The sequence below is a fragment of the Magnolia sinica genome, chromosome 11, assembly GCF_029962835.1.
Source record: "Magnolia sinica isolate HGM2019 chromosome 11, MsV1, whole genome shotgun sequence".
NCBI classification, from domain to species: Eukaryota; Viridiplantae; Streptophyta; class Magnoliopsida; order Magnoliales; family Magnoliaceae; genus Magnolia; species Magnolia sinica.
Window position 1 is genome coordinate 49,571,050 of NC_080583.1, and position 72,089 is coordinate 49,643,138.

The window sequence follows — 72,089 nt, forward strand, 5'->3', positions numbered from 1 at the left end:
TTAAGGTCAAGAAGTAAGATTAATGTCCAGACATAGCTTGCAACATCTGGCTTGGGTTCGCATTCTGGATTTTGCAACATAGGTTTTCTCAAAGTTTTAACAAATGACTCTTTTGATGGATTTCAAATCTGGTTGGAATTGAAATCCAGAATTTTCAAGAGTGCCAAACATGACACCATTTTCAAATGGTGGATTTCAATTCCCAACTGCCCAAAATCCTTGATTTTTATACTGGTGCCAAATGACCCTAAAGAATTTCGGGGCAACCCATTAAACATAATATTATTCTTTGAACGATATAATATCAACAGTAAAAATCGAAAGCAAGGAATCGGAAGCTATTCTATTACCAGCACTAGTTTTCAACAGCATTCACACATTTTGAACATTTGTGGTTTTATATGTGCAAAATTGGATTTATTGCATATATTCGCAACTGGCTGATTTTAATAAACCTGTACTGTGTTACACAGTGCCTGCAGGAGTTCTGTGCTCCCATTGTCCGTCAATAAAGGAGGGTTGCATCAGGTTGGCAACAGGTGTGAAACTTTTGCTGCCATTACTTTCATCATGAATCCTGACAATATTACAATGGCAGAACAGGATTTGTGTAACCAACTCCAATTACTTGGGATGAGGACGAGGACGAGGACAAGGAGGATGACGATGATGTGTAAGGAATACCAATAAGTGTTCAATATTTTAGGTTTAAAAGTGTTCATCACAAAACCACTTGTCCGCAGCTGTGGCTACTGTACTTGGATATGGCACGGGTGAACATTTTACAGTCAGACATTCAAAAGGGGAGCAACTAATTAAACCTCAAGAGAATAACATTCTAAATTACTAAGAGAATATCGGACAAGCAAATAAAACACCCACGTCGTCATCCTATTCCCTATATGCATAGACAACACTTCAGGTACCGCTGCACAATAAGCATAAAAATGGAAAATGAATCAGTATAAGATAAGAGCGATAAGCAAAAAATGGTTTGCAGATCTAAAGTGGAGCCAATTTAAGTTTATTAAGACTTTTTGTATAATTTAAGTTTATTAAGAATATATATTTAAAGACCCTATATATGTGGAATAAAATATAGAAACAAGGATATAATACTCTTTCCAACAACCAGAGCCCCAATTTCAATCCGATCCGTTCAACTTCTAGGGCTCGATCGCAGATGGCCCGCAGTTCAAATATCCCTTTCAGATGTGATCTAATCATCTCACAGATGAACTTTCTTCGGTAACAGTGGACTTTTGTATCCTTTTTTAAACATCCACGTGTGAAACACAATCAAACAGTTGGGATTTGTCGCGATTCATCCCTCCAGGGGGCACACTAGAGTTCAGTCTGGATAGCCAAAGATCAGCCCCTACTTAGAAGTGGTTGCAAGGGTCCAGGGCAACCCATTGTTTTTTGCTTTCTCAAAAAGCAACCTCAATTGGTACATAACCAACAGCTGATTGTATCATTCGACATGGGAATCAACGGACTCGGTCACCAAAATAACACTGTTGCAGCCAATGGCTGTTCTGCATTGAATCGGATGATGCAATGTGAGCGGGTCGGAGATAAAGAGTAACTGCATTAAACGGACTTACATGAGAGATTATTCATTGTATAAGGATGCATCTTATTGGTGATCCCTCTGCACCAGGCAACCTTAGAGGCAAGCAATGCAAAGAGTATATCCCTGGCTTCACATTATCCAATTTCAGGGCTTCCACCAAGATGATTTCCTGAAACATTTCAGTAGGGTTGTCATTGGCAATAAAAAATGATGCAACGGTCAGAACAAACCATAACTTCTACATCACTCAACCAACAAAAACTAATTGATGAGCAATGAGCCGCAAGTTCACCAATGTCATGCATTCAGATAAGAGAATAATTAAACATTCATTGGCGGGTATCAGTTACCATCTAAAAATAGTGAATATAGGATATTGTGGACACAAGGGATAACAATATTCTGTCGGCTGATATATATTAAAAGAAAAAAAAATCTGTCAGCTAACGAAAATGTGTTGGCTCAGGCACCTAGTGAAAAGAACCTGACATTGTTAGTTTAAAAATTAGGAAAAAGGAGGAATTTTTTTTGTCATTTGAGAGCTCTGCCGAGTTTTGGAAATCTGAAAAATAAAAATTAAGCATATTAAGAAACAAATGGTCATTTTTGTCACCATTTTAACAAAGAGAGGCTGCTTTGGCAATTCCTACACAGTGAGTATAGTTTCTTAAAGTGGAAATATTTTGACCAAGCCTGGAATAACCATGGAGTATTGGTCACTTGAAAAGAGAAGCATGTTTTCCCTATCTTACTAGAGGCATCTAAGGAGACTGGTCAGTTCGAAAATTCAAAGATGACAAAGCAACAATAATTTAATATTTGAAGATAGATGTCTTGGATAACACATTTGATACATGTCGTAATTTTCTCTTATATTTTTATTATTAAAAATAATAAGAAAGATGATTTTTAAAATTCCAAAAGGGACTATCTAAAACATAGGTTGACATTTTTCTAAGATTATTTTCTCTATGAAGAAGAGGAATACAGTTTTTAAATAGAAAAAAAAAATGACTTTCATAATAATAGATAAAGAAATAATTCGAATATAAGAATATTGAATTCTAAATGAATAACATGCATCAACAATACATTCCAATACTATATAGTTCGTTTCAAAATGGATCAATCTCCAAACTAATATAATAATATATTTCACTACTCCGTCCAAATTGCAATTTGGATGCTTGTATTTTATCATCTAAAAAATTTATATTCAATACATTTTTTTATATCAAGGATGATAATTTCATTAAAAGGCCACAGCCACTATGTACAAAAGAATATAAACAAAACCAAAAACCACTTACTGCCACCCCAGCGGAAAAAGAAACGAACTATTCAAAGCCGACACCCATTCTATTGCAAAAGATTTAGCCCTCCTGAATACATATATTGCTCTCTCGTTCTTGTTCTTAAAAGCTCGACCATTTCGTTCTAACCATAATGCCCACAAACCCACTAGACAACTCAAGTCTCCATATCCTTTTTCTGATCTCCCTGAACCCCTCCATGCCATGATAGAAGAAAATTATCTACTAAATCCGAAAACACCCAAAGTACCTCGAAGAGCTGGAAGAAAAGGGCCCACACCTCCCTAAGAAAAGAGCAATGAAGAAACAAGTGATTCACAGATTCCGCATCTTGCAAACAAAGCAAGCAACCATTTGGAAGAACCATATTCCTCTTATGGAGCTTGTCTATAGTTAGCACCTTGTTCCTTCTGACTAGCCAACTGAAGACCGCTATCTTCAACAGAGCACCATATTGCCATACATATGTTGTTGAGGCTATCCTAATGCCCATCTTCGCTTCGAATCCGATACAGTGATTTTACTGAAAAATTGCCCGATTTTATCTTGTAACCATCTTAAAGAATCCGCACTCGGAGCAATCAGAGAAACCATAACCAACCATTGCAAAAGCGAACTTAACTCTAGAATTTCTTCTTCACCCAAATTTATTCCGCTAAGGGAGAGTCCAAATAACTACATCACCCCTCCAAGAGAAAAAACTACTAACCTTCATGTTTGCCTCCTTTGCTAACCTCACTAATCTAGGGAAGCTAACCCTCGAGATATTGTCTCCTAACCATCTGGCCTCCCAAAACCGAATATTTTTCCCATTCCCCAGCTCAAAGCCTATCCCTTCCCAAACCTTTTGTTTTAAGGACACCACCGACTTCCAAAGATAAGAAGCTCAATACAGCAATGAAGATTTGATCCACCACCCAATGTCATCTAGCCCATATTTGTTTCCTAGCAACACCCTCCATCTAGCTCCCCCCTCTACCCCAAACCTCCACCACCCATTTCCCTATCAATGCTATGTTCATCTCCTCTAACTTTCTCAAACCTATTCCTCCTTCATCCCGCAGTTTCCACACATCTTCCCACTTCATAAGATGACACTTGTGTTTCTCTTTCGATCCTTCCCACAAAAAATCCCTCCTCCGCTTTTCCAATACATATTCCAATACATATAATACCGACTTCGGGCACTTTAAAATTGACATGAAGTAAATTGGAAGATTTGACATAGACGCTTGAATCATAATCATTCTCTCGCACATAGATAGATATCTCAATTTCCATTTGGACATCTTCCTCTCACATCTCTCAATAACTTTATCCCACGTCTTGCAGGTTTGCCGAAACATAGCGGGAACCCAAGATATGTGGTCGGTAAAGACCCCTCCCAACAACCATATATGTATGCAAAATTTTGAATTTCTTCTTTAGAGAGCTCAACTCCGAGAATCTCGCTTTTAGTAATGTTCACCTTCAAACTGGAAACCACCTCGAAACTTACAATGATCGACCCAAGATTTTGCACTTTGAACTCGTTTGCCTTACAAAACAAAAGCGTATCATCCGCATATTATAGGTGTAATATCTGAAAATTGGATTTATCCACCCCGAAACCTTCCACCAAGCCTATCTCCTCCTATCTCTAGCATTTTACTGAGGGCCTCCATCATAGAAACAAATAGATAAGGAGATAACAGATTGCCTTCGTGAAGCCCTCTAGAAGCAGAAAAAGTAACCGTTCGGCAATCCATTAACCAAAATAAAAATTTTAGCAAACCTAACACACACTTGAATCCAAGCCCGCCATTTAACTCCACACCCCAACCTCCCTAACATGTAATCAAGAAAGGCCCAATCCACATGATCATATGCTTTTTCGTTTACAAACTACACCTTGCTCCCCTCTTCTCTTGCAGGAATCTATACAAAAGCCCCTTGAGCCACCGAGATTATATCCCCTAACACCAACCAGAATCTAGAAGCCAGAACCTTTGCCAAAATCTTGTATGGACTGCCAAGCAAGCTAATGGGACGAAAATCTTTTAGGCTTTCAGGTCCTTTCTTATTGGGAATCAATGCAATAAATGAAGCCCCTAATTCCATGGCTATAAAACCTTTTAAAAAATTGTTCATAAATTAAAGAATATTCCCCCCTATCCAGCAACCAAATTTTCTGATAGAACACCAAAGGAAAACCATCTGGACCCGAGGATCCCAGTTTTCCCCATCTACCTCGAGCAATACTAGGCAATGATCAGAAAAAGGTTTGGGCAGACCACTCTAATGATTCATTAGAAACTTCTCCACCCATTTCATAGAGACAAGGAATTTGTCTAGCTTGGACTTGATCGGGTCAGCCCGACCATTTGACCATGTAAATTTGACAACCCCCCATCAGTAGGTGCACCAACTCATTTTTTAAGATCCAATCAGAAAATTTCTTCATGGTTGTGGATGACTGCCCGCCATTTGACTTCTCGTGAATAAAAATTTACCACATTAAAATCCCCTCCCAAACACCAAGGTAGCCTCCATCTGCTTCGACATCCGATCCAATTCACCCCATAGTTCACCATGAAATTTTGAGTTATGCAGCCCATTAACTGTTGTGAACATCCAAAGGAATCCTGACACAGTATCTTTCAACACAAGTGGCACTGAATAGTCACCTGACCAGCTATCCTCTTTCTGCCACACTACTGAATTTCAAATCACCAATATTCCTCCCGTTGATCCTAACGCATCTGCCATATTAAGTTGATCACCCTTATATCTATATTTTCCATCTTAGTTTCCTGAAAAGCCACTAGTTGAATTTTGAATTTCTTACGCGTCTTTTATTTGGCTATGCTTTTGTGCACACCCCATACCCCTGACATTCCATGTCATAATCTTCATCTAAAACTATCTGACCTCATATTGTGCCCACTTATTCCGGTCTCAGATTCAGCTCCCCCATTTTGATTATTGACTTACAGCATTGCGAATTCGCCACCTGAACCGGGCTGTTTAGGAATTAATTGCCCCTCCCTTTCCTCAACAAATTCGAAATAAGCTATGTAATCCTCTGGCCTATCCCCAAATTGGACCCCCACTGGCCAAGCCACCTCCATTGTAACCAATTCAATTCTTCGCATGCCTTGCACCATTGAAACCCTTAATTCTGCAACGGAGTTAATTGTGGTCAAGCATGAAGCCCTCTCTGACCCAACGAACTATTTCTTGTTGATGCTACCTCACGAGAATGGCAATCGATCGCCAGAGGAAATCTTAAATGAATCATTAGAAAGATAAATTTCAAGAATAATCATAAAGAAATGGTAAGCTATATACGTAGGCCACCAAGAACAAAATCCATATTCAATAAGAAAAAGTAGACATGAGAAATGTAATGAGCTGCCTTTCACAAATGGAAATTTAAGCAAACTTAAAGTGTACTTTTTTATTCAATGGGATATGATTTCTTACTCTACTTTTGAGGAAAACCAGATGAGCAGGAATCAAATCAACCCATGCTGCAACAGATAAGTAATCAACTCCTACATGTAAATGAAGAATAACATCAGAGGAAACATAAGGATTAATTAATCCACAGACAAGAAAAGCATAAATAGAATATAGCATAATGAAATGCATCAAAGCAGCTAGTAAAAGAAATTTGACTATTTCTTCAAGGACCTACAAGATGTAGGTGTCATGTTCTGGATAACTAAGGGGCTGTTTGGTTTTCCAATTTTCTATGAAATGCGAAGTAAATGAGCCATCATTATCATTTTCAAGTGCTTGCTTGAACAGGAATTATGGCTCATAAATTGAGAGTCAAATACACTTGTAAAGGAAGTAGGTAAAATAAATTGTAATCATTATATTTTCACATTATAAAACTACCATTTTTACACTGATTTGTGGGTGGAACAAACAGCATAGCAAAATCATTATTGCATTCAAATGTAAGTGATCTGACCACACAATTTACTAAGTAATCATTGCCCATTTACAGCCATTTACCGTTGTAATTGGAAAACCAAACAGGCCCTAAATGTAGATAAGAAACCATCCCTTCAACTGCATTATATACATGATAAATATTTTAGATCATTGATTAATAGAGTCAATATGGACAATGCACATTAAAGGTCGGCCCCTAATGATGAATGGCTCACTTCCAAGGTGGGCCCTGCATGATGGGTGACCCACATCAAAAGTGGGGCCACATAATGAGTAGTCCACATCAAAGGTTTGCCCCACATTATGGACAGTGAATATCAGGGCGGACCCAAAAAACTTGAGGGATAAATGCTTATGTGATGTTGGAAACAAAACATGCTTCTCTGCTTTTTAGCTGACAAGTATGTTGTTTACCAAAGACGCTTATTTACTAAGTAGAAACCAAGATAAGCTACTTGTGCTCGAAAGTAACTTACAATCCAAACACCCCCTTAGTACCTACCACTTTGGTATTATCTCCAACTTGGCATATAGCCATCACATTCAATTCTTCTAATTTCAAGAATCTTCATGCGTCAACATAGCAAAAACATTCTAGTTCTTGTTGAACTCTAGCATCTACTCCCCATGCAACAACAACTACGCATTAGGAAGCCACCTTGGAAATGCATGAATGAGCTACTAGGAAACTCCTGTTGCTAGATTATGCAAAAATGCCTTTCGCTAATATAAACAATAATTGTGTGCAACTTACCGACAAGCTTAATATCTGTATTTTCTACTAACCACTGTGCACCATCCTTTGTAAATCCAACATAGCTTGTATCAAAGTCTCGTTTCCACATGAGCTGTCTGTGAAGGGAAAAAATTATAAACCCATAGAAGTTATTCATTCATGACATGAGCGTCTCATACTTGATTAAGCTAAACTTGGAGATGAGAGAAAACATTTTGCCAAATTCAGATCCTCCAAAAAATAGCATGGAATATGACAATGAACAGAAACACCATGCTTAGGAATGAATTTAAACATATTTTTTTTAAAATAGATCTCCAGCTAATGAACATGCATTGTTGATTGACATAGATCATTCAGGTCTTTTGCTAGTTTTTGTTTACAGTCTTCTCTTCTTTTTATTTTTTGAAAGGTAAATAAGGCTATTAATAACACCCACCCAAGCAAAGCTGGGGGGGGGGGCGTGGGGGTGGGGGAAAGAATACAGCCCAACAAAATTACAGCTCAAATACAAATAAAACACTATGGACATCCGCAGCTTTTGAATTGGACACCCATCCCACCGCTTCACACTTCACCTTTCTCATTGTCTCTTCCACTGATCCTCCTATTTCAAAAGAAGTGGCTATTTGGTTCACCCCACATAATCATATGCACTGCCATTAAAAGTTGATAACAAATCATCTTTCCTTCCCTTCCCGATTCCTCCACCATGCCAAGACAGCAATAGGTCTTCAATAGACATCGACATCACACAAGATATATGAAGTTCCTACCTGATGCCATCGAAAATCAAATAGAAATGTCAATCCCTGCTGGTCATATCTAAAGTTCCTACTTGATGCCATCGAGCGGTCTTCGATGCCATCGAAGACCCCTCAATGAGTGGTCCATGGGATCGAATCAATCTAAATTTTGAAGTTGTTTTAATCTAAGTTCTTCCCATGACCATCTATTAGCTTCCAAAGGAGTGGCAATTCCTATTGAGTTTGGGCTAGATGGAAAGTTGTTTTTAGGATAAGCATAGGTTTTGAAAAGGACAAGGCACTTTATCGTTTTCTCAATTCTACAATGCTTGGACGCCTATGATCTTCGAGTCTTCAATCTTCAATCTTTCATAGGGCTCTCTGGACTCAGTGACTCACAACCAGTGTTTTAAATATCAACGATATCAGCCGATATATCCCACGATATATCTTGTATCCCACCTGTGCGATGCGAAACGCATAGGTAGTGCCGATATATCCCACCTACTCGATTCAATGAGCATTTTCAATTTTTGATTTATGTTTTTGTTGTAAATCACATTAAACTAGTGTTAAATGGTTACAAATATATGATTCTTCGTGTTTTCCATGAAAAATCATGGCTTTGGAACTTCGATTTCGAGATTTAGGGGAGATGGGTCAAGTTGCGAAAAATTAAGAAAAATCAAAATTTCTCAATTTCTTGCAATTTAGTTGCAATCTTTGTATCCAAACACAAAATTAAACATGTATGTAACCTGATCTAGTGATTCTTCTTTTGCTTTTGAATGTATTGCTTGTGTTTCCATACATGTCTTCTTACGTTTATAAATTATATGAATAGACTTTGAATATACTTGCATCAGTTCAGTTGGAAAGTGCATATATTAGGACCGATACGAAGGAAACCCCTATTATGTGCACTTTGTTCTGTAATGTTTTGATTTCTAAGTGTGTATTGATGTCCTTTTCAACAATCCCTGAAGTTTCATTGAAAAATTCGATCAATTTCCCAATGTTCCCACGTTTCCCAACAACATCGATACATTACGTGATACAATTGATATATCCCATGCGATAATCAATATGTATCCATATCCCAAAGTTGTGATACAGTATGCGATAACGATATTTAAAACACTGCTTACAACTCACGTTAATTGACAAATAGAGAGCTTACACAAGTCTGAAGCGAGACGTAACCAAAATTTTAGGGCAATGTCGAACATGGCAGCTGGCAAAACAAAAGAAGCAGAATACTAGATTGTACACGCCATTGCTAGTGCCACATGTACCGTGGCAAGACATCAGTATGGATTTCATGCTTTGGCTTCCCAAGACAATTAAAAAGCATGATTCCATTTTTGTGGTCGTGGACCGTTTCTCCAAAATGGTCCACTTTCTCGTGTTCAGAAGCCTCAGATGCGTCTAACATAGCTAAGATTTTCTTCAAGAGGGTGGTTCTATTACGTGGTTTGCCTAAGACCATGGTGTCTGACAGGGATGTCTGGTTTACTAGTTATTTTTGGAAGACATTATGGCACATGATGGGAACAAGACTCCAGTTCTTGTTTTCTAACCATCCTCAAATTAATGGCCAAACTGAGGTTGTGAATTGAAGTCTCGGAAATCTACTACGATGTTTGGTAGGTAAACACATTAAAACTTGAGACTTAGTCTTGACTGTCGCTGAGTTTGCATATAACAGTTAAGTTAATAGGTCTACGGGTAATTCGAGATTATTAGTGGTTACAAACCTAGACTACCCATAGATTTATTGCTTATGGTAGTCACTCAGAGGCTAGCATAGTCAGCCGATGCATTTTCGACATCACATTCATGAGTTGCATGCGGAGATTAGGAGGCGGATAAATGCTAGTAATAAACAACACAAAATTTCAGTTGACTTACATCGTAGAATTCAAGAGTTTAATGAGGGTGAGTATGCAATGGGTAGGAAGAGGCCAGGACAGTTCCCACAAGGTACCGTTAAGAAGTTATAAGCACGTAGTGCCAGACCATTTAAGATTCTCAAAAAGATTGAATCCAATGCGTATGTGATAGATCTTCCACCTCGCATGGGTTCAACATTCAATATAGAGAATCTAATGTCTTTTTCAAGACATCCCATAAACCCTAATTTTATTTAAAACTATTGGTCAATTTCTGAATTTTCTTCCCAACTTATACCACCTATGCCCACTATACGTGAGAAAAGAGAAGAAATTGAAGGAATTATGAATGAGCAAATTGTTTCCACTCGAGATGGTAGATTTCAGAGGTACTTGGTAAAGTGGAATAACAGACCATCATCCGACTATACATGGTTGACGGAAACAGAGTTATAGAGGCTAGATCCAGATTTGTTAGAAAGGCAAAAGAGTTTTATCTCGACAGAGTCGAGCTCTTCTCAACCAAGGGGAATGATGCGGACATCAAACCATTCAAAGTATATCAACGCAGGAGGCGTGCGTTACCCATGTCAATGTGGTTAGATGACGGGTACGAGTGGGGTCTCTAGAGGTTGAAGACCTGATGGGGACATCACGCGCACATGCGCACTCACGCCGCCTCCCCTACGGACGTACGTACGTAGAAGGAGGACGCCACCATCGATCTGGCTCGATGACGACGTCCAGGGAGGGCTTCCTAACTAGAAGTCAAGTTTTGGTTCAGAAAAGTGACCCGATAGTCAAGAAAAGCCCACCATGGGATCTCATGATCGTGCCCCACTCGTAGGATTGGTTTTATATTTTAAGTTTTGCTTATTGTTATTATTTAGAACATCCTGAACGCTTTAGATTTTCTTGTTTGGTTTTTATTTTAGTTTACTCCATCGCCAGGTAATAGGTGTCGCACATGGTGCGAGTTTTTGGGTATAAGGTTCTTTCTATAAATAGGCACCCCTTGTAGTTCTTTTCATTCATTGAAGTTAATAAAAAAATTCCTGCTTTATTTTTCTGCTCTCTTCGTGAGTTGTGGAAGAATTCAAAAGTGGGTGAGAAGCCCTCCCTTTTCGAAGGGCAAACTACTGTGGTGCGAAGCCACATCGATCCCAATTCACCCCATCTTCCATCATTTTTTTTCCATCTTCCCCCACCATCCGTACTTCGAATTTGTCCTTTTGTTGCATCGGATTTCTTCATTACAGCAGGTTTCCAAATTTTGGCCCGCAGGCGAGCTGAAACTTCGGCGGAGCACCACGCACGAACCGTATATCGGATCGAGCTGAGATTTGAGGGTTTTGGAGTCCATCCCTGGCCGACCAGGGCCAAGGTGGCCTTTTTCTGAATAGTGGGCCCCACACACATGCGGCCGGGATCACGCACATCCGTCTGGGCCATTGTTGCTGTCCACATGCGGGATCATCTTTTAGTTCAGGTTTTTATCCTCTTTTATCCTCTCATAGCCGTTTTTCATGAATCTTAACCCTAGATTACATGATCCCTAATTGATTTGCCCATTTTTATCACCTTAGGGTTCCCTGAATTGAAATTAGGGAATCCCTTGGATTAAGGACTGATTTTTATGCATGAGTAGTTAATTTTATTTCCCTTTGACATTGTTTGGTTTATAATTTTTATTGGTCCAGTCCTAGCCTGTGTCGGCTTAGACCCGCATAAATTTCCCTTTTTAAGTGAATATTTGGATTTTCATGTGGGACGTGAAATTTGTGTGATTGTTTCTGAATTGGTAGGATCTAAGCCTGAAATCTTGCATATCATATTTAATTTTCCATGTCCCGCATCAAATTTGGTATTAAAGCCTAGGGTTCTTGTAGGGGAATTCATTACATGTTTAGGGTTTCGTTGTTTATGTCCATCACGCATCAATTCTCATCATATATGACTGTTTAGAGGTCCATAAACCCTGAAATAAGCTGCTGAAATTTTCTGTTATCCCCTTATTTGAATTATTTTAGAAATTAACTTAGTTTTCTATTTCTAGGTTTAGAAACTTTCCTTTTCTGTTTTTTTATAAACTAATTTTTTAGAAACTTTCTTAATCTGTTTTTAAAAACTAATTTCCTTTCTTTTTTCTTTTTTAGAAACTAATTTACTTTCCTTTTTCTTTTTTAGAAACTAACTTACTTTCTATTTTTAGCAACTTTCCTTTTTCTTTTTCTTTAGAAACTAGGTTGTTTTTTTTTTTTAGAAACTTTTCTAATTTGTTTTTTTTTTTAGAAGCTTTCCTAATTTGTTTCTTTGGAAACTTTCCTTTTTCGTTTTTTAGAAACTAGGTCGATTCTTAAAAAAAATAAAAATAAAAATAAAAATCTCTTATATTTTGACAACTATATTGCTGAATTTTGGTTGGCACCCTACACTAAACATGGAACAATTGCAAGAGTCATTAAACAAGTTATCCCAGAAGTTGGAGTTTATGATTAAGCGCTTGGAAATGGACCAATGCTTTGAACAGCTTGATGAACGCATTGCCCGACTAAAGACCATCGCCAGGACAAACCCCACCATTAGGGTAGATGTCCAATCTCAAGCAGGTGGCCTGAAGGATAGACCAATGAATGGAGTTGGCCAAGGAATCAGTTATGGGCGTGCACTCGTGTACCAACCCCATGAGGGACATCAAGACCACTATTTTGAGGGGTACAACATGTGCAACCATGTGACTGGAGAGAGTGCACCAGATGTTAGTGTAGAGTTACCCACTGAAGTCATTCTGGTAGTGGATGAGTTTCATGATGTTTGTCCTGTTGATCTACCGGATGAGTCCCCTAGTAGGGATATAGAGCATACCAGAACATGGGACACCGTAATACCTACAACCAAGTTTACGTTGAATAATTTTGTCGATAGGTCCACAGGTTTAAGTTCTCGTGAAGTCGTTACTGATTATAAACCTAGAAAACTTATTGATCTTGTCCCTATGTCACTGTCCCATAGGTCGTCAGAGTCTGCAGAGTCTTTTGTGCATCACATTCATTCATAGCATCAAGAAATCAGGCAAAAGATCATGACTAATAATGAACATTGCACATTTTCTACAGACCAGTATAAATGTTTCAAAGGATTCAATATTGGGGACTCTGTGATGGTCTACATCAGGCCCGAGCAGTATCCTTCGAGGGTCGTTCGTAAGTTACACGCGTGTAGCGCTGGACCTGTCAAAATTATAAAACGAAACGGTCTCAATGTGTATGAGGTAGATCTTCCACCTTCCATGGGAATTAGTTTCACATCCGATGTGGAGGATTTAGTTACTTTTCAGGGGACCAATGATACTTTGTCCGGCCCTTCGTCCACCCATCCTGATTCCCCATATTTATCCCTTGAACCATGGCCCTTCCCAACCCATTTTTCCAGCCTCTACCTCTCATATCTACTTTTTCTAACCTTTCTTCCCAGCCTCTACCTCTCATACCTACCCTTCCCGACCCATTTTCCCTGCCTCTACATCCCATGTTTACCCGTCCCGACCCATTTTCCCAGCCTCTACCTCCCATATCTGCCCTTCCTGACCCACCTCTACCTCCCATACCTACCCGCTTTCCAGCCTCTACCTCCCATACATATCCTTCCCGACTCATTTTCCCAACCTCTATCTCCCATGCCTAACCTTCACACACCCAAAAAGGAAATAGAGGATATCCTAGACTATCAGATAGTTTCAACGTCGAACGGTGGGTCTCAGAAGTACGTGGTTAAATGGAAGTCACGCCCAGCTTCAGACAGCACGTGGCTCACTAAGGAGGAGCTTCAGAGACTTGATCCTTACATCCTAGAGCGGTTCAGGAGTTTTATTTCGCCAGTGGTGAAATCTTTGCAGCCGGGGAGAATTGATGGGGACATCACGCAAACACGCGCACTCACGCCGCCTCCCCTACGCACGTACGTACGTAGAAGGAGGACCCCATCATCAATCTGGCTCGATGATGACGTCCAAGTAGGGCTTCTTAACTAAAAGTTAAGTTTTGGTTCAGAAAAGTGGCCCGATAGTCAAGAAAAGCCCACCATGGGATCTCATGATCGTGGCCCACTCGTCGGATTGGTTTTATATTTTAGGGTTTGCTTATTGTTATTATTTAGAACATCCTGAACGCTTTAGATTTTCTTGTTTGGTTTTTATTTTAGTTTACTTCATCGCCAAGTAATAGGTGTCACACATGGTGCGAGTTTTTGGGTATAGGGTTCTCCCTATAAATAGGCACCCCTTGTAGTTCTTTTCATTCATTGAAGTTAATAAAAAAATTTCTGCTTTATTTTTCTGCTCTCTTCGTGAGTTGTGGAAGAATTCAAAAGTGGGTGAGAAGCCCTCCCTTTTCGAAGGGCTAACTACCGTGGTGCGAAGCCACATCGATCCCAATTTACCCCCATCTTCCATCATTTTTTTTTCCATCTTCCCCCACCATCCGTACTTCGAATTTGTCCTTTTGTTGCATCGGATTTCTTCATTACAGCAAGTTTCCAGATTTCGGCCCGCAGGCGAGCTGAAACTTCAGCGGAGCACCACGCATGAACCGTACATCGGATCGAGCTGAGATTTGAGGGTTTTGGAGTCCATCCCTGGCCAACAAAGACCAAGGTGGCCTTTTTCTGAATAGTGGGCCCCACACACGTGCGGCTGGGATCATACGCACATCTATCTGGGCCATTGTTGCTGTCCACACGCGGGATCATCTTTTTTTGTGCGAATTTCTTTTTATTTTTTTAACTTCAAGGTAGGAAGATTATGTCTTCGACTTCCAATGATTATAAGAAGGCGAGAGGCCTAGGGAAGTGATTTCACATCTTCTCCTTCTTTCTTTTCTCAATGTATTCTCGTCTTTAAACCTATTTTCTTTCTTTTCTTCTAAATTATCTATATCTAGAAGCTGATCCATTTTCTTTTCAATCCAAATAATTAGATCTTAGAATATCTTGATCCTCACATATAAATATTTTGATCTTCTTCAAATCCCATCACCCAAAGCCCTAGATTTGAAATATAATTAAAGAAACATCCATTTTTCTGAATTTTTCAGATTTTTCAATATAGAAAATTCATATTTCCTGGATTAGAAAATCCACTTGGATCGTCGGGTGGACCCCATTGCGAGACAAAAGTCATATATTTCGCCGGATCCAACTAAATTCAGATTTTAAGGTTCAATATAACGTGTTTGTGATGGATGGCCGTGATCATTGCTGAATTTCCCTTAGTTCCTTCTTGTTTCATGATGTATAATGCTGAATTTTTATTGTTAATGCTTGCATAAATTTGCCCCTTTTAATTCCGCATTCGTTTAGGATTGGATTAGGTCGTCCTACACCACAGCTAGTGCTAGATATTCTCAATATGTAAATGGATTATGTACTTATGTCCATTTTAAAAATAATCAATTTAGTATGATTCAAAGAAAAAATTAATAGTCGAATTTCGTCGGATTTCTACACCTCATACATCCCTTGTTAGTTGTAATTGAAAAGAAACAAGAGAATAACAATAGAAAAGTAAGGAAATCAAAGAAGGAAATACCTATCAGTGTTTAATGTTCTGAAAAGCACACGACGTACTCCTCTAGGTATATTTAGGAGCTTCATAGCTTCAGCTGTAACCAATGGAAGTTTAGTAAAACATGCAGAAAAAATGAGGGCTGATGAATAAAAACTTTAAGCAGAGGTAAAATAAACAAGGCTTTTAAATTTGGATTCTAAAACATAGCACTAATTTTGTACAAAACAAACATTGTTCCCTTTTGCGTGCCAAATGGCCTAGGAATTCCATTCCAAGCAAAAGAAGATGTTTCAAACCATAAGCTTGGCAAAATGATTTTCTGTTTGGAAGTTTCAAATTTTCATTTCATTTTCTTCCCTTAAAGGATACATTAATGTGAGGGTATCTTTGTCTTGAAAGCCTTTGCAAAATTTGGAAACACTTCCAACAGTCGTTGGGGAGACATTTGCTAAAGGAATCAGATTCGAGGATGGCAAGGCAGATTATTGAGAGGTAGGAGGCCCCCTTGGCAAGCCCTTCTCCAAGATTATCATCCCTTAAATAAATAAATAAAAAAATTGTCCAAAATTGCATGAAGTCTTCGACACCAAAATGATGTGGAGTTTGGTTTTTAGAAGAAACTGGTGGGTTTACAAAGTGCAGACAGGAAATCTCTTGGGAATTCTCAATGTTTTCTTTATATTGACTAATGAACTCAACAAGCACACTTTCAGCCCCTTTGTCACTCTCAAAGAGTTTTGCCCTCGAGCTTGTGCCTCCCTGTGCTATAATGTGCAGATCTACTGCTCCAGCTGAGGTGGAAGATTAGACAACCCATCAAAGCAAGACCCTTAAGCTCAATAACCCCCGAAGAAGAATGTTCACTCTGTACAACATGTGCAAGAAGATGCAAAAACCATCAATCATCATTTCATTCATTGGGAGGGAGCTTGGTAGATTTTGAGTGGGGCAATCATGCCACATCCCACACATGCATGCTCCACACGTGTGAACAAGAAAAGGCCCACTTTCCTTTTTAAGCTTGTTCCTAATTTTCTCTCATATTCCTATGCTAGGAAAATCTCTATGATAAGAATAAGTATTATTAGATTTTTCTTCTCTAGCTTTCTGCTTTGGAGACCTTGGCTAGCAAGGGATCTAATTTTAGATTCCTTAGATTGTGCTAGAGATATCTCGCAAGCAATGATCCCAAACCCACCCCCCCACCACCCGGCAGAGTCCTTCCATTTAAACCAATAGGTATATGTCCATCCAGTCTAGCGATGCAACAAATCTGTCCAAGCGCAACATGATTGGAGAACTCTGCCCATTGGACCAGGTGAAACTGGCACCAGACATGGGGATGTCTATGAGATCAAACCTCTGAATCCATTCGGAGAAGTCCTTCATGCTTCTAGTTAACTGGAAGCCATAAGTCTTCTCTTAGGTGAAGCGAGCCGTGTTGAAGTCTCCGCCAATAAACCAGGTAATCGCCCACCTCAGAGGAATAGCCTTCAACTCCTTCTAGAACCTAGATCTCTACTCTGCCTTAACAAGGGCCATAGATAGTTGTAAACAACCAGCCAAAAGAAATTTCACATAGAACAACTGATATTGAGAACTCACCACACCAATTGTCCTCCCTTCTCTAAATACTCGAATACCAAACTACCAGAATACCCCCAAAAGAACCCACAGCATCCAGACAGACAAACTCCTTAGACTTCTGCCCCCACACAGAGTCCAAGACGGCTCTGTCCAAAGAATATAACATAGTCTCCTACAAGGTGTTGATCTGAGCCTTGGACTTCTTAGACACTTCCTTAATTTGGCACGCTCATCCCTGCTCCCCATCCCCCTAACATTCCAACTCAGGACATTCATTGAGAAACAGACCTCACCCTTCTTCCCCTAATTGGCTCGTTGATCTTGCTCCTTGTGTCGTAATTGACTGTGTTTTAAAGCCTTAGCAGCTCCCTCTGTCATTTCAGGGTACGCCTTAGCAGTCGCCTATAGCCCAAGCAACCTCGTTGTTCAATGAATTAGTATAGGGCCACCACATCTTCGTCTTGAGCCCAGAAGGACATGTCAAGCTTCCTCCACAATTAAATCCATTCCATTCACTTTCCCTACCCTACTAAATAGTTGAGTAGGTTCACGGCCAATCAATAAGATCTTACAACTAGTTGTCTGCAACCTGGTTACTAGATCCTGCTGTCATTAGAATTCCACCTCAAGGTACTAGACCTTCATGGATCAAAGTCTCTTTACATGGAAGAGCTAGAAGCAAAATGTCATTACTGTCAGATCCTTTAAAAGCCCAAAGGAATTAAGTAATATTCTCAAACAACAAATCAACTTGTAATTTTGTTAGGTAAGTATATTAACATGACAATATAGAAAATGGAAAAATTCAGAAAAAAATGTGAGGATTCCATATATGCATTCTTTTCTTGTTTTAAACACGTATTTGATAGTATAATGGGCAACTCTTTAGTAAGAATGCTGCATTAGGCTGCATGATACTATTAACCTAATACTAACTCTAAAACAGTAAAATTCCTTTATTTAGGCTTCAAAATATCTAATATCAATATATAATTAAGATTACAAGACTACATACGAGTAATGACGAGTTGATGACACAATAATAGGTTGTTATGTAATCAGTACATTTAGGCTTCGAACACAAGTCAAGCATGATTTGGTGGAATAGGGCCCATTACATATCATCATCATCATCTAAGTCTTATTCCAATTAATTAGGGTGGGCTACTGAATCCTTTTCTGCCATTCCACGCTATGGCCCATTACATATAAGAACAATAAAACAAAGATGGAAAAAATGAAAATAATTGATAGTTTACTACTTTCAATATTTCTCAAAATGGTTCACTCCACCTCAATCCATCAAATCCCACTCAATGTTGTGTTTTGATACTTAAAATAGTCTTGCATTTAGTTTAAAACTAGTTTTTAGGCTTCCTTTGAGATTGAAATGAATATAGAAGAAGAAGACGAAGAAGAAGAAAAAGAAGAAGAAGAAGAAGAAGAGAGACTGAAAATAAATAAATAAATTCAAAATGGGGCCTTTATGGTCATATCGGCCTGTAACAGTGTATCGGCCATGTATTGGTGCCGATATGGGGCATATTGGCCGATGTTGCCCATTTTTTCATTAGGGGCTGATTCACCTCCGTATCACATAACGAGGGTGACTGTTTCCTGTATGTAACAGCCTTTACGGTTGTAACATATATGTTTTTTAATACCAAGATGGATTGGATGAAATATAGACACCACAGTAGGCTCTACACAAAACTAATGGAGGGTCGTTTCATCCCAATAGTTTCCTATGGTGTGACCGGCATAAGTTTTGGATTGTCATGGTTTTTGGGTTCTGAAATCAATGAGAGGTAGGTGTACCTAACTTCAATCTCATGAAAGAGCATATGAATGGATTGAATGGTATACATAAACCACAACAGAACCCATAAGCAACAGACGTCTGACGGTGAGTGTCCCATCCAAGCTCTTCCTTATGGTGTGGCCTACTTGAGTTTTGAACCAACCCAAGTTTTCGTTTCATGGACCTGATGGACGACATCAATCTCATGCCCATGTTGCTTGGTCAGTTTTCTACACGCCCCGTATGAATGACTATGCGTAGTAAGGGCAGCAGGTCTTGGGGCCTTTAATAGGGAACGGTGCGCCTACCACAGTTACCATACGGGACCGGCTTCCACCCCCCCAAATTAAAAGAAAATCAAATACATAATGCAGGCCACACGAGGTATTTTTGAAGTATGTGTTTAGGCCACACAAGGTACTTTTGAAGCATGCGCAACTAACACATGTGAGATGGCCCAAAAATATCAAAAGCGTATAAGATCCAAACCATTTCGCGGGCCCTATATGTATCCGCCTCGCACTTGTGGGATATCTAAGTGGTACATCAGGTGGGCCCAACCTTTTGGATAATCTAGCCCAACAGTTGGGCCAGACAACTGAACAAGTAGGTCATACATGTATGTAAAGAATGGACTACTTCAAAAGATTTGCTAAGATTCCACTTTCAACCTAATTGATGAGGGGACTTTTTCTATTTTTGGGCTAGATCATCTTCATGGTGGGGCAGACTGGAAGTCTCCTCTCCTTTAGTTAATAGGTGTGAGTGTATCTTGCAAACAACACGTCCTATATACAAATGTGATTTTAGAAAAGTGCAGCAAGTATGTGACATGCATCAGCCGCATGTGTGAGATGGGCCATGGATCGAGACAGGCCAATATACCAATGTAAAATTATCAACATGAGCCACATATCACAAATGCTATTCATTAAAAAAAAAATTTTAAAAAAAAAAAAAAAAAAAAAAAAAAAAAAAACCTACCATTTCATTTGCATTTTCTATGAGCCAATCCGGAAAAACGGAAATTAAGACCAATTTCAATGACTAAGGGCCTGTTTGTTAATGCTGAATTTTTGCATTTAATGTGGAATTTGGAAAATATTCCATGTTGAGTGGTGTTTGTTAATACAGAAGAAGGAAAGCGCTCCACCATTTTATGCCGAAATTTTTCGGTAACAGGAGTCTAGCTTAATAGGGAATCAAGAATGTGCTCCGTGATTTTATTTTTTTAATCCAAAATTGTCCTTTGCGACAAAGATTTTCTCCTTTGCATTTTACACATCCTAACTTTTAACATGGGGCACTTCTCTGAGCCCACCATGATTTATGTGTTAGATCCACACCGTCTATCAACTTTTCTATATCATTCTAAAGCATAATCCGCAAAAAGATGCACATCCAAAGCTCATGTCAACCACACCACATAAAGTAGTGGGACTGGAATGACTACCGTTAAAACCTTTCTGATGTCCACCGTGAAGCTTATTTGCCATCAAATCTCTTTAATAGGTCACACAGACGTGCATGAAGGAAAAATATAAAAATCAACTTGATCAAAGCCGTATGTGGCCCCAAGAAGTTTTCAATGATAGGCACCCAATTCCCATAGTTTCTTGTAGCCATGGTATGCCAAAACGGTTACGTATCGGCCGTTACGGTAACGGTGGGAACCGTTACGCGTTTCGGGATCGTATCGGCCGTTACCCGATTTTGTACCCGTATCGGCCGATACGAGCCCTTTACGGGGTGTAACGGCCGTTACGAGCCGTTACTGGCCCGTAACGGTAACTTTTTTTTTTCCATTTTAAGCTCTGTTTTTGCTGTTTTTTTAAAACCTCTTGCTTCCAAACTGTTTCTCACTCCTTCTACTACTAATTTCGACCAACCTTGGATAGGTATTTGATAAAAACACATTATATTACAAATTTTTTTGAATCAAAACTCAGTGAGCCATTTTTCAGAAATTCGTTAAAAATAGGTATTTATACTTTTTTAAATATGTTTTGTTGTTTTAATCATGTCATATGATGTGTTAATCATAGTAGAACATGTTAATGTGCATTTTACAGATTTGGGGTGCCATTTAATAATTTTTTTATATTTTTTTCTATTTACGCATGAATTTTGGCCCCTTTTTTTAAAATTCAAAAAATCAATTTTTAATGGTTGTTTTGCTGTTTTAATCATGCCATTTGATGTGTTAATCATAGTAGAACATGTTAATGTGCATTTTACAGATTTGGGGTGCCATTTTATATTTTTTTAATATTTTTTTCTATTTACGCATTTATTTTGGCCCTTTTTTGAAAATTCAAAAAATCATTTTTCAATGATTCTTTTGCTGTTTTAATGATGCCATATGATGTGTTAATCATAGTAGAACATGTTAATGTGCATTTTACAGATTTGGGGTGCCATTTTATATATATTTTTATATTTTTTTCTATTTACGTATTTATTTTGGCCCTTTTTTGGAAAATTCGAAAAATCATTTTTTAATGATTCTTTTGTTGTTTTAATGATGCCATATGATGTGTTAATCATAGTAGAACATGTTAATGTGCATTTTACAGATTTGGGGTGCCATTTTATAGTTTTTTTATATATTTTTTTCTATTTACGCATTTATTTCGGCCCTTTTTTTGAAAATTCGAAAAATCATTTTTTAATGATTCTTTTTCTGTTTTAATGATGCCATATGATGTGTTAATCATAGTAGAACATGTTAATGTGCATTTTACATATTTGGGGTGCCATTTTATATTTTTTTTATATTTTTTTCTATTTACGCATTTATTTTGGCCCTTTTTTTGAAAATTCGAAAAATCATTTTTTAATGATTCTTTTGCTGTTTTAATGATGCCAAATGATGTATTAATCATAGTAGAACATGTTAATATGCATTTTACATATTTGGGGTGCCATTTTATATTTTTTTATATATTTTTTTTCTATTTACGCATGAATTTTGGCCCTCAAAAATAATTGCAAACACCTAAATGTAAGATATTTTCATATTACATTCATTCTAATATATCTATCATTGATAGTAGATAGTTAGAAAATTAAATATATGAATTTTGTAGTCAAATTCAGGTTATTTGGTTCATAAATTCATCAGACAGTCCAATACAACTTCTCACCAAAGAGTGGACCGTTACACCACCATAAATATGTTCCAATTTATAAATGAAAGCATATTTGGAATGCTTAGAATATTCCGGATTTAATCCATATTTTTTCATATTTTTTTGGCAAAAAAAAAAAAAATTGCGCCGTTACGGGCCATTACGCTCCCGTATCACCGTTACGCCCCCGTATCCGTATCGGTTTTGGAGGTCACTGTTACGCCAACCGATACCGATACGGGACACCTTGCTTGTAGCGTGGCCCACTTAAGCCTTAGATTTGCCTTGTTTTTTGTCTTAATTTCTAAAATAATATGAAAAAATGAATGGACGGTATGGATAAAACATATATATCATGGTAGGCCCCACAAAGCCCTTAATTGTCCATATTTAAGTAGATCTTGGTGGGGCAATCCCCTCCCAGATTTGGGGTGCAAATTATGTGCAAATGCCTTTCGCAGGAAGTTCCTGCGCTGGAATCTTAGGTGGAGACCACCGTTATGTTTGTGATAAATCTAATATGTCCATCCGTGTTTTGAGATAATTTTAGGACTTGAGACAAAAAATAAGGAGGATACAAGACTTAAGCGGGCCGCACAAAAGGAAAAGGTAGGTAGAAAAATTCCTACCGTTGAAACCTCCCCGGGATCGATAGTGATGTTTACATGCCATCAATACCATTCATACTGTCATTCCTAATGAGATGAACTCAAACCACAAATATTAGCATGATTGAAAACTTTTGTGGCCCCAAGAATATTTTAATTATAGGCGTCCAATCCTCACATTTTCAGCCCATTTGAGTATTGGATACAGCTCATTTTTAGCACTATGTCCTAAAATGATCTCACAAAACGGACGGACGAGGTGGATTTCATACAAACATCATGGTGGGGCCCACCTAAATTTCTAGTGATAGACTTCTAGGGAAAGGCTTTGCCATGAAATTCATGAAGTTTTTAAAGGTAGGGATTCAATCACAATTGTTTCATATGGGTAGATGTGTCAAATTAATATATTTCAAACATTTCAGACATTAGTTAACAAACAAGTTATTCTAGATTCACTATTAGCTTTCCGACTTCAGATTCAAACTTCAGATTTAGACTTTTTCAGATTTAACAAACAGGCCCTAACTTTTTCTGTAAAACAAACAACGGAAATTCCGTTTCATTTACACCCCAGTTCCTGAAAATATCATTTCCAAGAAATTGTCATTTTCTCTTTGTTTTTCCAACAAATCCAAACAAACGCTTAGAAGCAATGGTCCATATACACAAATCTGTCCTCACGTTAGTAAGCATATCAAAGTTAGGAGGCTTTTTGGATCACTTCTCTTCCCATTAAAGCATCATAGTCCAAGTTTACAAGATAACACGGACTGTTACTCATGGAAATCAAAGCCCTCTGCTAGTGGTTAGACAAAATATTAGCTTTGGATTTCTTTTCGAAAGGCATGAGATCCAAGGCCTTAAATACCCAAAACTGAGTAAACTCAGTATCAGGTGGAGAATGAAACAAGTCATTTGGCGAGTCACATTATGAAATCAGACAAGTCCAAATGAGTCAGAGCGAGTCATCCTATTTCAATCTCTAAGCAAGTACATACTCCAAAAACGCCATTTAAAACCATGGGATCTAATGTTAATAACTGTTCAAATTTTCTGACAGTCTTGAATGAATTCCCATGTAAAATGGTTAGGTCTGCCAAACATTGATCCCAACTTGTTAATAAGATAAGTGAACAAAATATCAGGTGCCCTTGGATGCTAAAATACACATGGAATATCATCAATGATCGTCACGGTTAAGACTGATCAACACAATATCAGACAATAACATAACCTAGTCAGATGCCCTGGCTGGTTTAACCTCTCAGAAAAAGTTGTTTTTAGTGCTCGGATCCTCAAATTATCCTCGAGTTTGTGAAGAAAGAACAAGAAAAATGTATGAGAGAGAGAGGAATTGAGCTAGATGACTTTTTGGTTGTTACTAATGACTTCTATCTTGCCTTCCTATCTATTCATTATCCAGAAGACAGATGCTATAATGGCCTAGTTACGGGTTCCCAGATGCTAAATCCATGTGCTTGTTATTTATTTCACCTAGTAAATACTTCAAGAAAAATAATAATAATCAAAACTATGACAGTTAGAATTCTATTTGCAAATGGTTGCCTAGGCAAGCAAACTGATGTCACTAGCTAATGAGAGCATACCTTGGTTGGTGTAGTATAATGCAGACCAACACACTATGCATAAATGTTAAAGAGAATATAATTAATGCCCTTTCCATACAATCAAGCTGAGGAATATGAAAGAAATCATTTTGTAGTTGAATCTGTTTAGCAGTTCAAATTAAGCAGCAGAAAACCAAAGAGCTCAATTCAAAACATACAACAAAATAAAGTTAAAGGACAACTTTCGAATTATAGTTAATAGATATTACTCAGAAGTAGAATTTACCTGTTAAGTTTGTATCCCTTGGAACATCCACCAACAATGCAGGTCCTATTAAAAAAAAAAAAAAATCAACAATTAGAATGTTTATAGTGAAATTAGACAAAAGCCAATATATGATTGGGCATAAAGCATTTGTAGGTGGCTTTTCCAGTCCACTATCAAATCCCATGGCTCTACACCAAAAATATTATCTTAAACCACAGTATACGTGCTTCGATGGCGACTCAGGATCAGCCATGTGAAAACCTTATATTCCCTGATGAGGTTCTACCCCACAGAAATGCTCTTTAATAGAACTTTATCTCGTTCATTTGAACACCTATTGATTCTAACAATAGATTGCAGAATCATTCGAGCCTTTCAATTCACAATGATATCTTGTGCTGAGTTTGGATGCACAAGGGAATTGGATTGCCAAAATTCAGTTTAATGAAAAGCAACTAACAAACTAATAATGTTTCCAAGTATCATAATGAGGAAGTAGCCCACAAATTACAGTTCTCAGTCTAACTTGAAAGTAACTTAATTACAGTATGGAGCCTAGAATTCAATATGAATATTAGAAAAGAAAGTATGATTTGGGTATTTCCAATTTATTAGAAAATGATAGGAAGGTTTCAAAGGTGAGCTTTCCCATGCCCACTGTTTCCTGTGGTGTGGCCCACTTGAGTTTTGGAACTGCCAATTTACTGGGTTCATGACTAATGGATGGAGTGGATATCAAATGGACATCGCGGTGGACCTTAAACCTTAAGGACTGTATCCATAATTATAATTATATTTTCTTTATTAGCAGCCAATCAAGAAAAAATATATTACCAAAGACAAGTTGAAGAATGATAGGAACCGACCCACCCACGAATCTGCACACTATAATCAGGTTTACAGTCTATACATGAAAAAGTGCGCAAAAGGTTTAATTAACGATCCAGACTATTGGGGGTCTATAGGGTCCCACCAGGGATGGGCCATGCCCCAAAAGTCCCCGCACTAATCCTTGGATTGGTGGCATGCAAATAGGCAGTTGAAAAGACAAAATACTGCATTCAAATGACAAAAAAAAAAAAGTGGCCAGGATGTTCCGATTGGGTCCAGCAGGCGAATGGTCTGGACTGCTCCTACAAACATGCATAACAATCCCAAAATTGCAGACGGAAAACCAAAGTGCGAGGAAGAGGAGAAGGAAAAATACCATTGAGGACCGCAAGATCGAGGGTGTCGACATCAAAGCCGGCTTCGAAGTATTCCTGGAAGACGTGGCCCGGGGCATCGACATGGGTGCCGCTGTGAGTGGGCATCTTCATCTCGGAATTGTTGGCGAGGGAACCGTTCTTCATGCTTTTTGGAAGCCACAAGAACTGACCGAGCTCGTCAGAATCCCAAGAGGGCATGTCCTCTCTGTATCTGTGTGTGATGTCCAGGATCCTTCCGTTATCGTACTCTTCCCTTCTTACCACCGTCAGATCATCGCGGGGACCGCAGGTGGGGTCCGGGTAGGGTGATGGGACGGCCGAGGATATGAAGGCGTAGGATAGCAACTGGGCGTAGAAGAGGATGAGAAGAAGACATGTTTTCTCCTTCATGGTGGCGTCTTCTGCCGACTCTGAGAGATGGAGAAGAGAAGCTGAGGCAAAAGAAGAAGATAGGTTTACGATAGATAAATAATTCAGAGGAAGAGTCCAAATACAGTCCACTCTTATATTCCGTCGCGGATTTTCTGAGAAGGCCTCTCGCAGGAAGTTCCTGCGCGCTGGGAACCAGGTGGAGCCCACCGTGATATTCGTGGACGCGGATTTCCTGCGAAAGCCTTTCGCAGGAAGTTCCTGCGCAAGATTCTGTGTGGGGCCACTACGATGTTTGTGAGAAAGCCACTCCGTCCATCCGTTTTTCGAGTTCATTTCAGGATATGCTACCAAAAATGGGGATGATTAAAAACTCAAGTGAGCCACACGAGAGGAAATAATGAAGATTTATTAACCACCGTTGAAACATTTATATGGTTACAAAAGTTTGTATCGTTTTAATTTCTTAGCTTTTTCACTTCATCTCAGTGAAAATGACCTTATAAACGGTTTGGATGGAATATAAACATTAAGGTGGATCCTGGAAAGGTTTCAACGGTAGGAAATCCTTTCCCCACTGTTTCATCTGGTATGGCCCACTTGAGTTTTGGATCTTAATAATTTTAGGTCTCATGTTCTAAAATGATGTCAAAAAACGGATGGACGTGTTGGATTTCTAACAAACATCACAATGGCCCCATCCAGATTTCTAACAAACATCACAATGGCCCCATCCAGAATCTTTGCGCAGGAACTTCCTGCGAGAGGCTTTCGCAGGAAATCCGCGTCCGATATTCGTGAGAAATCCGGAAACGGATTGGCTACTCCCCCGCCACCCGCCATTAGCTGGTAGTCGGTACTCTGTGGACCCCACCATGATGTATATATTTCATCCATGCTGTCCATCTATTTTTCTAGATCATTTTATAGTATGAGACAAAAAATGAGGTATATCTCAATCTCAAGTGGATCACATTATGGAAAAAAGTGTTGAATGAACGTCGACCATTAAAAACTTTTTGGGGGCCATAAAAGTTTTGAATCAAGCTGATATTTGTTTTTAACCTTCATCTGGGTCTACATCACCTAATCAACATATTGGATGTCGAATAAACAGTACAATGGCCCTAGGAGCATTTCAACGGTGGATATCCAATCACTATCGTTTCCCAATTGTGTGGTCTACCTGAGATTTATATCCCTCGAGAAATTTACGACTGTAGGCTCCACCTTTTATCCAGCGGTTTTTATGAAGCAATACAAACTTAACATACGAACTTAGACCTACTCGTACGGACAGTGAATTTGGGGACGAAAATGCCCCTGCTTTTAAAGCAAGACCACAGTTGGCTGTAACCCCCCGATTTAAGTCTTGTACTGCTCGTGGGTTGTTGTCAGATCCATACCTATAGCTACGGTTATAATCCGTAGCCATAGGTCTATGGTCATCACTCACTATTAATCATTAATACTATTGATCATTGTTCAATATTATTAATGACTTATGTTCAATACTATCGAAATATTCTCGATACTAGACAATTTGGCATTCATCTTTGATATTATTGAACTATAGTCGATATTATCGACAATCTATGGCTACAGTTATAATTCGTAGCTATCGATCTAAGGTCATTTTCTCCTCTCTTTTCCCCAAAGTATTATTACTTTATTGACTTTCTTCTTCATACCTGATGCAAAAGTAAATAAATAAATAAATAAATAAAATAAAACAAAACAAAACAAAACACAAAAAAAAAAGAAAAAAAAAACATTAGGACACCATAGAGAATGTAACCTTTAATATGAAAAGTTCCAAATTTATACCATAGAGATTTCCAATCTGGAGTTTGAAGCTCTAGTTGTCTATGCAAATGGAAGAACGCTAAAAAATTACCTTTGCAACAACTTTTTTGCCATCATGCATGTGAGCAACATGAACCTTTGTGAGGGAAGCACTTGTTAGTGGAACAAGATAAAACTCCACAAAAATCTGTTTCATAAAAAGATTGCTTCATTCAATTGACAAGTTTTGCACCAATTGAGCATTTAATCAATCTATAAAACTACTCTTCACAACAAAAAAGAAGGAAAAAAAAAAAATCAAAGACAAGAATAGGGAAGTTTTGGCTATGTATTTTGGTAAGAAAAAAATATTAACGATGAAAATCTCATGTACCCAAGATGATATGAACAAAGAATTTAACAAACAATGAAAAAAAAAAAAACATAATTCGTGTGGCATACTTCCAAGCTCTTTCATGAACACTACACAAACTTGATCGTGAGAAAAAACCGAACATCAATTTAGCATGGACTATCTCATTGTCTGTACATATTCTTGAGGAACTAAGTATTCCTACAAGAGAGACCAGCAACCAGAAAAGAAAATTGAAGAATGTTGCACAGATTGAGCAGTTAACCACATTAAACATTTGCAGAAGATATGAAGTACACAGCTTAATAGAAGATCAATTCATCAATTCTATGATTGCACTCATCACAAGAGGTGGGAAGTAGTGGATCATGTGACTTTCTACAACGCCAAAGCTAAACTTGATACTAGTTGAAAGTCTATCCATGGTTGAATCTTACATTACATTTGTAAATTTAGGTCCACCTCCCTACTCAAAATTAGTGCCTACTTGTATCGCTGATACATCCTATTGAAGATATTGTTCGTTGATGTGTTAATAAATAAATATCAAACAAGGAATTGTATACTTGCACAATTGGAATATCAGAAATTTAAAGGAATAACAAAAACAATTGATCTACTAATCATTGTAATTTTTCTCTTTAGGTTTCACAACTGATATGTTGGGTTTTCTAGTGGTCATGTTGGGCTCAGGTTGCCCTCAACCCAACCCAACCTACTCCTCACTACAACTTGGGTTTGGATCAACTGCCCCAACTTGAGATGGGGTCAGGTTTACTCAGGTTGTCACGGTCTTGAGCGGGGCAAACATGAAATTGAGCGGGACAAGTATGAAATTGAGCGGGGCAAACTGAAAGTTGACCGGGGCAAGTATGAAATTGAGCGAGGCAAACATGAAATTCAGCAGGGCAAACATGGAATTGAGCGGGGCAAGTATGAAATTGAGCAAGGCAAACTGAAAGTTGAGCAGGGCAAGTATGAAATTTAGCGTGACAAACATGAAATTTAGCAGGGCAAACATGGAATTGAGCGGGGCAAACATGGAATTGAGAGGGGCAAACTGAAACTTGAGCGGGGCAAGTATGAAATTCAGCGGGGCAAACATGGAATTGATTGGGGCAAACATAAAATTGAGTGGGGCAAACTAGAAAATCAACGGGGCAAACATGAAATTGAGTGGGGCAAACTAGAAATTGAACGGGTCAAACTGAGAATTGAGCGGGGGAAATATAAAATTCAGCGGGAGAAACATGAAATTCAACGGGGCAAACATGAAATTCAGCAAGGCAAATTAGAAATTCAGTGGCACAAACATGAAATTAAGCAGGGCAAACATGAATTTGAGCGGGGCAAACATGAAATTGAGCGGGGCAAACATGAAATTCAGTGGGGGAAGCATGAAATTGAGCGGGGCAAACATGAAATTGAGAGGGGCAAACTAGAAAATCAACAGGGCAAAGATGAAATTGAGCGGGGCAAACTAGAAATTGAGCAGGGCAAACATGAAATTGAGCGGGGCAAACATGAATAACGTGATATTGAGCAGGGTAAAGTAGAAAATCAGCGGGGTAAACATGAAATTGAGCGGGGCAAACTAGAAAATTAGCGGGGTAAACATGACATTGAGTGGGGCAAACTAGAAATTCAACGGGGCAACACATGAAATTGAGCGGGGCAAGCTAGAAATTCAGTGAGGGAAACATGAAATTTCGTGGGAGAAACATGAAATTTAGTGGGGGAAACATGAAATTGAGCAGGGCATACATGAATTTCAGCGGGGCAAACGTGAAATTGAGTGGGGCAAAGTAGAAAATCAGCAGGGTAAACATGAAATTGAGTGGGGCAAATTAAAAAATCAGCAAGGCAAACATGAAATTGAGCGAGGCAAACTTAACAGATAATTTTAGAATGGACAACACCATATGATAATTTAAATATATCCAATGTTAAAATGAACAACACCACATGATAATTTTGAATTGAACTTCTACTGTTGATCATTTCTTAGGGGCCACAGAAGTTTTGGATCAAGCTTATAATTGTGTTTTCTATTAATCCATGTCTGTATGATCTTATGAATAGGTTTGATAACAAACAAACATAATTGTTAGGCCTACTATGGTTTTGACGGTGGAAATCATTATCCCCACTATTTCCCGTGGTATGATCCACTTGATCTTTTGATATGCTTCAATTTGGGGCTCAGCCCCTTAAATTAGAAGGAAAAACGAATGGACGGCGTGGATATACTACATACATTCAATGTGGGCCCAATTGATTTTACTCAGTATGATAGAAGCGTACTAAGTAACTCAGTACGCAATCCGATTTCACTTGTTACACCCCACAATGATGCTTTATTTGTAATCCATCATGTTCATCGGATGATGTATACATAGATGAACCAAAAGCCCAGATGCAAACTTAAAATATACCTGTGGTGCGTGCTTTCTTCACTAGACCAGCCATTTTCAGAAGAAGACAAAATGCTGATGTACGGATAGGATGCAATCCAATGGTGATAAGGAAAGGGGCTCTAGAAAATGGATTTTTTGTCTTTCTTAGGGCATATATGGCAGGATCGATCCCACGGTATTAGGAGGGATGGGATCGCGATATCCCGAGATATGCATGACGAGCCAAACTGACCCGGTGAACTTGTCCCGAGATATAAGCAATCCCATGGATCTTCAAACAATCCACTGACATCACCATCATTACCTTAAAATTGATCCCATCCCTTGGTTAGACAGATTAGAAGGTAAAATCCCGAGATATGCCGAGCGTGCCAAACAGACCCAGTGAACTTGTCTCAGGATATAGCAATCTCATAGATCTTTTTCCAATCCACTAACACCACCATCATTATCTTAAAATCTATCCCATCCCTCCTAATCCCATGGGATTTGCCTGACCAAACAAGCCTTTACTGGAACGGAGTGAAGAAAGGGGGTGAAAACAGCAGTGAAATCAACGGTGAAAGCAAAGCAATGGAAAGGGGTGAAAGAAATGGGACTGAAAGCAACGCTGTGGAGAAGAGGGGTAGTTCCGTCCTCAAATTTGCTATCCGTACGAGCATGTCTAAGTTTGTATTGCTTCATAAAAACCGCTGGATAAAAGGTGGGGTCCACAGTCGTAAATTTCTCATATCCCTCTCATTTTTAGGACATACATCATGGTGGCACCCACAAACACCAGCCACGGGCTGGTGGCAGGGGGAGTAGCCAATCCGTTCCTGATCCACCTTGTCTATCCGTTTTGCCAGTTAATTTTAGGACATTAAGGATAAAAACGAACTTGACCCAGTGCTCAGGTAAGCCAAAAACGTGAGAATTGAATGTCCAACGTTGAAATATTCGTGGGGCCACATAAGTTTTGAATCATGCTTATTTTTGTTTTCAGTTCATCTCACTAGGAACGGTATGGATTCAACGCTAGGAATTTCCCTAACCACCTTCTACCTTAGTACAGCCCACGAAGTCCTGGATCTTTCTCAATTTTGATCTCATGTTCTAAAATGGGCTCACAAAACGGATGAACGGAGGGGATTACTTACAAACATCACGGTGGCGCCTCCTCGGTTTCCAACGCAGGAACTTCCTGTGAAAGGCTGTGACAGTAAATCCGCGTACTCGTGTATTCAAGGAAATCGGATCGCGTACTGAGCTACTCGGTGCGCTCTTCTCATATTGAGTAAACTCCATTGGACCCACTGTCAATTCATATGATTTATCCACGCCGTCCATCCATTTTTTCCAGATCATTCCAGGGGTTAAGGCCAAATTTTAAGTATATCAAAATCTCAAGTATACTGTACCAAAGGAAATAGTGAAACTATTGATTTCCACCGTTGAAACATTTAGAAGGCCCGGATACATTTATTTGTCATTCAATCGTTCATAAGATCACCCAGACATGGATGAATGGAAAACACAAAAATCATTTTGATCTAAAACTTCTGTGGCCCAAGAACTTGTCAACGGTAGACTTCAATTCACTCTGTTTCAGGTGGTGCGATTCAGTTGAGTTTTTTATATGACTAATTTTTAGTTTAAACCCCTAAAATTATATGATAAAACGGATAGGTGGACAATGCATGAATGACGGTGGCCCACAAAGCGTACTGAGTTCGGTACGCAATTCACTTCCCTATTCAAGGCGAAGTTCGTCGCGGAGAAGATGGAAGCAGAAACGGAGTGGCTACTGCCACTAGCCAATGGCTATACTCGGTGCTATGTGGACCCACGATGATGTATGTGTTTCATCTATGCCGTTCACCCATTCTTCCAGATCATTTTATGGTATGAGCCCAAAAATTAGATTGATCCAAATCTCAAGTGGACCGCACAGTGTTGATTGAATACACACCATTAAAAAATTTTAGGGGCTACAAAAGTTTTGGATCAAGTGGATATATATTTTTCCCTTCATCCAAGTTTTTATGACCTAATCAACCGTTTAGATGTCAAATAACCATTACAGTGGGCTCTAGGAGGCTTTTAATGGTAGACATTCAATCACTACTATTTCCCCATGGTGTGTGGTCTGCATGAGATTTAGATTATCTCATTTTTTTGACCAAGCCTAAAATTATCTTTCAAAATGAATGGACAGTGTGGATAAAACATATACATCATAGTGGGTCCACCTAGCAAGAACTACTAGCCACCTAGCACCTCACTAGCCAAACCACGTACAATGGAAGCGAATTGCGGACAGGTAACTCGGTGGCGCGCATAGCAAATTCTGGGGGGCCTACCGTGGCTGTATGTGTCTTATCCATTCCGTCGATCATTTTTCTGCTAAAATGGAGGAAATGAGTGGATATGGAGGAATTTACCACTGTGGAACCCACCTTTTATCCATTGGATATTCTCGAAACAATACAAACTTAACTTTGGAACTTACACCTGCTCGTACGGACAGTAAAAATGAGGACAAGACTACCCCTTCATTTTTCCAGCCCATGGCTATGGATTTGGTGGCCTCTATCGCCACGAATTATAACCGTAGCTATAAGTACAGTAGCCATAAGTACTATGGTCCAGGGACCCGATAAACTAGATCAACTAGTTGGGACCTGGTCGATCGTGTCAATTGTCTTGTCCACTTCTTTTTTTTAGATTTGTCTCATTTTTTGTCTTATATCATAATGAGAGTAGTCAATTCATTTTTTTTAGATTTGTCTCATTTTTTGTCTTATATCATAACAAGAGTAGTCAAAATGAATTGATGTGAGACCTATATAACTTTCAATAGTAAGGACTTCATACCCTAAGTTGTTGTGGGCATCTACATCCCTTTGGATTATAAGGAATTCATATAATCCTAGGTTACAGGCAAGTTGCATAACTTTTAGGGCCCGTTTGGCCTGGTGGATTTGAAGGGATTGAATGGTATTAAGGTGGATGGCATGGATTTCTAGATAATGATGGTGTTGTCAGTGGATTATCTTGAGATCCATGGGATTGCTATATCCCATCTGTTTGGCATGCCCGGCCAATCCCGGGATTAAACCTTCTCATCCCTTCCAATCCCTTGAACTAAACACGTCCCGAGAAAATTTGAATGAATTAGGGTGGATTAGATGGGATTTAAAGGTAATGATGGTGTTGTCAGTGGATTGTCTTAAGATCCATGGGATTGGGATCAGATCACCGACTCTGTTTGGCACGTCCGGCCAATCCCGGGATTTAACTTCCAATACCATCCAATCCCTTCCAATCCGACCGGCCAAACGGGCCCTTAAACAATTTAGTTTGCATATGGCTCAAGAGTTTCAAAACTCCCTATTTGAGTAACTTAGTTAGAGTCGAACAGTCTCTAAAAGAGGTTTTTAGCAAGTTGTGTTCAAGACCCACCATGTGGTGTAATCTACTTTAACACTAGAGCTTCTTCATTTATTTTATCATTAAAACCTTCCTAATAATTCAGCGAGGGAACCTTAAAATTCAGCGAGCCAACTTAGAACTTGCACGAGGCAACGTAGAAATTGAGCTTGGGTTTGGGATTACAATAGAATATTCGTCACCTTCTCAAACCACCATTTCAGTGTATACCTAGAGCTTGGGTTTGGGATTACAGCAGAATATTTGTCACCTGCAAAGATGAATTGGAAAACATATCAAACATAAAATTCAAAAGATAATCATAGTGTATAAAATCAAAAATAATTGAAAACAGTGTAGCATTTTATGAATTTGAACCAGCTTTATATGAAATCGAGATAGAAATTGAGCGAGGAAATACCGAAAATTGAGCGAGACAAACTATAAAAATAAGCAAGGCAAACTAAAAATTGAGCGGGGAAAACTAGAAATTGAGCGGGGCAAACATGAAATTTAGTGGGGTAAACTGGAAATTGAGTGGGGGAAACTAGAAAATCAGTAGGGCAAACTGAAAATTAAGCGGGACAAACATGAAATTGAGTGGGGCAAACTGGAAATTGAGTGGGGCAAACTGGAAATTGAGCAGGGCAAATTAGAAATTAAGCAAGGCAAACATGAAATTCAGCGGGGTAAACTGGAATTTGAGTGGGGAAAACTAGAAAATCAGTGGGGCAAACTGAAAATTGAGCGGGGCAAACTAGAAATTGAGCGGGGCAAACTGGAAATTGAAGGGGGAAACTTGAAATTCAGCTAGGTAAACTAGAAAAGAGTTGGATGTTTTGTCATTTTGTAGTTTTTGAAACATGACAGCTAAAAATGACATGCTTTGAGCCATATCAAATTGATCTTAGCGAGGTTCTTACCTTTCTCAACAATTGAGCCTTGATAAATCACAACAATCATATCAGCATTCCTCTCTAACCATTGTGTCAAGACCTTGAAATACAGTATTTTAATAGCAGAAGAGGTATGTAGCCATTCTCTCCCCTTAAATCAACTGCAACTTGTATATAAGAAACCATGACCAAGGTACAGATTCTGTCGTTAGCTTCTATGCAAAGCTGTGGCTATTCCGCAACTTACTTTAATGAACCAAGGTACCCCAAACTTTTTTTTTGTACATTGGTGTAGCTCCAATAGTTCTGGAGGTGTTTGGATGTACTATTGGATTGAATTGCATGACGAATGAATGATGAATGATGGAAAATATCATTAAAATTTTCCATTTCCTCTTGATGAAGGGTGCATTACATTGCACCAAATATCATGATATTTCATGACATTTAGTGCAACCAAATGCGGCCTAAATTAACTCTCATTATTCAGTTCATTTGTGTCTATATGCAGGGTAAGTTACGGTTAAATGGAGATGAACATTCATAATATTCTTTAAGTTAGAAACTTTAGCTGTTTTGCTATATTATCGTGATTTTATTTTCACCAGTCCAACTTAAAATGAAGGCAACTGCAATTTGAGATTGTCTTCACCTCTTATTTGAAGTGCAACTAACCCAAGTTTGGGAATCTCACTTTGCCGCAACTTGATTATCAAAATCCAATTCAATTCTACATGCACACATTGACTTTAAGAAATGGTTTCAATCACAAGAAGAGTTGAAATACTATTAACCTGAGGCATTTTGTCTATGAACTTTGCAGCATTGGCAATCTCAGCTACAACTCTGATCTCTTCAATGGTTGTGTCATCCTTACTGTAGGCAATGTTATCTCTAATGCTAGAAGTAAATAGCACCGGTTCATCGCTAACAAGCCCGATTTTCCCTCTTATCCATCTGAGCTGGAACTCCTTGAGATTTATACCATCTATCAGCAGGGCAAACTAGAAATTGAGTGGGGCAAACATGAAATTGAGCGGGGCAAACTAGAAATTCAGTGGGGCAAACATGAAATTGAGTGGGGCAAACTAGAAATTCAGCGGCGCAAACATGAAATTGAGTAGGGCAGATTAGAAAATCAGCGGGGCAAACATGAAATTGAGCGGGGCAAACATGAAATTGGGCGGGGCAAACTAGGAATTGAGCGGGGCAAACATGAAAATGAGCGGGGCAAGAATGAAAATGAGGGGGCAAGAATGAAATTGAGCGGGGCAAACTAGAAAATCAGTGGGGTAAACATGAAATTCAGCAGGTAAACATGAAATTGAGCGAGGGAAAAGATGCCTTTATTCAGTTTGAAATCCAAGTAGACAATAATACTAGTAAGCAAACTGATAAGTGATTATATGTAAAGCTAACCTACACTGGACTATATATATAACCTTCAAACTTGACAAGCTTGTTGTGTGGTGTGTACATGAGCTTTATTGCATAAGTGTATGGACTTACCAAGGCTCATGTTCAGTGCGAGTACAAATATTAAGTTGGCCATGTATGACATGTTTTCATCTGGTAATGTAATGATTGGTTTAAATTAATCACATTGAGTATATACGGTTTTATAATCATGAAGTACTATAGACAACTCAAGATAGAATTATATTGAATAATGTCTTCTCTCCTTGTATGTGAGAGATTGAGAAGATGTAGGAAAGTGAAAGAGTTCTACAATGGGTGGACTCTCTCCAATAGTCACTCCCCTATATAAAATGCATTCGGTCCTTAACACAGACCTCATGTTTGCCCCGCTAAATTTCTAGTTTGCCCCTCACAATTTCATGTTTGCCTCGCTGAATTTCATGTTTACCTCGCTGAATTTCTAGTTTGCCCCCTCAATTTCATGTTTGCCTCGCTCAATTTCTAGTTTCCCTGCTCAATTTCATGTTTGCCCGCTAAATTTTTAGTTTGCCCTGCTCAATTTCATGTTTGCCCCGCTCAACTTCTAGTTTGCTCCGCTCAATTTCATGTTTGCCCCGCTCAATTTCATGTTTGTCCTGCTAAATTTTTAGTTTGCCCAGCTCAATTTCTAATTTGCCCTGCCCAATTTCATGTTTACCCTGCTGAATTTCTAATTTTCCCCGCTCAATTTCATGTTTGCCCAGCTGAATTTCTAGTTTGCCCCCCCTTAATTTCATGTTTGCCTCGTTCAATTTCTAGTTTGCCCTGCTAAAATTCTAATTTCCCCCACTCAATTTCATGTTTACCCCACTGGATTTCTAGTTTGTCCCGCTCAATTTCATGTTTGCCCCCTTGAATTTCAAGTTTGCCCTGTTCAATTTCATGTTTGCCCCCCTGAATTTCTAGTTTGCCCTACTCAATTTTATGTTTGCCCTGCTGAATTTCTAGTTTGACCACAAACTAATTAAAATTGACCGCGAAGTGAATGAAATGGATTTTTGACCATCGACCTGATGGAATCTTGGAAAATAACTAGGTCGGTTGGCTAAAGTAGCTTCTCCTACCCCAAAATCATATGTGGTACGTCAAGTAACTAATTTTGGTTTAGAAGATATTCTTGTTAAATGAATAAAGAAAGAAATGAAAAAAGAGAGATATATATATGTATGTATGTATGTATGTATGTATGTATGTATGTATGTATGTATGTATGTATGTATTAGAGAAAAATGTAGGTACAATAAAGTTCTCCATGTAAATTTTTTTTTTTTAAAAAAAAAAAAGAGAAAAAAGTAGATAGCACTACAGTTATGGCTACGGTTATAATCCGTAGCCATAGGCCCAGCTCTGACCCGGTCGACCCCAACTAGTTGGTTTCTTTTTTTATTTTTTCCCCTGTTTTAATCCCCACCGATTTTTGTGGGTCCCATTATGAGGTGTGTTATATCCAAACCGTCCATCTATTTGGCGAACTCATATTAAGGCTTGAGATGAAAAATAAGATAGATCTAGCTATCAAGTGGACCACACTATAAGAGGCAGTGGGGAATTGAACGTCTACCATTAAAACCCTTTTAGGGGTTACAACAGTTTTGGATCATTATGAAATTTGTTTTTCCTCTTCATCCAGGTCTTTGTGACCCTATGAATGAACTTAGACGGGGAGGATTTCTCACAAACATCACAGTGGGCCCCACTTGAGTCCCCAGCGTAGGGACATCCGTCGGCGCTCGTCTCTGCACACCAGCCAATCCGCAAGGCAGGGGTATTTTTGTCCTAGAATTCGGTGTCTGTAGGAGGAGGTCTACATTCAGAAGTTAAGTTTGTATTGCTTCAAGAATATCCAATGGATAAAAGGTGGGGTCCACAGTCGTAAATTTCTCGTGGATAAAATATATAGAATATATAGATCACGGTGGACCTAAAGAGTTTACTCAGTACGCTGAGTTACTCACTACGCGATCCGCTCCCATTTTTCTAGTTATTATAGGGCAGGGCATCCAAAGCACTTACTGAATGATACTGAGTAAACTTAGTTGGGCCCACCATGAATGTATCTGGTTTATCCACACGTCCATCCATTTTTCCAGCTCATTTAAGAGGTTGATACCAAAATGTAATCATATCCAAAGCTCGAGTGGATCATACCACAGGAAACAGCGATCATACCATAGGAAATAGCGGAAACAATGATTTTGGTGATCGCGTGCCGCCGCGGTTCCAACGCCGTGACTTGCGCACCGAACCGATACCCGTGCCAGAAGATCGATCTGCGTTTATTCCAAGAAACACCGCGCGTTGCGGATTTCGAGGGAATCTCTACACAATTAGTCCCACTAATTAACCATAAATGCAACCATACCTCAAAGTACCTCACCCATTCCCTCTTTTTCCAAAAGTCCACCATCTTTCCACCTCACCATTCCTCTTTTCTCATTTTCAACCTCAACCATCCCTCTTCTCCACCAATTTCAAACTAAACCATACCTCTCATCACTCCTTTCTTACAACCATCACTCCACCCATCCCTCCATCCATTATTTCTATCTCTCCCTCTCATTCTCTAGCAAATTTTCCAAATCCCATGAGAAATTTCACTCATCCAACACTCCCTCTCAACTTCAAGTGTGGCCCACCCTCTCATCTCCAATCTCAACCATTCATCCTTCATCAATCTCCATTAAAAGTGAAGGTAAGGAGCTAAGGAGTCCAAGGGAGCTAGGAGAAGGAAGATAAGGTGGGTGATCCACCATTAAATCTTGATCTTTAGGGTCCACTTGTTGGTGGGACCCATTTGGATGTATGTGATTTTATCAAGAGGGCCCATAGTGGCGGGGTTCCTCTATCTCACCGTGTACCTCTTTCTCTATCTCTCTCTTTCTTTCTTTGTAATGATGTGGATCCCACCAATATGTCTACTCCGTCCATCTACATCAGACGGTGTGGCCCACTCTATTACAAGTGATGATCCACACCACCCACTGTTTGGATGGGTCCAATACATCAACATATATATATATATATATGTATATATTTATATGTGTATATTTTATATAATATACATATAGCATATATAGTATAATATGTATTTTATATATATACTATAAGATATATTATAAGTAGTGGTGGGCCATGTCTACGTGGGACCCACCACAATGTTTTGAATTTGTAAATCGTCCAGCGTCCCTGGACGCTGGACGTTACAAACAGCGCTTAAAAAAATATATATATATATATAATAAATAAAAGAGAGAGGTGGGCCACTCATGCAGGCCCCACCTTGATGTATATGTAAGATCCGAGCCGTCCATGTTGTTCCTCGACTCATTTTAGGCGTTGAGCCGAAAAATGAAGTTGATCCCATTTTCTGGCGGGCCGTACCATAGGAAACAGTGTCCCTACCTTTGATTTGCTCCCTGATGCTCCTGTACATCTGAAAAAGGTCAATATTAGACTCTATGGGTTGGTATCAAGCCATAGAGACCAATGGATGGAGTGGATCTTACTAAAGCGGGCCCCACCTAGGAAAAACCGCAACAAAACCCTTTTTTCAAAAAAAAATAAAGAAGCAGCAGTGCTGCTGCTACTGCTGCCAGCGCTCGTGCAGGCGCTGCCTGCGCTGGCCACCGACGGGCGGACGGGCTGGGGGCTCACGGCCCAGCTGTGGGCCCCATCTTGGTGTGTTTCGACGATCAACACCGTGCGTTTGATGAGTACCCTCAGTCCACGCGTCCACGTCAAAAATCAGCCTTATACGGAACGCAGGTGGGCCACACCATCTGAAATCATATGAAGACATTCCTAAGCATATAAAAACACTTGGTGGGACCCGTCCGAAATTTGGATGAATCTGAAACTTGGTCTGAACGGTCAGATAGGTGGGACTCACTGATTGGATGGGCTGGATTGTGAATCACATCTCGGTGGGCCCCAAAACAAAAAAATAAAATAAAATAAAAATAAAAAAATTTAAAAGCAGCAGCAGCGCTGCTGCTGCTGCATTGACGGGCGGCCACGAGGCAGGGACCCACGGCTCCATCCGTGGGCCCCACCATGATGTATATTTTGTATCCACACCGTCCATTTGGTGGGCCACCATTTGACATGGACCCCCCCCCTCAAAAATCAGATCAATCCAGCGTTCGGGCGGCCCACATCGCAAGAAAAAGTGTGAATTGAACTCTACCATTGAAACCCTTTCTGGGTCCATAGAATTTTCAGATCAAGCTGAAAATTTTTGCTCCCCTCCTCCCTGGCCCGTGTGACCTTATGAATAAGTTGGATTTCAAATGAACATTTCAGTGGGCCTTACCCAAGGTCCAAGTGACCTTATGAATAGGTTGGATTTCAAATAAATATTATGGTGGGCCCTAGGCCCATGTGGTGGAGCCATATTGATGTATTTCTGGCCATTGGGGAGGCCCACCTTGATATATATATAAGGCCCATGAGGTTAGGCCCATTCGACGTATTGGTGGCCCGATGTCGAGGCCCACTCTGATATATATAAGGGCCATGTTACGAGACCCATTGTGATGTTTTCAAAGGCTCATGGGTTATGGCCCATTGCAATGTACATAAGGCCCACTAATGCGGCCCACTTGATTTATATAAGGCCCATATAAGATGGCCCATTTGATGTATCTGAGAACTATGGGTCGAGGCCCAATGAGATGTATATTAGTCCATTGCAATGTGTGATTTCCTATGGTTGTGTAATGGTACTTTATGGCGGGCTATGCCTTGGGAACAATGTTGGTTTGACGTCCACATTGTAAGGACAATGTTGGTTAAATGTCCGCATTGTCACACTCCTTAAGGCCACTGATAGGTTCATACTTATACTCTGCAGGCCGTCTAGGCCCATTTCTGTGATACGCAGAGCCCATCCCTATATGCATGTTTAGTATAGATCCATGGTTCATGATCATTCGCATCATATGTATGCCTGACGTGAGGAGTGACCGATCATAGCATATGCCTTTGGGCAGACTGTTTATGGGCTCCCTGATAGGCAGAGTTGCCCCATATAAGTGCATGGTACATACAGACTGTTGCATGACTGATAATCTGACTCATGCACTTGCATTTGTGTGATTATAGTTACTATATGCCCTAGCGACATCAGGGCCATGGCCTCCACAGATACATCGTGGATGGCAGGATTGGAGACCGGAAATATTTGATTCTAGCATACGGGCACCATAGATGTCCCTGGGTGAAAATCCCTAAACCCGATGGTACCAGAGGATGACTCCAATGTCGAGACCGAGTGGATATATGAGCGCATGAGGGCCGAATACCAGGAGGCCGTGTCTCCCACTGTGTCATGGTCGGTTGGAAAGGAGTGTGGCCTTACTCGCCCGAGGGTAGGGGGCAATACTAGCCGAGTTTGACCAGCTCGTGAATGGGTCCGCTATCGACGTCTCGGGTAGGTATTGTAGACTATTGGTCAGGCGGATAGTGAGGTTTCTTACGCTCATTTGGACTGTGCGGCTAGGAGAGCGACAGTGCCATTTGGAGTGTATTGAACCCCGGTGATTATCCAGAATGAGAACTGTACTGATACATGTTGAGGATTGGCATGCTTGAGTTGCATCTTGCATCGCATGGCCGTGTCATGGCCGATAGCATTCATATCTTGCATCGCATGGCCGTGTTATGGCCGATAGCATTCATATCTTGCACCGCATAGCCTTGGTACGGCTGATTGCATTCATGTGCTCATCATCATGATTTTGCATCACTCTGACCTTACATTTTGAGCACGTCTATATTGCGCACACACTTACACCACCCTCTAAGCTTTCCATAAGCTTATGCACGATTGATGCGTGCAGGTGACGTCAGGACGCAGTCGCAGCCATAGTCTCGTTGTAGTTGGAGCGTGCAGCCGAGCTTCTGGAGTTCTGTTTCTTTTGTTACATTGTATTTTCCTTTTCTTTCGCATTGTACTTAAAAAGTTTTTGATCTTAGTGGATTTTGTGGTGGTGTTCTTGTGGTTATTGTTTGTGGGTTATGCTTTTGTTATGCTCATTATGATTCAGACTGATGACTTGAAATCCTCCTTGTAGTATCCCAGGATCGGAACCTGGTGAATGGGTGCCGGGATCCGAAAATGGGGTTCTACGGAGGCTGTCGGCGCCGGATTCGGCGATCGGGAATTTTGTGAGCCCGGTTTCCGAGTTCGGGGCGTGACAGAAGTTGGTATCAGAGCATAACTCGGGAATAACCAAGAACAACATTACATGTCTGCTATGAACGATTAAGTCCTAAGTTTGGATAGCCTAGCGATCCTTTATTACAGACCCTTAACATGCGTGCCTTCGCGAGCCTTTAAGTTGATAGGCACCTTCGCTCTTTCCTGTAGGACATGGCGCGTAGGAGAGTGACCCGATCGACTCCCGCACCATCATCGGATACTTCACTCCACCACCTGCGACTCCCGCACTACCACCTACGACCCCTGCTCCACCACCGGAGATTCCTACTCGCCACAGCCTGAGGATGTCGCTCCTCTACCGAGGTTTATACGCCCATCCCGAGGATGCCGCACCTCCACCAGATACCGGGCGGATCCGACCGTATCCGTGAGTGCTTCTCGATTGCGCAGATCCGCAGCCGTGACGGCCGCACTCGGGCAGAGCGAGACACTCGGTTGTTTCACCGGCCCAGGCAGGCAGGAGCGCGCGAGTGCCTTACTTCGTGTGTTTCGAGAGTTTGGTCCTCCACGATTCCAGGGCGAGCCATCAGCAGCTGAGAGGTGGCGCTCCGATGTGGAGAAGATTTTTGATACCATGTCATGTACGACCGAGCAGCGAGTTCGGTTGGCGGTGTTTCTTTTTCAGGGCGAGGCCGAGCACTGGTGGACCTCGATTACCCGCGTCGCAGGACCCGACTACGTCTGGACATGGGATGATTTTGTAGACCGATTCGAGGAGCAGTACTTCCCTGACCATATTCGACGTCAGAGAGCACTAGAGTTCGAGACTTTGGTGCAGGGAGACATGACCGTGGCACAGTACGCGGCTCGTTTCGTGGCGCTGTCGAGGTTTGCGCCATATATGATTGATGATGAGGGGCGGAAGGCCCGCCGTTTCGAGAGCGGCCTACGTTTCGGTCTTCGAGGCCGTGTGATTGGGCACGAGCTTCCGACCTTTCAGGCTGTAGTGCGGAGGGCTCAGATCTACGAGACGGAGTGGGCCGGTGCGCAGGCCGATAGAGATCAGAGGAAGGGTCAGAAGAGGCAGACCCCTTCCAGCAGCTCCCAGCAGCAGCGACGACCACAGAGGTATAGGAGCCACCCACCTGCTAGAGCACCAGCAGCCCCAGCGGCACGTCCAGCGCCACCCCAGCAGCCGTTTGCAGGGACTTGTTTTGGATGTGGTGGGTCAGGGCATCGCCTGTCTGAGTGCCCTCGCCCTCATCTGCAGCAGTCGAGAGGATCACAGCAGCCTCACCTACATCCGCCGAGAGCACCACAGCAGCGACCTCAGCAGCAGCCTCCAGCGCAGCAGCGACCCCATCAGCAGCGACCGCAGCCACCTCAGCCGCCGAGACCTCAGCAGCAGCAGAGGCATCAGTATAGGCCGCCGCAGAGGCAGCAGCAGCACCAGGGACCTCAGAGAGGACAGGCACCTCCCCAGCCAGCTCAGGCTAGGTTCTACGCGGCTCAGCAGGACCCGCAGTCATCCGGAGGAGTCGTCGAGGGTATACTTCCCGTCTCTTCATGCATCGCCCGAGTATTATTTGATTCTGGCGCTTCTCACTCATTCATGTCCGAGGGTTTCTGCCGATCGACTGGATTGCCGACAGAGTCTACTAGTGAGGGATTGATCGTATCGACGCCCTTGGGGAGGACCACAGTATTGGGCCGTTTCTGTCCATCTTGCCCGGTTCTTGTCGGTGATATCTTTTTGCCTGCTGACTTGTTTGTGCTGCCGATGACAGATTTCGACGTTATCTTGGGCATGGATTGGCTTGCCGAGTACCACGCTATCTTGGACTGTTCTGCGAGGACAGTCACATTCTGCATACCAGGCTTGCCGCAGTTCCAGTTCATCGCCGAGCCTAGAGGAGAGCCGTTGTCTTGCTTGATGTCCTGTGCAGTCGAGGAGCCTATTGCCATTTGTATTGATCGGTTGCCGGTGGTCTGCGACTTCCCCGACGTGTTCCAGGAGATTCCAGGATTGCCTCCTCGCCGTCATATCGAGTTCCAGATCAATCTTGTGCCCGGCACCGCGCTATCTCGAAGGCCCTGTACCGTATGGCACCCATGGAGTTGCGTGAGCCACAATTTGACGAGTTGCGTGAGTTGGGATTTATTCGTCCGAGCAATTCGCCTTGGGGAGCGCCGGTACTCTTCGTTAGGAAGAAGGATGGCTCGTTGAGGCTCTGCGTAGATTACCGCGAGCTCAACCGGTCACAATTAAGAACAAGTACCCGCTCCCAAGGATAGACGATTTATTTGATCACCGCAGGGTGCACAGTTCTTTTCGAAGATTGACTGCGTTGGTTATCATCGATTCGTGTCCGAGAGGAGGACATCCCAAAGAGCCTTCGGGACGCGTTATGGTCATTTTGAGTTTCGGGTCATGTCCTTTGGACCGACCAATGCACCCGCGGTCTTCATGCAGCTTAATGAATGAGGTCTTTCGTCCATATCTCGATCGGTTTGTTGTGGTCTTCATCGACGACATTCTCGATATATTCGAGGACCCGTGAGGACCATATGCAAGATCTCGAGATCTCCTCGTGCACCCTTCGTGCCCACCAGCCTATATGCGAAGGCCGGAGAAGTGTGAGTTCTGGCAGAGGAGGTGAGATTCCTCGGCCACGTGGTGACGAGGGAGGGTGTCGCAGCTGGACCCCTCGAAGGTTGAGGCGGTGCGTCAGTGGGGCACCCACGAACGCGTCCGAGATCCGCAGCTTCCTTGGTTTAGCGGGATATTATCGGCGTTTCATTGAGGGCTTCTCCCGTATTGCGGCCGTTGACCAGGTTGACTCGGAAGGGCGCAGAGTTTATTTGGAGTGACGCCCGTGAGCGAGCATTTATGGAGCAAGGACCGTCTGACGTCCGCTCCTGTCCTCACTCTTCCCTCCGGGAGTGATGGATTCGTGGTATTTACCGATGCTTCGCGTATTGGATTGGGTGGTCCTGATGCAAACACGGTAGACCTGTAGCATTTGCGTCTCGCCAGCTCAGGTCCATGAGCCGAACTACCCCACGCACGATTTGGAGTTGGCAGCAGCATCTTCGCACCGAAGGTGTGGAGACACTATCTTTATGGGGTTAGGTTCGAGCTCTTCTCCGACCACAAGAGCTTGAAGTATCTATTCTCTCAGTCCGAACATGAGACAGAGACGCTGGATGGAGCTTTTGAAGGATTATGATTTTGACCTCCAGTACCACCCAGGCAAGGCGAATGTGGTGGCGGATGCCCTTAGCCGTCAGCCACGAGGCCTGGTGGCACATATGATGATTCAGGAGTGGAAGATGCTCGAGGATATAGCAGAATACGACTTTGATTTTGGTCTCAGCCCCTTAGTGCAGTTATCGAGCCTGCCGATTCAACCCTCTCTTGTCGCAAGGGTGATCGAGGCTCGACAAGCATGATTCGTTACAGGTTACCGAGCAGGATGCGGCATCCGAGAGTCGAGCAGTTGCGATGGGTGCGATGGTGGGCTTCGCTTTAGAGGCCGATTGTGTGTCCCTGGATATTCCCGAGTTGCGCAGAGATCTTATGACCGAGGCACATCGATCGCGGTTTTCCATCCATCCCGGCTCGACGAAGATGTACCGTGATATGAGGAGGCGGTATTGGGCGGGATGAAGCGCCAGATTGCGCTTTGTGGCCGAGTGTGACACATGCCGGCGTGTCAAGGCCGATCATCAGAGACCCCCGGTCTATTGCAGCCATTGAGCGTCCCGATGTGGAAGTGGGAGCACGTATTCACGATTTTATTATGGGTTTGCCGAGGACTCGGCGCGGTCATGACGCCATCTCGGGTATCGTGGATCGTCCGACGAAGTCGGCACATTTTCTTGCGATTCGTGCGACTTGGCCTTTGGACCGGCTTGCGAGGTTATTCCTTGAGGAGATTGTGAGATCGCACGGCATACCGCCTCGATCGCTTTCGACCGAGATCCGAGATTCACGTCTCGGTTCTGGAAGCTTTCAGAGAGCTATGGGCACCGATTTGCAGCTCACTGCGTATCATCCGCAGACGATGGCCGACCGAAAGGGTCAACCAGATCCTTGAGGATATGCTTCGACTGCGTGATTGACTTCGGTGGTAGCCGGGATGAGCATCTCGCGATTGGCCGAGTTCGCATACAACAACTATCGGCGACCATTGGCATGGCTCCTTTTGAGGCATTATACGACAATGGAGATCTCCAAGTTGTTGGACCGAGGTTGAGAGCGGCGTCTCCTAGGTCCCGAGCTTGTGCAGAGACATCGAGGTTATTGATACCATCGGGGAGAGGATGCGCACGGCTCGAGCCGGCAGTAAGAGTGTTGCGATCGCCGGCGTCGTCCCTTAGAGTTTGATGTAGGGGACCATGTGTATCTCAAGGTCTCGCCATGAAGGGCGTAGTTAGATTTGGAGCGAAGGGTAAGCTTGCCCCGAGATTCATAGGACCTTTCGAGATCACCAAGCGCATTGGCGTTGTGGCCTATCGGCTTGCCTTACCATCTCATTTGTCTGGCGTCCATAACGTTTTTCACGTCTCTATGTTGAGGAAGTGTGGGTCAGACATAGTTCCTGTTATCGATTGGCAGCCGTTGGAGGTTCGTGAGGACGCTTCTTACATCGAGCAGCCAGGTCGTATCCTTGATCGGAAGGAGCAGGTCCTACGGACCAAGGTCATAACCTTAGTGAAGGTTCAGTGGGGTCAAAATTCTGTGTATGAGGCATCTTGGGAGCGAGAGTCTTAGATTCTAGAGCGCTCTCCTCATCTGTTTGATGATTGATTGTATGTTGTATGTCATAGGTTGTCTCTGGTATTTATATGGCGATGCCTTGCTTCCTCTTCTATTATGATTTATGTTTTCTTGTGTTGATTGTTTAAATTTCGAGGACGAAATTTTTATTTGGTGGGGAGAGTCGTAAGACCCGTGTCCTAATCCGTACCATTTCATTAGCTTTCGCGGTCCTTCCGGGTCAAATTCCGCAACCTTCGCACCGTATTCGGTATTTGCGCACGATCCTAAGTCAGTTCCCCCGCACCGACGTCGGCTCGATCCGAAACTTATGTCTTGGTGATCGCGTGCCGCCGCGGTTCCAACGCCGTGACTTGCGCACCGAACCGATACCTGTGCCAGAAGGCCGATCTGCGTTTATTCCAAGAAACACCGCGCTTGCGGATTTCGAGGGAATCTCTACACAATTAGTCCCACTAATTAACCATAAATGCAACCATACCTCAAAGTACCTCACCCATTCCCTCTTTTTCCAAAAGTCCACCATCTTTCCACCTCACCATTCCTCTTTTCTCATTTTCAACCTCAACCATCCCTCTTCTCCACCAATTTCAAACTAAACCATACCTCTCATCACTCCTTTCTTACAACCATCACTCCACCCATCCCTCCATCCATTATTTCTATCTCTCCCTCTCATTCTCTAGCAAATTTTCCAAATCCCATGAGAAATTTCACTCATCCAACACTCCCTCTCAACTTCAAGTGTGGCCCACCCTCTCATCTCCAATCTCAACCATTCATCCTTCATCAATCTCCATTAAAAGTGAAGGTAAGGAGCTAAGGAGTCCAAGGGAGCTAGGAGAAGGAAGATAAGGTGGGTGATCCACCATTAAATCTTGATCTTTAGGGTCCACTTGTTGGTGGGACCCATTTGGATGTATGTGATTTTATCAAGAGGGCCCATAGTGGCGGGGTTCCTCTATCTCACCGTGTACCTCTTTCTCTATCTCTCTCTTTCTTTCTTTGTAATGATGTGGATCCCACCAATATGTCTACTCCGTCCATCTACATCAGACGGTGTGGCCCACTCTATTACAAGTGATGATCCACACCACCCACTGTTTGGATGGGTCCAATACATCAACATATATATATATATATATATGTATATATTTATATGTGTATATTTTATATAATATACATATAGCATATATAGTATAATATGTATTTTATATATATACTATAAGATATATTATAAGTAGTGGTGGGCCATGTCTACGTGGGACCCACCACAATGTTTTGAATTTGTAAATCGTCCAGCGTCCCTGGACGCTGGACGTTACAAACAGCGCTTAAAAAAAAAAAATATATATATATATATAATAAATAAAAGAGAGAGGTGGGCCACTCATGCAGGCCCCACCTTGATGTATATGTAAGATCCGAGCCGTCCATGTTGTTCCTCGACTCATTTTAGGCGTTGAGCCGAAAAATGAAGTTGATCCCATTTTCTGGCGGGCCGTACCATAGGAAACAGTGTCCCTACCTTTGATTTGCTCCCTGATGCTCCTGTACATCTGAAAAAGGTCAATATTAGACTCTATGGGTTGGTATCAAGCCATAGAGACCAATGGATGGAGTGGATCTTACTAAAGCGGGCCCCACCTAGGAAAAACCGCAACAAAACCCTTTTTTCAAAAAAAAATAAAGAAGCAGCAGTGCTGCTGCTACTGCTGCCAGCGCTCGTGCAGGCGCTGCCTGCGCTGGCCACCGACGGGCGGACGGGCTGGGGGCTCACGGCCCAGCTGTGGGCCCCATCTTGGTGTGTTTCGACGATCAACACCGTGCGTTTGATGAGTACCCTCAGTCCACGCGTCCACGTCAAAAATCAGCCTTATACGGAACGCAGGTGGGCCACACCATCTGAAATCATATGAAGACATTCCTAAGCATATAAAAACACTTGGTGGGACCCGTCCGAAATTTGGATGAATCTGAAACTTGGTCTGAACGGTCAGATAGGTGGGACTCACTGATTGGATGGGCTGGATTGTGAATCACATCTCGGTGGGCCCCAAAACAAAAAAAAAAAAAATAAAAATACAAGGGCAGCGGCTGCTGCTGCAGTGACGGGCGGCCAAGAGGCATGGACCCACGGCTCCATCCGTGGGCCCCACCATGATGTATATTTGGTAGCCACACCGCCCATTTGGTGGGCCACTCTTTGCCCTGGACCCCCTTCAAAAAACAGGCCAAGCCAGCGCTCGGGCGGCCCACATCACAAGAAACAGTGTGAATTGAACTCTACCATTGAAACCCTTTCTGGGTCCACAGAATTTTCAGATCAAGCTGAAAATTTTTGCTCCCCTCCTCCCTGGCCCGTGTGACCTTATGAATAAGTTGGATTTCAAATGAACATTTCAGTGGGCCTTACCCAAGGTCCAAGTGACCTTATGAATAGGTTGGATTTCAAATAAATATTATGGTGGGCCCTAGGCCCATGTGGTGGAGCCATATTGATGTATTTCTGGCCATTGGGGAGGCCCACCTTGATATATATATAAGGCCCATGAGGTTAGGCCCATTCGACGTATTGGTGGCCCGATGTCGAGGCCCACTCTGATATATATAAGGGCCATGTTACGAGACCCATTGTGATGTTTTCAAAGGCTCATGGGTTATGGCCCATTGCAATGTACATAAGGCCCACTAATGCGGCCCACTTGATTTATATAAGGCCCATATAAGATGGCCCATTTGATGTATCTGAGAACTATGGGTCGAGGCCCAATGAGATGTATATTAGTCCATTGCAATGTGTGATTTCCTATGGTTGTGTAATGGTACTTTATGGCGGGCTATGCCTTGGGAACAATGTTGGTTTGACGTCCACATTGTAAGGACAATGTTGGTTAAATGTCCGCATTGTCACACTCCTTAAGGCCACTGATAGGTTCATACTTATACTCTGCAGGCCGTCTAGGCCCATTTCTGTGATACGCAGAGCCCATCCCTATATGCATGTTTAGTATAGATCCATGGTTCATGATCATTCGCATCATATGTATGCCTGACGTGAGGAGTGACCGATCATAGCATATGCCTTCGAGCAGACTGTTTATGGGGTCCCTGATAGGCGGAGTTGCCCCATATAAGTGCATGGTACATACAGACTGTTGCATGACGATAATGTGACTCATGCACTTGCATTTGTGTGATTATAGTTACTATATGCCCTAGCGACATCAGGGCCATAGCCTCCACAGATACATCGTGAATGGCAGGATTGGATACCGGAAATACTTGGTTCTAGCATATGGACGCCATAGATGTCCCTGGGTGAAAATCCCTAAACCCGATGGTACCAGAGGATGACTCCAATGTCGAGACCGAGTGGATATATGAGCGCATGAGGGCCGAATACCAGGAGGCCGTGTCTCCCACTGTGTCATGGTCGGTTGGAAAGGAGTGTGGCCTTACTCGCCCGAGGGTAGGGGGCAATACTAGGCTGAGTTTGACCAGCTCGTGAATGGGTCCGCTATCGACGTGCCGGATAGGTATTGGCAGACTATTGGTCAGGCGGATAGTGAGGTTTCTTACGCTCATTTGGACTGTGCGGCTAGGAGAGCGACAGTGCCATTTGGAGTGTATTGAACCCCGGTGATTATCCAGAATGAGAACTGTACTGATACATGTTGAGGATTGGCATGCTTGAGTTGCATCTTGCATCGCATGGCCGTGTCATGGCCGATAGCATTCATATCTTGCATCGCATGGCCGTGTTATGGCCGATAGCATTCATATCTTGCACCGCATAGCCTTGGTACGGCTGATTGCATTCATGTGCTCATCATCATGATTTTGCATCACTCTGACCTTACATTTTGAGCACGTCTATATTGCGCACACACTTACACCACCCTCTAAGCTTTCCATAAGCTTATGCACGATTGATGCGTGCAGGTGACGTCAGGACGCAGTCGCAGCCATAGTCTCGTTGTAGTTGGAGCGTGCAGCCGAGCTTCTGGAGTTCTGTTTCTTTTGTTACATTGTATTTTCCTTTTCTTTCGCATTGTACTTAAAAAGTTTTTGATCTTAGTGGATTTTGTGGTGGTGTTCTTGTGGTTATTGTTTGTGGGTTATGCTTTTGTTATGCTCATTATAAATGACCGATGACTTGAAATCCTCCTTGTAGTATCCCAGGATCGGAACCTGGTGAATGGGTGCCGGGATCCGAAAATGGGGTTCTACTGAGGCTGTCGGCGCCGGATTCGGCGATCGGGAATTTTGTGGGCCCACCATGAATGTATCTGGTTTATCCACACGTCCATCCATTTTTCCAGCTCATTTAAGAGGTTGATACCAAAATGTAATCATATCCAAAGCTCGAGTGGATCATACCACAGGAAACAGCGATCATACCATAGGAAATAGCGGAAACAATGATTTCCACCGTTTCAACCTTTTTGGTCCCGTAGTGATGTTTACCCATCATCCAATGTGTTCAAAAGATCATACAGAAACAGATATGGATGAAGGGAAAACACAAATATAAGCTTGATCCAAAACTTCTGTGGCCCCCAAGAATTTTTCAACAGTGGATGTTCAATTCACACTGTTTCCTATTGTGTGGTCCATTTAATCTTTGGATATGCTTCATATTTCGAGCACTAAAATTATCAGGTAAAATGGATGGACGGAGGGGATAAATTAAATAAATCACGGTGAACCTCATAGAGTTTACCTAGTATGCTGAGGGGGTGTTTGGTGCATGGGATTGCATGGGTTTAAGTGGGATGGAATTAGGAAAATGCAAAATTACTTGGTGTCAAGGATTATCGCTTAATTCCGTAGCTTGGCGTCTGGAATGAAAATGAATTGGTAAATCACCCTACCACTACCGGTCGATGCTCTGTGGGCCCTACCATGATGTATGTGTATCATCCATGCCGTCCACCCATTCTTCCAGATCATTTTATGGTAAGAGCCCAAAAATGAGTTTGATCCAAATCTCAAGTGGACCACACAGTGTTGATTGAACAACCACCATTAAAAAAAATTTTGGGGCCACAAACGTTTTGGATCAAGCTGATATATATATATATATATATATATATATATATATAGTTTCCCTTGATCCAAGTCTTTATGATCTAATCAACTCATTAGATGTCAAATAACCATTACAGTTGGCCTAGGAGGTTTTTAATGGTGCAATTCAATCACTACTGTTTTCTCATGGTGTGGTCCACCTGAGATTTATGTCTACCTCATATTTGGGATCAAGCCCTAAAGTTATATTTCAAAATGAATGGACGGTGTGGATAAAACACATACATCATGGTGGGGTCCACATAACACCAGACCAAAGTGGGAATGCAGAAATCCCCTGCCCCAGCGTGGATTTCAAGAAGATGCTTCACAACCCAATCCCAAACACAACGTTGGGATGATCAAAATCCACTCCCACCTAATCCCCTTTAAACCCATGCGCCAAACTCCCCCTAAGTGTACTGAGTTACCCAATACGTAATCCACTTCCGCACTTACTAAAGCATATCCAAAGCTTGAGGGACCACACCGCAATAAATAATCAGGATAGCGAACGTCCACTGTTGAAACCTTCATACGACACACGGTGATGTTTCTTTGTCATTCAACTTGTTAACAAGGTCACAAGGACATAGATAAATGGAAAAAAAAAAAAACAAATATCAACTTAATCGAAAACTTCTCTCACTCAAAGAAAAGTTGATTGAGTTGATTGAATTTGAACAGATGGATGGATAATTGAACTCTGATACTAAACCCTAACTCTACGAACCTCAATCCTAAACACTAAACTCAGCCCGGTCAACCCATCCAACCTAGTCAACCTAGTTAGCCTAACCCTGGACCTTAAAAGACTAAAAAGGGCCAGTTTAGCATGTCGACTTGAGTCGGTTTACATAGACGTATGAGGGATTGGATCCAGAAATACAGTATGTTGGATATTTGGATTGTTGGATGAAAACCAATGCACACTGCATCGAAAACATCACCTAAAACAAAGGGATTCCCACAATCCCCCATTTACATCTCTGCCGCACGCAACCCATCCCTCAAATCCATCGAGGGATTTTGGCCAGGGAGAAGGAAATCCCACAGTTGTTGGGCTCGTATTTGGTGAATGGATGTAGGGTTGACCACGAATAAACCATACAGGCCACCATCTTCATTTCATCGCACGCTAATGGCATGGATGTACTCATATATACAGACAAGGGGAAGTGAATCTGCAGTAAGGAATGAGGTTCTTCCCCACAGCGGTGGAGCAAGGTATCCAACTCATCTCTCTCGCTTTGATTTATTGCAAGATCTATCTTCTTACTCTCATGTCGCAATTGTCTCTAGTCGTGTTTCTAGCCATGGGTTTGAAAAGATTTATCAACTTTTGTGAGCTCTTTTCTAATGATTTATAGTTCTTATGCCCATCGCCAGCTTTAAATCTATGTAAAGATTAGGGGTTTTTCACTAGTCAAGAAAAACAAAAAATCATTTACAAAAGTTTACAAATGATCAAGGGAATTTGGGGTTCTGCAATGGAAATGGAAATCTGACTGATCTCCATTTTTTAAAGTCTGGTATTGCTGCTATTTATAGAAAATGGCATCAGTGCAACATCATAGGTTTCTAGACATGGCCAGCTTCTCACTTTTCATACCTTCTTCCATTACTTGAGAAAATACAGAGGTTTTTCTTCTCTTCTCCAAGCCTGGCAACACTGCAAGTTATGATGTGCATTCACATGCAGTTGTTTTCTCCACATTTTCAAATGAATGTTAAATCTCAGCTCTAAATCCTTCATCTATTACATCCTATGGATTTATGATTTCTTGTAAAATTATTTGTGTAATCAGTGTGAGTTACTCACATTCGTGCTTAACCTCATTACTCTACATAACCCGGACAGAGCTAATCAGGTATAGTTGTCCATGTCCTCATTTTTTATATCTGACAATAATACATCTCATTCTGTAAAAATAATATGACAATAGTAGATCTCAATATTTTTTTTTGAAAGTTTATGGTATTTCTACTATTTACAGAAAAGGGCATCGGTGCAGCATCATAGGTTTCTAGGCATGGGCAGCTTCTCACTTTTCATACCTTCTTCCATTACTTATGAAAATACGGAGGTTTTCCTCCTCTTCTCCAAGCCTGGGAACATTGTAGGTTATGATGTGCACTCACATGTAGTTGTTTTCTCCACATTTTCAAATAAATATTGAATCTCAACTCAAAATCCTTCATCTATTGCATCCCATGGATTTATGATTTCTTGTAAAATTATTTGTGTTATCAGTGTGAGTTACATCCGTGCTTGACCTCCTCGCTAGGCATAACCCGAACAGAGTTAATTAGGCATAGTTGTCCATTTTCTATGCTTGATAGTAATAGATCTCATTCTGTAAAAATAATACGACAATAGTAGATCTCCATTTTTTTTTCAAAAAAGTCTATGGTATTTCTACTATTTACAAAAAAGGGCATCAGTGCAGCATCATAGGTTTCTATACATGGGTAGCTTCTCACTTTTCATACCTTCTTCCATACTTGCGAAAATATGGAGGTGTTCCTCCTCTTCTCCAAGTTTGGCAACACTACAAGTATGACGTGCAGTCACATGCAGTTGTTTTCTCCACCTTTTCAAATAAATGTAGAATCTCAACTCTAAATAATTCATCTATTGCATCCCATGGATTTATGATTTCTTGTAAAATTATTTGCATTATCAGTGTGAGTTATTCACATCGTGCTTGACCGCCTCGTTTTGCATAACCCAGACAGAGCTAATCATGTATAGTTGTCCATGTCCCCAAATTTTCTGTGATCAGGTTATCCTTTAAGATTAATAATAATTCAAGAGATTCATAAGAGTAATGTAAAGGTTTTGATACATCTCGTACTCCACCACTATGAGTGGTATCGGTATGCGCAACCAATCTACATGAATGCATACCTAGCATAGTGTGTGCGGTCCATCACACGTAATTATCATCACAATGTGGAATATAACTTCATAGAAAATACGACTCTTCTCACATCTCATACTACAAAGATTCATCGGCATGTCCAATACTCCAGTGGATTTACGTGAACATCTCGAGGCGGCACAACATATGAATCAGGTGATTTATGTGACATGATTTGTTCATGGAGCGACTATTTGCGACATCCAATCTTGAAAGTGATATAACATCTATGGCGGTTTACTTACATCGATTTGTGTACCACTACCCAAAATTCATGGGATTATATATCGACCAAGAGGGTCACAACTCGAAGCGCATTACGTGCACAATAAATATGAATCACTAGGTGTGGAACCTCCAACACAACACTTGCATCACTAGTGAAATAAATCAAACCATGGGAGTTTTGGAATTCCAAGACACATACCCAAGCCATAAAGAGAGGTAGCACAAGGCTAACCTAATAAAGGAGACAAGTAGCAATAAGCTATCTGTAACGCCCCGTCCAAAAAAGGAACAGTGTCCTGAGGCGCTCACGTGTGAGTCGACGCAGGACCAAGTGATTTGGTCACATGTGTGGGCTTATTACTGATAAATCAAATTCAAATTTAGCTATTGATACGATTAAATCCAATCGTGTCTGGGCCAAGCACGGACCGTAGAGCCAGATGGTCATGCTACATTTGGCGACTTCCCATACGGGTCGTATACCACCCGAGGAATGACAAAAAATTTTAAAATTTTGGTAGGCCAAGGGTCTCGCTGGGCTTGTGGTCCCATGCAGATGTCAGGCTCAGACGATGCCCTAGGATGGACGAATTACGTCATCCAGCCGACACTTGAAAGCTGCGAGTCGCCAAGCCTAAAGAAGAAATTTCTGAAATTTAAATCAATTAGCCCTGTTTCTTGAGATAACAAATCTGGGCATTTCAGCTGTCGGATCTCTTCTAAATTCACACTGAAGGCTAAAAATAATTCCCTGCTCTTTCCCACAAAACCTGACCATTGATTGTGGAACGGTGACCGTTGATCTCATATCGGGTTATTGCCGCAAGACCCGACATCCATTGGCGATTAAACTTTGCCTAACCCTTCATCGGGCCATGGGGCACGTGATCCATGAATCGGATGGGCCAGGGGTCCATCAAAGCAGCCCCAATAACCTAAAAAGGGCCCCACAGGGCCATTGGGGGAATTACACAAAATGTTAGGATCAGTTGTAATAAATTTGGATATATAAAAGTCCAGCCTTCTCTCTCTCAATCCCATTACTTCAGTAGTTGAGAGAGAGAGAGAGAGCAAGGGAGGAGAGAGAAAGAGCCTTTGGTGTGTGCATGTGAGCTTGGTGTTTGGGATTTGGAAATCCCAGCATCCTCACCTCTCCATTGCCGGAAAGCACCTACACATTCCGTTGTTGGAGTGAGATTCCGTCCCCATCTAAGGTTACATAGGGCTCTAATCACATTTTCCTTGATTCTAATAACATGCATGTGTCTTACCCTCCATTCCATGCAATGCAGGGCCCCGACACCTCGAGCTTGCGGACCCGGCAGTGCTAGGACAATCTCAGCAACCTCCAACCAAGTTTAATGAGAACCATTACCTTTAGGTGGCTGGTTATCATGCTTAGCATAGGTTTAATGAACGTGGTTGGTATATTGTTAGTGCATGTGGCTGAATGTCGTCAACCCGAGTCGACTCGACCCAAGACTTGTATCAGTGCGACCGCGCCGTCGCTGCGGTTCCGATGCCGTGTCTTGCGCGCCGAGGCGATACCCGGGCTAGGAGATGTGGGCCCGCGTTCAGTTCGAGGGAAACGCCGCGCGTTGCAATCCCAAGAGAATGTCCCATCAATCACATCAAGTGTCAAGTACCTCATCCTATCATGTCAAGTACAACACTCATCCCCAAGCAACCCCTAAAGTCAACACACTCTCTCTCTCTCCACCCATCAAGTACACCTATCCATCACTCACATCTCTCACCTATCACCTCTCTCTCTCTCTCTCATTTCTCTCTCATTTCTCTCAAGCTCCATGAGAGCAACTCACGTCCAAGCTTCCATGGGAGAGAGCTTGTGTGGCCCACTTTCCTACCTCCCATCTCCACCATCCAATGATCATCTCAACCATTGAAATTGTCCCTTTGGGACTCTATCATGCATTGGCGGAAGAAGGAAGGAGAGATCTCGAGGTGGGTGCATTCTAGGATTAGATTTATAATTTTTGCTTGGATTTTTTATTCAGGGCCCACATGATTTGGGACCCATTTCATGTTTTGTAGCCTAGAGGGGCCCATAGTGCGGGGTCCCTCCCATTTCCACTGATCTCTCTCTTTATTTTCTTCTCTCTCCCTTTCTCTAATTGGGATGGAACGTGGCCCACCTTGCTGCTGGATTTGGCAGACCCTGGATGAGTGGAATCACAAATATCAGTTTGATCCAGTGGTGGGCCAAGCTGATGTGGACCCACCATGATGTATTTGTTATGTCTGCACTGTCCAGCAGACCTGGACCCCACCATAATGTATGTGTTTTCCCACGCCATCCAGCCCAGCCATGTGGGACGTATGGACCCCAGCTATGATGAACGGGTTTAATCCCACTGTCCGTCCATATGAGACCCACTGATGTATGGGTTTTATTCACACCGTCCATTACATGGACGTGGACCAGCATAGCCTGATGCATGCGCCATATATCCATGCCGTCCATCTATCCACCTCGTGGGACCCACCCCTGATGAATATTTTATCCAGGCCGTTCGTGGCCCACCATGATATCTGCGTGAATCCACGCTGTCCATCTGTGATAGCCACACGTGATGTGTACGTTAGCAGCAAGCCACCTACCGTAGTTTAGTATAATATAATATATATTAATATATCATATGTGGTGGGTGTAAGTGCTATAGTTTCTACCCCTCTTTGTTGTCAAATTTGTAGTGCCAAAATCACTATTATACTCTTATATATAACTTGCATAAGTGAAGCTTTCTCAAGGATCAACATTCATTAACAAGCTAAGCTCACAACAAGCAAAGCTCAAGATATTGAATGAAATAACTGCTAACAAGACTCAAGCTGAAACTCAAGCTGAACTCAAGACTCAAGTTGAAAATCAAGCTGAACTCAAGACTCAAGTTGAAAGTCAAGCTAAGCTCACAACAAACAAAGCTCTTAAGTACAAGACTCAAGATCTTGAATGAAAGAACTGCTCACAAGACAAGACTCAAGCTGAACTCAAGACTCAAGCTGAACTCAAGACACAAAATGAAACTCAAGCCACTTTCAAGATTGAGTTACATGAAGAGTTCAACTACATCAAGACTTCAAGACTGATACTTCAAGGTCACTTGTTCCTAATGCTTCAATGTCCATACTTCATGATTGAGGTTTGTTTGACCATAGGTTGACCTTAGAAGTAGGTCATTTCGGATACATAAACCGAATATTTATTTTACATGTGATTGGTCTGTTCTTCGACTAGTCCTAAGTCTTCTTCGACTAGTCCTAGACTTGCTTCGACCAGTTTAAGAAAATCCTCGATCGATCGTAAGTTTGTTACAAATTTCGGATAAAATCAGTTAGGCTCGACCAGTCACGGAATCTGCTCAACCGGTCGTAGGAACAGTGTCGACCGATCTTCGACCAGTCGTACATTCTTCGACTCGAAGTCCAACGCAGATAAAACGGTTCTTCGACTGGTCGAAGGAAACCTACGACGTCGTAGGTGACCTACGACTAGTCGTAGGAGAGCTACGACCCGTCGTAGAACGGTCAAAGCAAATTCCGCCGGATTTTTCAAATATATATTGTTGCTTCGACTAGTCGAAGAGCACTCTGGACCAATCGAAGACCCGATCTTCTCACTTATAAATAGTGCATGAATCTCAGAAGAAATTATCGATTTAATTAAAGTATTCAAGCCAATCTTCGTCGAACTTCTGAGAGATAATTCTGTGCTCCATCTAAGCTAAGTGTGCTTATTTAATATTCTCTTTCCTTAGCTTTATTTAATTGATTTTGTTTCTTATATTCCAATCTGATTTGATAAAGAGGAATTATTATTCCCTTTCTTTGGAATCAAAATCAATTAAGGCAAGCCCTATTTGGTTTAATTTAAAATCTATTAGAACTAGAACCATTGTAATCGAGTACTGGACATTGAACTTGGACATTCAATCATCTACTTTGATTTGGTTCTACCGGGCTGCTACAACGAAGGAGATTTTCAGGTATTTTACATATTGTAAATTCCTTTCTATTATTTTGGTTTCTTTCAAGATTTGGCAGAAAAATCTTGTTATATTGGTTATCTGATGAGAGCCAGGAAAACTCAGAAGTGGGGGTTTTTTTAATTGTGTAAGCCCACATACAAAGACACAATTGTAAGGGTTTTGGGTGAACCTGGGAAAACCTATTTTTAGTGAACGCTAATATCCCCTGTGTGAGGATATTAGGAGTGGAGTAGCTTTTTGTGTGGCTGTTGGATAACAGTTGGTGAACACACAGGCGAACCACTATAATCCCTTGAGTTGTGGTTGATTGATTTATTCTTTTAATCTTTTAATTAATTTTTGTGGGATGTTTGTATGGTGGTGAATGTTGTAATTATTTCAAGCTTTGTGAGAATGTTGTAATAGCTTAGAATTTACTTTCTGCTATTCCTTTATAAGCTTGATTTTCAATTTCATTTGAAAGTTGTTCAGCAAGGTTGCCCTGCCATTTTTATGGTGTATGGTGTCCCTAGAACAATACATTTTTAATTACAGGTCATTTCAATTCAGTTTATATTTATATTTGTATTCCTCTTCGATTTGAGACTTGATACAAAGACCTTTCTAGAAATAAGGTTGTCCTACCATAAACTCTGTTTTGGTGTAAGGTTGTCCTTAGAATAACGTTTGTATCAACCTCTCAAGATCTGAATTTTGAGGTTGTTTTTCTTTCTTGCATTGTTATTTAATTTGGCTATCATTTTCTTTATTATTCCGCTGTTATAAGTTTTTATTTGGCATTGTCCTATTCACCCCCTCTAGGACATATAGCTTGGCCTTTTCAAGTGGTATCAAAGCCTAATAGCTCCTTTTTAATTCTTGGATTTAATTCCTGAGCTAACGATTTAAGCTATTTAAGATGTCAAATTTTGATAGCCTTTCGGTCACTAGGCCTCCACCCTTTGATGGCTCCAACTATGCTTATTGGAAAGCTAGAATGAGGATCTTCCTCAAATCAATGGATGAAAATGTGTGGCAAGCCACAGTGGCTGAATGGAATCCTCCTATCATGGAAGTTACTGGGGTTGATGGTTCAAAATCTATGAAAACCACACCATATTACCAATGGAACACCCTTAAGAAAAGTGAGAGTAGTGCAAATGCTAAAGCACTAAATGCAATTACTTGCGCACTATCACCGGATGAGTTCAAAAGAATCATTTCTTGTGATACTGCAAAGCAAGCTTGGGATATATTAGAAATGACACACGAGGGTACTACAATTGTCAAAAATCTAAAGTCCAACTCCTCATAACCAGATTTGAAGAAATTCATATGGAGGAAAATGAAATGTTTATGGACTTCTACACTAGATTGAATGACATTGTAAACTCAATGTGGGGTCTTGGCGATAAAATCCCAGAGAAAGTAAAGTGTGTGCAAAAATACTACGCTCACTTCCTGAACGGTTCAATTCTAAAGTAACCGCAATCCAAGAACTTCGTGATACGGATAATATGAGGGTTGAAGAACTAGTTGGTTCTCTACAAACCTACGAGTTAAACTTTAAAGCTCCTAAAGGTAAATCTATCGCACTAAAATCTTCTAAATGTAATTCAGAAAATTCTGATTCAGAAGATGATATGGCTCTTTTAGCTAAAAATTTTACAAAATTTTCAAAAGCAAGAAAAGAGTTGATTTTCAAAAATCAAATGATAAAAGAAGTTTAGACCCAAATCTCGAAAATCTTTGAAAGATAGTCAATGTTACAACTTGACAAGAATATGGGCACTTAGCAAATAGATGTCCTAAAAGGGACAAACCCAAGAAGAAGGGTATGTTGGCTACATGGGATGAATCATCGGATTCTGAAGGTTCTTCTGAATCAGAAGATTCTGAAACTGAGTCGGGCAATGAGGTTAAAGCTCTTATGACTCTAGCCAAATTCACATTTTCAAATAATGACTCTACAAGTGAAGAAAATCTCAATAGTGAATGTGAAAATGAAGATGATCTTCAAGATGCTTACAATGCCCTATATAAGGAAAGTTGTAAAATTGTCAAACTTAAACTTCAAAAAGAAAAGTTTTCTAAACTCAAAAATTGTTTTGATTCACTTGTCTTAGAAAAATCACAAATTTCAGATAGTTTTGAAAAATCAAAATGTGATTTGGAATTCAAAAACTCACTAATTGTTGATTTAAAATCTGAAATTGAGAATCTTAAAACTGAAGTATCTTCTCTTCTAAGTTTAAAGGACACATGGAAATATGCCCAAGGTGATCCAAAGTTAGAAAAACTTTTATCCGGATCAAGAAAATGTGGCGATCGATCCGGGTTGGGCTATGATAAAAATCTACCTCCTAAACAAAAGTATACTCCTCCTATGTTTGTTAAAGGAGAGTCCTCAAACTCAAAAGGGAAAAGTACTTATCAAGATTTTTCTAAAAATTCAAAAACTTTTCAAAAACCTAGAAACAACCATGTCAACTTTAATCAGAATCAAAATCCACTAGCTGAAAAGATAGTTGATTTACTCAAGGAGCTATTAAAATCTAACTCTATAGGTCATTCCTACAAGTATACACAAAAGAAGACCAACTATGTTCCTAAACCCAAAACAGTTATGAAATGGGTTCCTAAAGTCACCGCTTGGTTGCTCACACCGCTTTCAAAGCAACAAGTCATTCAAAGTGGTACCTAGACAGGTGGATGCTCCAGGCATATGACAGGTGACAAAGCTTTATTCACGAATCTGAAAGATATGACTGATGGTTCAGTCACATTTGGTGATGGTAGCAATCGCAAGATTATAGGCCAAGGTACGGTTCAACTTTTTAATCTTCCGTGTTTAAAAATGTTTTATACGTTGAAGGCCTAAAGCACAACTTGCTTAGTATATCACAAATATGTGATAATAACAATAATGTTCGGTTTTCTAATCAAAGCTGTGAAATACTAAACAATAAGGGTTCTGTAATATTAACTGGACGTAGAACGTCTGAAAATTGCTATATTATTAGTGAATCCAGCTCATCTAATCAAACATGTTACATGGTCCATACAGACGAGACCGACTTATGGCACAAACGTCTTGGACATGTACATTATCGAAATCTATATCGATTGAGCAAACGAGAACTTGTAAGAGGTTTACCCAAACTTCAGAAATTAGATAAAATATGTGGTGAGTGCCAGATAGGCAAACAAACAAAGAACTCACACAAAAAGGTGAATTCAAATACCACATCAAGACCACTCGAACTTCTCCACATGGACCTAATAGGACCTACCGGAACGGAAAGTCGTGGTGGTAAAAAGTACATCTTGGTAATAGTCGATGACTTTACTAGATTCACTTGGGTAGTCTTCTTAAGGGATAAATCTGAAACCCTTGAAGAAGTAAGAAAAATTCTCAAAAGGATTCAAACTGAAAAATCTTCTCAAATCAGTAAAATTCGTAGTGATCATGGATCTGAATTTGAGAATAGCAATTTTGAGAAGTTCTATACCGACCAAGGAATATTACATGAATTCTCTGCTCCCAAAACTCCACAACAAAATGGAATTGTAGAAAGAAAGAATAGGGTGCTTCAAGAAATGGCTAATGTCATGTTGAATAGCATGAAGCTCTCTAAAAATCTTTGGGCTGAAGCAGTCAACACAGCTTGCTATATTATTAACTGAGTCTACACTAGAAAAGATAATAATAAAACGGCTTACGAATTGTGGTTCAATAAAAAGCCTACTGTTAAATACTTTCGAGTTTTTGGCAGCAAGTGCTATATTTTACGTGATCGTGAAAATTTGAGAAAGTTCGATACGAAGAGTGATGAAGGTATTTTTCTAGGATACTCTTTAAACAGTCAAGCTTATAGAGTTCTGAACAAAAGGACTGGTGTGATTCAAGAATCCATTAATGTTGTCATTGATGATCATTTAAACACACCAATCTCTAATTCAGATAATGATGAAGTACTAATCATTGATAAACCCGATACTTCATCGAATCGGACTGATTCTAAGGACCGTTAAAGATCATCCAACCACACAAATTCTTGGAAACCCTCTCACCGGTGTTCGCACCCATAGACAACTTGAGGATATATGTAATTATGTATGTTTTACATCCCAAATTGAACCATCTAACGTAAAAGAAGCTCTGCTGATGAAGAACCGGATTGTTGCGATGCAAGATGAACTCAACCAATTCATAAGAAATGATGTTTGGTATCTCGTACCAAGACCTAAAGATAAACACATCATTGGAACAAAATGGATTTTCAAAAATAAGTCGATGAATGTGGAAATATAATTAGAAACAAGGCTAGACTGGTGGTACAAGGTTATACTCAAATTGAAGGGATTGATTTCGATGAAACCTTTGCACCAATAGCACGTCTTGAATCTATCAGACTATTTATATCCATTGCATGTTTTAGAAAGATAAAGATCTATCGATGGATGTGAAAAGTGCTTTTCTAAATGGCGATTTACATGAAGAAGTCTATGTTGAAGAGCCAATGGGTTTTGAAGATTCCAAAAATACTGATCATGTATATCGGCTTAAAAGGCACTTTATGGATTAAAACAAGCACCTAGGGCATGGTATGAGAAACTAACAAAATTTCTTTTAAGTCATAATTTTCAAATGGGATCTGTTGATAAAACTCGGTTTGTTAAAAAACATAATGATCATATCCTAATGGTACCGATTTATCTTGATGATATCATTTGTGGATCAACTTGTACTGACTTGACTACTGAGGTTTCAGATTTGATGCACTCCCAAGTCGAAATGAGCATGGTTGGGGAATTGACTTATTTCCTTGGATTGCAAGTAAAGCAACAACTGAAGGAATATTCATTTCTCAATCTAAGTATGCCTTGAATCTAATCAAAAGATTTGGATTTGAGAATGGCAAGAATTTTGATACTCCTATGAGTACTACCCGAAACTATCAAAAGACTCTAATGGTAAAATGTTGACTCAAAACTTTATCGGAGTATGATTGGTAGTTTGTTATATTTAACTACTAGTAGACTTGATATTTCTCTAAGTTTTGGTATTTGCGCAAGATATCAATTGATCCAAAAGAATCTCACTTGATTGCTGTCAAGCGAATTATTAGATATGTCGCAAGTATTGTAAATCTTGGTCTCTGGTATCCTCATGAAACCAATGTTCAATTAGTTGGGTACTCTGACTTGGCTGGTAATCTAGATGATAGAAAATCAACCGGTGGTGTTGTTTTTTCATTGAAAATTGTCTAGTTTCTGGTTTAGTAAGAAACAAAATTCTACATCACTTTCAACAGCTATATTATTGTTGGTAATGCATGTACACACTTGTTTGGATGCAACGAATGCTAAGTGATTATGGAAATTAAACAGATTCTATGTTATTACATTGTGATAATTCGGTGCGATAAATATTTCAAAAATCCTATTCAACATTCTCGTACTAAGCACATTGACATTAGATTTCATTATATAAGGGAATTAGTAGAAGAAAAAGTTATATCTCTAGAATATATTCCTACGAAGTTCAACGTGCTGATATTTTCACAAAACCTCTTGATAAAAGCAGGTTCAAAAAGATGAAATTTGATCTTGGCATGTGCATTTTAAATTGATAATTTATGCCTTCTTGTATAATATTGTATATATTTGCTAGATTGTATTTCAATTTTTGTAAAATTTGCAAGTATATTGAATTTTTGGGGTTTATACGACCAGTCATGAGTATACACGACCAGTCGTACTACGACCGGTCGTAGATACCCACGACCAGTCGTGGAGCACGGGTTTCACTTCATATTGGGGATTTTTCACTTTCTTCCTCATTTCTTCTTTCTTCTCCTTGGAGCCGAACTTTGACTCGTCGAACCCATCCTTCAAGTTCTTCAAGGTTAGTGTTCCAAATCCATTTTTCTTGCATATTTGTGTCAAGATTGCTTCCTTTTCTCTCTTGAAGCTTTCTATCTTGAAAATCATTGAGATTTGGGGTTTGGGTTGTGAAAATTCTGTTTTGAGCAAACCCACTTCTCAATCCTTTGCAACTTCTTTATTCCTTTAATTCCTTGTTGCAAATGGCTTTTAGAGGAAGAAAAACTACTTCACGTGGTCCTTCTTCTTCCTCCAGATCAACCGCTATCTCTAAGCGTCATCTTCTTATTCCTAATGATGATCCATCATATGTTAGGGACATTAGATCTCGTAATCTTATCGTTGAACATCCTGTTGATGTCAATCACATTGCTCCATTTGACATCCTTCCTATGCTTGAAGCTGTAGGTTGGAGTAACTTATTGCATTGGGGTGGGCCTGCATACCGGTCCATTGCCCAATCCCTGTTTTCATGTATTAGTGCATTTTCACAAGATAATTTAACTTTCCAAATTTCTACTAGAGAATGGCCATTTGACGTTGATCGTCATTTAATTTCAGCCCTTATGAAAATTCCTATGAATGATGAGGGTATTCCAATTCATAACTTAACTGATAAACCCTCAATGGCTGAAAAACGTATGCTAACTAAAGACTTGTGCAATATGGATGTTCAATAGACTCAAAAAGGGAATGCGCTCCCCGCAAGGTATTTGTTACCCAAATACGAGTTCTCCAGAGAATCTTTGTGTCTAATCTGTATCCTCGTTCGGGTAATAAATCGACTTGACTTCATTTATGGTTCGTGTTATCCATGCTATCTCAAATGGTACTCGATTTGTTTGCCTTCCTTAATCTGTCATTTCATTCTTCAGTATCGACTCCATCCTGGTCATAGTGTCATTCCATTTGCATACTTTATGACTGTATTGACTACTCATATGTTAGTCGATATGCCTGTTGATGAAACACCAATCCATCATCTGATCTTCAACAATACAAATATTAATAAGTTGAAGTTGGATCTACTTCCTGAACAAGGTGGTGGTGGTGGTGGTGGTCCTGAAGAAGTTGGTGTTGATATTAATATGGATGACATTTTTGAGGAACTGGATTCTAACTCAGCTAATGATCCAGATTTTGTACCATCCGATGTTGATGCACGTCTGAGTGCATTAGAAGGTAGAGTTGAGGATATAAATGTTAAGTTGGAAAACATGTCTGTTGCTCATGATTTGCAATTCAAGTACATGCGCAAATATCTTAGGCGCTTGAACAAAGGCATGCACCAACTTGATCCTTCTATTCCTGCTCCATCTTCAAGTTCTAGTTCTGACTAGTTTCTATGAGACTTTTTTTATGTAATAACTTTCTTACTTAGCACTTGGCTGATTTTGATTTGGATTCTATTTATGTTTTATGCTGAATATTTGTTCTTGATGTAATGCTGGATATATGTGATGCTATCCTGTGTTCCTCTTATTCTCTTACTTCCTCATGTTTCCTCTCATGACTTCCTTTCTTTAGTTCTCCTTTGTCATATTGTGACAAAAAGGGGGAGAATGGTTTGTTCTTAATGTGATTGTGAGGGGAGTAGCAGTGGTTATATTACCCAGGGGGAGTTAGGGGGAATATATGTTTGATCTTGAATATATGTTTGATCTTGTTGAATGATAATGGTTGAATGTTGAAACTGGTTGAATGTTGAAAATTGAATATTGATTTGCAGGTACTAACCAGTTGTTTTACTTTTTATCATGGTTATGTGTTTTGTCACTAATTTGACAAAGGGGGAGATTGTAAGTGCTATAGTTTCTATCCCTCTTTGTTGTCAAATTTGTAGTGCCAAAATCACTATTATACTCTGTTATATATAACTTGCATAAGTGAAGCTTTCTCAAGGATCAACATTCATTAACAAGCTAAGCTCACAACAAGCAAAGCTCAAGATCTTGAATGAAAGAACTGCTCACAAGACTCAAGCTGAAACTCAAGCTGAACTCAAGCTGATCTCAAGACTCAAGTTGAAACTCAAGCTGAACTTAAGACTCAAGCTGAAACTCAAGCTACTTCAAGGTTTAATCTACATCAAGACTTCAAGGCTCATTCTTCATGGTCTCTTGTTTCAATGTCCATACTTCATGATTGAGGTTTGTTTGACCATAGGATGACCTTAGAAGTAGGTCATTTCGGTTACATAAGTCAAATGTTTATTTTACATGTGATTGGTCTGTTCTTCGACTAGTCCTAGGCCTTCTTCGACTAGTCCAGGAGTTGCTTCGACCGATCTAAGAAATTCCTCGATCGATCGTAAGTTTGTTACAAATTTCGGATAAAATCTGTAGCCTTCGACTAGTCACGGAATCTTCGACCGATCGTAGAACAGTGTCGGCGATCTTCGACCGATCGTACATTCTTCGACTCAAGTCCAAGATATTCAGTCCTACGACCGATCGTAGGTGACCTATGACCGATCGTAGGAGAGCTACGACCGATCGTAGAAGCAGTCAAAGCAAATTCCGCCGGATTTTTCAAATATCGTTGTTGCTTCGACTAGTCGAAGAGCACTCTGGACCAGTCGAAGACCCGATCTTCTCACTTATAAATAGTGCACGAATCTCGGAAGAAATTATCGATTTTAATTAATTCATTCAAGCCAATCTTCGTCGAACTTCTGAGAGATAATTCTGTGCTCCATCTAAGCTAAGTGTGCTTATTTAATATTCTCTTTCCTTAGCTTTATTTTAATTGATTTTGTTTCTTATATTCCAATCTGATTTGATAAAGAGGAATTATTATTCCCTTTCTTTGGAATCAAAATCAATTAAGGCAAGCCCTATTTGGTTTAATTTAAAATCTATTAGAATTAGAACCATTGTAATCGAGTACTGGACATTGAACTTGGACATTCAATCATCTACTCTGACTTGGTTCTACCGGGCTGCTACAACGAAGGAAATTTTCAGGTATTTTACATATTGTAAATTCCTTTCTATTATTTTGGTTTCTTTCAAGATTTGCCAGAAAAATCTTGTTATATTGGTTATCTGAGTAGAGCCAGAAAACTCAGAAGTGGGGTTTTTTTAATTGTGTAAGCCCACATACAAAGACACAATTGTAAGGGTTTTGGGTGAACCTGGGAAAACCTATTTTTAGTGAACGCTAATATCCCTGTGTGAGGATATTAGGAGTGGAGTAGCTTTTTGTGTGGCTGTTGTATAACAGTTGGTGAACACACAGGCGAACCACTATAATCCCTTGAGTTGTGGTTGATTGATTTATTCTTTTAATCTTTTAATTAATTTTTGTGGGATGTATGTATGGTGGTGAATGTTGTAATTATTTCAAGCTTTGTGAGAATGTTGTAATAGCTTAGAATTTACTTTCTGCTATTCCTTTATAAGCTTGTTTTTCAATTTCATTTGAAAGTTGTTCCAGCAAGGTTGCCCTGCCATTTTTATGGTGTATGGCTGTCCCTAGAACAATACATTTTTAATTACTAGTTATTTCATTTCAGTTTGTATTTAATTCTGTATTCCTCTTCGATTTGAGACTTGATACAAAGACCTTTCTAGAAATAAGGTTGTCCTACCATAAACTCTGTTTTTGGTGTAAGGTTGTCCTTAGAATAACGTTTGTATCAACCTCTCAAGATCTGAATTTTGAGGTTGTTTTTCTTTCCTGCATTGTTATTTAATTTGGCTATCATTTTCTTTATTATTCCGCTGTTATAAGTTTTTATTTGGCATTGTCCTATTCTTACCCACTCTAGTACATATATCTTGGCCTTTTCAAGTGGTATCAGAGCCTAATAGCTCCTTTTTATTCTTGGGGTTGATGTATCATACAGTAGCTATATAGCTGCTGTATTGACGTCAGCATAGTGCCGTGAGGCCCAGATAATGTATGTGGAGTATATCCACACCGTCCGTACATCTGGACGAGGCCCCACAGAGCACGTGTGTTTCATCCACGCCGTTCCTCCATTTGATGTCCAGACCGTCCACCTGGACAGTGGGCCAATCATCCCGCCAGCAGCATATCTGCTGTGTTACATCTGCAAGTTCTGTGCGCTGATCACGAGGTTTGTGACCACAGTGATGTATGTGGGGCCCTCGTGAAGTATGTGTTCCATCCATACCGTCCAGTAGCAGCTGAACACTGCTGGACAGCGATGATCAACGCCACCCATCTGTCGAGCCTTTCTTGATGTACGTGACATATCCAACCGTCCATACATTCGCTGGGGCCAGCAGCCCAGCTATGTAGCTGCTGAAACGCCGTCAGTAAGTTCTGTGATCCAGACCGTACCTCTTTTTCTGGTGGGCCACATGTGTGGACCCCACCATGAGGTGTGGGTCATACTTGAACCGTCCATTCACTTTGTGAGCTCGATCTAAGGCTTGAGGCAAAGAGGCAGACCCATATATCAGGTGGACCACACTGCAGAAACAGTGGGGAATGAACGCCTACCATTGAAAACCCCCTTTTTGGGAGTACAGAGGTTTTGGATAAGTATGAAAATTGTTTTCCTCTTTATCCAGGTCTTTGTGACCCTGTAAATAGATTGGACGAGAAATAAACGTTATGGTGGGGTCCACCTCGATATATGTGCTGTACATTCATGTTGTTCATCTAGTAGGCCCGTTTAGGAGGTGCAGCCCACCTGCTGGTTGTGCAAGGCCCACCTGCTGTGTGGCTCAACGTGATGTATGTGAGGCCCAGATGGAGAGGCCCATTGTGATGTATTCGTGGCCTATGGGCAAGGCCCATTGTAATATGTATTAGGCCCATTAGTGCGGCCCATTGATGCAACCCAGTTGATGTACATGAGGCCTATTGGTGCGGCCCGTGGACGCAATCCACTTGATGTATTTGATGGCCCATGGGTTGAGGCCCAATGTGATGGATATAAGGGCCACGAGTGAGGCCCAATGAGACGCACGTGGGGCCTTTATTTGGGGCCGAATGTGACGTATATGAGGTCCATTACAATGTAAGATTACTCCATGATGTATGTAATGATGATTATGGCGGGTCATGCCTTGGAAGCAATGATGGTTTAATGTCCACATTGATGGGCAATGATGATTGGATGTCCACATTGCAACCTTCCCGTAGGCCTTGTTAGGCTCATTCTCTTTCGATTATCGTGACCGATTTGCCGATTCTGATTATTGATCGATTCTGATTATCGTGACTGATTGTCGATTCCGATTGTCATGACCGATTTACCGATTCTGATTATTGATCGATTTCGATTGTCATGACCAATTGTCGACTCCGATTCTCATGACCGATTTGCCGATTCTGATTATTGATCGATTCCGATTATCGTGACTGATTGCTGATTCCGATTGTCATGACCGATTTGCCGATTCTGATTATTGATCGATTCCGATTGTCGTGACCGATTGCCGACTCCGATTGTCGTGATCGATTTGCCGATTCTGACTATCGATCGATTTCGATTGTCGTGACCGATTGCCGATTTCGATTGTCGTGATCGATTTGCCAATTCGGATTATCGATCGATTCCGATTGTCGTGACCGATTTGCCGATTCTGATTATTGATCGATTCTGATTGACCTGACCGATTGCTGATTGACGTGGCCGATTTGCCAATTCTGATTATCGATCGATTCTGATTGACCGATTACCAACTCCGATTGTCGTGACCGATTTGCCGATTCTGACTATCGATCGGTTCCGATTGTTGTGACCGATTGCCGATTCCGATTGATGTGACCGATTTGCCAATTCTGACTATCGATCGATTCCGATTGTCGTGACCGACTACTGATCCCGATTGACGTGACCGATTTGCCAATTCTGACTATCGATCGATTCCGATTGTCGTGACCGATTGCCGATTCCGATTATCGTGATCGATTTGCCGATTCTGACTATCGATCGATTCCGATTGTCGTGACCGATTGCCGATTCTGATTATTGTGACCGATTTGCTAATTCTGATTATCGATCGATTCCGATTGTTGTGACCGATTGCCGATTCCGATTGTCATGACCGATTTGCCGATTCTGATTATTGATCGATTCCGATTGTCGTGATTGATTGCCGACTCCGATTGTCGTGACTGATTTGCCGATTCTGATTATTGATCGATTCTGATTGTCGTGACCGATTGCTGATTGACGTGACCGATTTGCCAATTCTGATTATCGATCGATTCTGATTGATCGATTGCCGATCCCGATTGACGTGACCGATTTGCCGATTCTGACTATCGATCGATTCCGATTGTTGTGACCGATTACCGATTCCGATTGACGACACCGATTTGCCGATTCTGATTATCGATCGATTTCGCTTGTCGTGACCGATTGCCGATTTCGATTGTCAAGGCCAAGTATCGAGGTCGAT

At 40.9% G+C, this 72,089-nt stretch overlaps 1 protein-coding gene across 1 annotated transcript; it reads right to left on the reverse strand.

Moving 5' to 3' along the window:
* Positions 1-672: 672 nt before the first annotated feature.
* On the reverse strand, positions 673-26,442 carry LOC131219109 (cyclase-like protein 3). Its single transcript, XM_058214108.1, has 7 exons — positions 25,945-26,442; positions 24,756-24,800; positions 15,793-15,865; positions 7,589-7,686; positions 6,355-6,425; positions 1,608-1,745; positions 673-928 (listed from the first exon to the last, which is right to left on the reverse strand). The coding sequence occupies exons 1-6, from the start codon at positions 26,333-26,335 to the stop codon at positions 1,620-1,622; spliced, it is 804 nt and encodes a 267-aa protein (XP_058070091.1). The 5' UTR covers positions 26,336-26,442; the 3' UTR covers positions 673-928; positions 1,608-1,619.
* Positions 26,443-72,089: the final 45,647 nt, after the last annotated feature.

Coding starts and splice junctions, on each gene's coding strand:
- LOC131219109 (XM_058214108.1), bottom strand. CDS start 26,335: ATGAAGGAGAAAACATGTCTTCTTCTCATCCTCTTCTACGCCCAGTTG. Junction 6,426..7,588: donor TACAGATATTAAGCTTGTCG/GTAAGTTGCACA, acceptor ATTTACATGTAG/GAGTTGATTACTTATCTGTT. Junction 1,746..6,354: donor TGGTTTTCCTCAAAAGTAGA/GTAAGAAATCAT, acceptor GAAATGTTTCAG/GAAATCATCTTGGTGGAAGC.